Raw genomic sequence first — 52,610 nt, 5'->3', positions numbered from 1 at the left:
CAAAATATCGAGAAGTAAAATTGCGTTAACGACCAATTCATCATTAAAACCAATACCTTCATTTAATACAACTATATACGGGGACGCCAAACGGCTTTATCTTTTTGTAATCAAAATCAATATCGTGAACATGGAAGTTAATCCTGTCACAACATTTGTTTTACAAAATTATCTTTCATTAGACAAAAAATATTTCTGTGAACAAAATTATCTAAAAATTATTTTTGTCAAATACAAATATCAATTCTGTGAATATTTTTTTTTGTGCAAAAAGAATTAACGTCGTTGAAAAAATACTAAAATAAAAAATTGTATTTGTTTGTAGAGCATAGCGATAAAGGACAGGGCAGTATACCTTATTCGACAGCGCCAGGCAAAGGCCGAATAATGCTAGACATTTAAAAAGAATAAAAGAGACAATATCAAGCACATGTGCAATTATAAATCTGAAGACCGAAACACCGTCCATCAATAGAGGCCAAATTACATGCATGTAATTGATACATTTTTAGATAGGTAATCTACATGAAAATGATAAATGAATTTTCATTGATTCAAATTAAGTGTGATAAACCAAAATTCAGATTAACTCTCATTAGAACACGGTATTAAATTGTTGAACATGTGTCCCAGGTTTCAAAGAGATGATGATCCTTTTTCGGTGTATGCGAGTCATCTTTTAGAATTATATTATCCGATAAAATGTGTAGTATGTCTGTTTCCTTGAGTTGGGGATTAAAGTGTCTTTATATTACCTATGATAAAAAATATGTTCCCGTTCTTAAGGAACATCACATTATATAATAAGATGTGATGACTAAGATGAGGTTACAACATCAAACAAATGCAAGATTAAATGTTTTAAAAGTATGTATGTTAACAAGAGATTAATTTCGCTCTTTTGTCGTGTGGTGCAGTGATAGTCAGCTAACACGCGGTAATTAGACGACGTCGGGAAACATAACACCGCCGACAGAGCATAAATGGCATTCATCATTTGAATAATAATTGGCGTGTAATCGTGTATATATCTGTCTAATTAACACGAAAAATATAATGAAATAATTCATTTTGCCTTTGGTGCATGCGCAATCACTATTTCATTACATATAGGATATAGTGACACGGAATTTTTTCGGGATGCAATTAATTATTTTTTATATTTTTAACTTAATGTAAAATTAGGAGCTCAAACTTTTCAATGGTGGTAATGGTCTAAAGTAAGTAACTTTTGTAACTGAAGAAAAATACTAAATCGTCTGCTCCTGGTTTTGATAGTGAAAAAATACTATTTGTCAGCGATGGAGCATTTTTAACATTTAACATATTTAATTTAGTTTAATTGTATAATAAATTAATTTGTTTATAAGATGATGATAAGTGCGGTTTTATCGAAAAGTTAATACCTTTTGCGACCCTACAAAATTATCTTAAATAGCTATACATTCCCATTAAAGAATTACATTGTAATATAATGGCTATTTCGATTTAGGAATGTACGTTTAAGGACAAGATAATTTGGACATATGATATGTTTACAGGATCTTACGTACTATAATGAGACAGAATATTAAAACGTTCATTACTCTGGTACGCAGATTTATCTTTAGAAGTTCATGTTAAATTTAGGAGCTGCCTCAAGAATAAGTCATTGCCCTAACTGACATTTTTTACACACCTGTTTAAGAATCCACAACAAGGTATAAGCTTACAGTTAGTCAAGATAAATACATTCATACTGCGACAAATAAAATAAACAACAACAGTGCTTTAAAGATGCTCCACCGCCGACAAAGCATAAATGATATTCATCATTTGAACAATAATTGGTGTTTAATCGTGTATATGTATGTCTAATTAACACAAAAATTAATACATAATAATTTATTTCGCCATTGGTGCATACGCCATTAGTACTTCATTCCATATAGGATATAGTGACACGGAATTTTTTCGGGATGCAATTAATTATTTCTCATATTTTTAACTTAAAGTAAAATTAGAAGCTCAAACTTATGGTGTAAACAGAGTAACTTTTGCAACTGAAGAAAAATACTAAATCGTCTGCTCCTGTTTTTGATAGTGAAAAAATACCATTTGTCAGCTGTGGAGCATCTTTAAGATTTGATAATTTCATTTTGTTGTACAGTGTATATCAAATATGCAACTATTGGGTTCTTTATGTATATATTTTTTTAAATTTATTGAAAATAATCCTAGCGATGCTTTGTGTTTGTTCATGATATATTCAATGTTATAAAACATATCAGTTAATACAAATATATCTTCGAGTTTATATAAAAATTGAATTGAAGACACAATGCCTGTTGTGTTCTTTGATATTCTAGTCATACTGGAAGAGTCGAGCTGGGTGTTTAATGTTTAAACGGTATATTATCTAATAAGCACAGTAAGAATTGTTTCGTGCTATTGGTGTTATGAATAAAACAAAGACGCACAAGAGAAATATATTCATGGTAAGGATTAGAGCCAACAAGCTTACCCGGCCTACTATACATATTTAATTTCGGCCACACCATTTTCTGTTTAAAAGTATTTTGAGCTAGAATATTGCAGCTAGGTAAGGATAGGTATACCTTTCGATCTAGTCACTTATTCCATTTAAAAGATATTCTGATTCTTGGAATAACAAGAATCTCCTGTCTTTCGTTTTCAAACAAATGCAATACATCATACAAATCATACCAATTGCCAACATTTTTTTAAAATTTAATTATATGAAATTGTAAAAATAATCATTGGATAACATTTTAGTATTTTGTTTTTTATCATAAAAAATGGAAAATCTGATTTTATATATTTTGGAAAGTTATACTGACATTTCATCTAGTAATATTTCCAATTGTCCTCGATATTTCCAATGCTATCATATATGTATATCGTATTTGATGATAAATCTAGTATCAAATCTAAAGTGATGTTCTGTAAACAGACTTCCTTTCGCGGTTACTAAATTTCGAGATTTCCGTTTCAAAACATTTTGCTGAGATCAAGTTTCGCAGATTTAAAAATGAATTGGGATATCTTTGAGTTTAGATGTGCAATAATATTCTAAGATTATTTCGCGGAGATAAATATTCGCGAATTTACCTTGATCGCGAAATTCCCAGAAATTAATCGCACGCGAAAGAAAGTTGGTTTACAGAATCTTATCATTATTGGAATGCATAATGCCACGTAATACCATGATCGGTGTTAAACAATTGCATTTAAGACATGATTCCTTTCTTTCCCGATATGCGTATACATTACATTAGTACATTTAAGAAACCATTTTCCGATTTCACTCGAGTAGTCGCTTAAGACAGATTCGGCTGCATGTGCAACAAAATCGCCAAGAGATTTACAAAAAGCTAACAGAAGTCAGTAAATCAATCCACTACGCGTACACGTGTACTCATTATTGGCCTGGTAAACTGACAAAGTAGTTGACATACATTATTACATTGTTTGATAATATCGATTAGTTTATACTATTGATAGTTCGTTAACTATGAATGAACACATTACGGTAAAATAATCACCATGAACAACATCGCAAAGAGGAATGCATTCATGTTAACTGAAGCAGTACATATGATTGTGTAGATTTCGGAAATCGACCAGTATTTCTCAGAATAACGAAGCTCTTGGGTATATTCTTTGTCAACCAAGCACAATTATGGGTGGTTTAGAAATACGTTCAAGCGACCGGAATGAATTTTCGAATCGTTCAAACCACAAATCATGTGAACAGTTTCACCCAGACGTATGTGCGTTTATCGGCTCTCGAATAGTGTCAGTCACACACAAAAACAGTCACACTGTGGGTGGAGTTCAGCTAACAGCCAGACTCTAACTGAGGACGGAACTTACCTTTTTTGACTGTTACACATTCAATATGGTCACATAACGGCAAAATGATATACAAAATCATAAAACAAAAATGCTACATTTTTTGTACATATACGGTCGTGACCTACTTTTACTCCGATTTCTTTTAAAATATGCTGTGTTTAAAATCTAGATACATTTAGTACATTATTTGTGATTTTTATCTCCTTTAGGTTTTTAAAGGTATAAAGGGCCCGAAATAATGATTTTTCAAGCAAAAATAAATAAATAAATAAATAAAAATCATCCCCAAATTTTGATATGATAAAGCAAGGTTTTAGGTATGCTCGACATATTTTGCATGTTATATATTGTGCCCACAGTTTTAAATTATTAAAAAACATGTCATAGGTGTAATATTTAAGCAAATATGTAAAAAAAAGATATAAAATCCGAAAAAATAGTTTTTTCAAAAGCAGAAATGAGTTGAGGGTTTTTCAAAAGAAACAGCATTTGTCCTAGGTGTCCTTGGGCCACGGTGGCCGAGTGGTTAATATGTCCCGACATATTACCACAAGCCCTCCACCTCTGGGATGTGGGTTCGAATCCCATGTGGGGAAGTTGCCAGATACTGACCGCTGATCGGTGGTTTTTCTCCGGGTATTCCTGCTTTCCTCCACCAACAAACCTGTCACGTCCTTACATGACCCTGGCTGTTAATAGGAAGTTAAACTAAAATAAATTAAACCTAGATGGCTTTGGTTTCATGGATAATAAAACACCAATTAATGTTTGTAAACTAACACATACATAAAGTTAATGCATTAATATTCTTGCAGTCTTCCCTAAGAGTACAACCAGATGTGCTCTTAGTTGAAACAATTTCTTTTTAGAATCAGAAATTAAATTTATTTTCATTTGCAACTCAAACTAAAAAGATAAGAAAATAAGATTGTATTTCTCTCTTATGTAGATACATGTACTATATCAAATTAATTTCAAAAAAGACATGAAAGAACTTAACAGAATTACAGCACCACAAAGGGAACAATATTGACAAATTAGGGGTCTTAATTTCATTTCCAAAGTATTAAACTTTACTATTTTATTCAGCATAACCCATATGTACCAATTTTCAATATATATAAAAAATATCTAAATTTTAACCAATCAGAGTCGCCCATTTTGTTAAAATTTAAATCAAGCATTTTGTCAGTGTTTGCATGTTATGCAGCACCTTATATACCAATATACTTTAAAATGCTCCATCACCGACGAATGGTATTGTTTTCTCTATCAAAAACAAAAAACAGACTTTATAGTATTTTTCTTCAGTTACCAAAGTTACATACTCTGTAGCATTGCATTTCTTATTCTAATTCAGAGATAAAAATATTAAAAATAATTAATTGCCACACGAAAACAAAATGGCATTGTGCTTGATATGAAATTAAGTACGGATTGTGCATGCACCACAACCAAATGAATCATTGAATATGTACCTTAGTGTTAATATGACACACATATACACGATTAAACATTAAATGTTGGGTACCGTATCGTTTATAATCTATCGGCGGTGGAGTATCTTTACAAATGACATTCTCGAAATTACAGTCAATTTGAGGCCTCCATTTTGTTCCCATGGCAATCGATATTTCCAAAAGTGTTACCATTATATTCAGTTTTCTAACTTATTACTATACACGTGCACTGTATCTTGACTAAAATCAGACACTGGAAACCTAAAATAGGAATGTAGAGGAATGTATAGCTAGGCATATAAGCAAAGAAATGTTCCGCTGCTACATGTACCACCTGTGCACTCGCTATGCTCAAATCACCCAAACTATTTTCCGGGTTTTAATTTACATATTATATAGAAAATATCCTGAGAGCATTTTACTGCAGAGGAAAATCTTGGGTACACCTTTAAATACGTTAAATAAGATGATGAAGAACAATGTTTCCTTTTCGTTATTCCCAAAAGTGTTATTTTTGTAAAAATGGTTATTCATATATCACACATTATTCTCCATTAAAACTCTTAAAGAAATGGCCGAAATAAAAGTATACGATCTACTCAAATAAAAAATAAAAGAAAAAGATAGAGTATTCAGCAATGGGGGAACACAAAGATTTCAGGCCCTTTAGGTCCTTTTTAAATTCACAAGAGAGAGAGAGAGAGAAAAAAATTAGTGTTAGTATTCAGAAATTAGAGAAAATTGGACGGTGGACAATTTCTATTGGTTTTTTTTAATATCACACTGAAAACTGCCATGACCTGTTTTTCCATTTCTTCCTCGGTTATTCTTAGTATTATACCTATTAGTACAGTTTTGCTGACCATGCATATTTCGTCAAATAAAGCATGTATCATTAAAGGGCCACTACCTTTCCGAAACGGCTTTTAATTTTTGAAATAGGAATGTAAAACGAGATCAATAATTTTGTAGAGTCGGAGGATTTATAAACTATACGTTTACTAGCACACTTATCATCACCTTCAGAACTGTTTAATTAGAATAATTGAAATGTTAATTTTCATAACGCGGGTCGTTTTATGTTTCCCGCCGTCGTCCTAAATGCCGCGCGGTAGTTGAATATCACTGCGCCAGACGGCAAAACAGCGAAATGAATCTCCACTGTTATCGTACATAAGACAGGAAATCTTGCATATGTTTCGTGTTGTAACCTCATCTTAAGCCATCGATATGATATATATTTCTTTTGTTATTAATGTTTTTTAAGAAACCTTTGAATTTTGCTCCGGAAATGTAGTGGGCCTTTGATCAATATGCAAATATCACAGACAAAAAAACCCAAATGTATAGTACCGTGTAATGTACTGTAATGGGCATGCATTGTTATATTGTAGTAGGGAGAGCCAAGTAGCGGAGCATTATTGCAACACAATTGTACTACACTGGGAAAGAACGTGGAAAAAATAATGCTAACCATAGCTAACAATGAAATATGCATAGTACATGTACGTGTATATATCACTCGACAAAGCTTGTCAATGTCTTCTCCCCAGTTGTTAGAATCTTTACATTGACAAGTAAGGAGTAAAACCCATTTAAGTGCAAAATTGAAAGAGCAATATTTTGGCGAATATATGCATCTGAAGAAAAAAAATGTATATATTTGAGATCTTTCGTTATCGTCACGGATGGAACAGCGATTTGGACATTTTTGACGTCAAAATAAGCGGTTGTAGTTCATAGAGTATATGAATGCAAACTGCGTTTGGTAAGGTTACATAGTGGGATTGCAGTGAAAATGTAGATATAATATTGTGATATCACGTTATTTTAAATAAGTTTGATAAAAAACGCGACTGCAATGCAATTCTTCATACATGAAAATTGCGTGATATTTCGACACAAATCCCGTTGTTTGCATCTGTAGTAAATCCGATGTGGCTAGTCATGTTATACAGCCCCAGACGACATGAGTGTATTGCACTTTGATTTATATCGTGTTTCAATCATAACAAACACTCATCTTCTAGTTCTCGCCATGCTGTATTCGAACAACCGGAAGTACACACAATAGTAAACAAGGTTACGTAATATTACGGAATGGGTGATGTTATATGCGGAACGAAATAATGCTACTATTTCTATATTATCAACATCCCCTTTTCTTTAAAAAAAAAAAAACATATTACCAGCAGATATTGATACTGACTAGATTAATAGATTGACTAGAATAATGTCTCTAACTCCAATTGAATTAATAAAAGTGAAAATACTTTGACTTAAGTGTCCATGAAAATACTTTGATTTAAAGTGTCCATGAAAATACTTTGGTTAAGCTAAAACGTCGAATGAGTTCTATGATACTAGCACGAACGTTCAATAATTCATAACAGTTCAAATAAACATGGATTGAACGTATTTAGAGTTTGTTGTTTTTGAAAAACAAATCAATGCCGAACATAGTCTTTGAAATATGTAGGTGCCTGGCGTAGACGGACTGAACGACGTGGTGCTGGAATTGGTTTTTCTCTTGTTATGATGTTTTCTTCAACCGTAGACTTGTCTTTCGGATTGCCTGTATCGTTTTCCGCTATAGGCTGACTGTTTGGTTGAGGTGAGGTAGTTATGTCAGCACCTTTTGTTGGATTGGATATGGGTGTTGGCGCTGGTGCCAAATTTTCAGAAAATCGTATTGGTGATTGATCGCGACAGTATGCTTCAACTTTTGTTGGACGAATGTGTAATCTGTTTCGTCTGTATGTTCCACCATCTTGAGATTTTACGATGTATGTATGCGATCCAAGTTCATTGATCACCTTTCCCAGAATCCAACGCTCACAAGATTTCCTTTCAAAATAGATGTTCTGGCCGATTCTCAAACGTGTCTGATCGCGAGCCCTTTTGTCATGATAACGCTTGATAGTTTGACGTCTGTGTTCACGTTTCTTTAGTTTTGACTCGCGTTTCCGATCTATATGTGGCACAAGTGTTTGTGTTTGTCTCCCAAACATCATTTGTGCTGGACTTTGTCCTGTTTCTTGTCGAGGAGTGTTCCTTTGCTCCATGAGTGCCTCATACTGGTCAGTCTTGTCCTTGTTACACTTCATCATCATATGTTTCATAATTTTGACTGCTGACTCTGCTTTGCCATTCGCTCTCTGATGATTCGGAGAGGAGTAAGTATGACAGATTTCCCATTTCTTTGTGAAATTGTGAAATTCTGATGAGGTAAACTGAGGTCCTCCATCTGAGATTATTTTGCTCGGGATGCCAAAACGAGCAAACTGCTTCCTAAGCACACTAATCACCTGTGAAGATGTGGTATTCGGTAAATAGTCAACTTCAATAAAGTTAGTGTAGTAGTCGACGCAGACCAGGTAAGTTCTACGGTTAATCTCAAATAGGTCCATTCCAATTTTGTTCCAGGGTTTTCCTCCATCATCATGTTGCTGCAGAAGATGATTTGAGTTTCTGGGTTTTAGTTCTTGACATGCCTCGCAAGAATCTGCCATTTGTTTTAGGTCGGCTCTGATACCTGGCCAGTATACTGTTTCCTTTGCCCGACGGAGCATCGAGTCGTAACCCAGGTGTGACTTGTGTAATTGCCTTTTTATATCGGTCCTCAATGATTGAGGAATGACGATGGCTTCCCCTTTTACTATCAGTTCATCGTATACACTGAGGGTGTCTCTGACATCATAGAAAGGCTTACATGTGTCAGGACAGGCATCCTTAGAATTTGGCCATCCAGATTCAATAGTGTCTCGTAGCTCACTCAGGTGTTTCGTAGTCTCGATGCGTATCTCATCAAGTCTTTCCTTCGGAATGTCTTCGTTGAGCATCATTACTCGTGGACGTTCGTTTACGCCATAAGCTCTACTAAGAGTATCTGCGATCACTAGTTTCTCTCCCTTTAAGAATCGAAAGTCTATATCATATTTGTGAAGCTTCATCATGATGTCCTGAAGACGACGAGGAGCGGACGACAATGGTTTCCGTAGTATGGTTTCCAATGGTTTGTGGTCATTCACCACTACAACCTTTCTCCCATAGGTATATTGGTCAAATCTTTGTAGTCCATGTAGGATAGATAATGCTTCTTTCTCAATTTGGGCCCATTTCCTTTCAGCTGTGGTTAAAGCTCTGGATGCATACTCGATTGGGCGTCCATCTTGCATCAATACAGCTCCGAGTCCATCCTTGCTACTATCTACTTGTAGCACTAGCTCTTTTTCAGGGTTGAAATATGCGAGCACCGGTGTTTGAGTCAGCATTTGTTTCACCTCTCTAAATGCGTCTTCACATTGACACGTCCAGTTCCAATCTGCATCTTTGCGCGTAAGTGCTCGGAGAGGGTCTAGTTTTGATGATAAACTAGGAATGAACTTTGCCATATACTGAACCATTCCACAGAATCTCTTCACAGCTGGGACATCGGTTGGACTAGGCATATGTAGAATCGCTTCCACTTTTGTTTCATCTGCCTTCACACCTTCACTTGTAATTTTGTGACCATGAAAGGTAATTTCACTCAAACCGATTTCCTTTTTACTGTCATTCAGTACAATGTTGACGTCATCACAACGCTTGTAGAGTTTTTCAAGTTTCAGGTCATTGTCTCGCCTCGCATCATCGACAGTGTCACCACATCCTGCTACGATGATGTCATCAGCTAACGCGAAGGTTCCTTCCAGATCGCCTAATGCTTCTGTAAGCTTGCGTTGGAAAATTTCGCTCGAAACCTTAAGACCGAAAGGTAGCCTTTTCCATCGGTATCTCCCAAATGGTGTTATCATTGTTGTCAGTTCGCTTGACTTTTCATCAAGGCGCACGTGCCAAAAAGCTTCTTTGACATCAAGCTTACTAAATATCTTGGCTTTCTGTAACTTGGGTAGAATATCATCCAATACTGGAAGTGCGTACTGTTCCCGAAGTAATGCAGCATTCAGCGCCTGGGGATCAATACAAATACGTAGTTTTCCATTTGGTTTGTGAACTACCGCCATCTGGCTCACCCCATCTCGTTGGTGTGCTTATCGGAGCTAGTACACCTCTCTCCACAAGGTTATCCAGTTCTGCTTTGACACCGTCCTTCAAAGCTATAGGAATTTTGCGACTAGGTAGTGCTTTAGGTGTAATGTCAGGATCAACAGTAAGTGTTGCTTCCCCTAGGTCACCAAGTATTGTTGAGCTGGTTTTGACTTTTGCGATGAATCGTTCATCATTCACCGTGATTAAACCCATTTGCTGTATAGTTTTTAATCCAAGGAGACACTGTAGCTTGTTAGAGACTACCACGAAAGTAACCAATTTGGCTTCTCCATTCTTCAGATTTTTGACTAATAGTTCTGTTTCTCCACATGGTTTTCATTTTCGTGTCATTGAACATCCGCAACATTGTAGTGCTCTTTCGTACTTGATCCTTTTTCACAAATTTTCTGCAGATAGTGTTGACTTCAGCCGCACTGTCTAGTTGAAATCTAATTTTGCACTCATTGACCTCCATCAGTGCAGTGACTATTTTCCTTTCAGGAGTATTCTTGTTGACAGCATTTAACCAAACTTCATCACTATCAGAGTCAGAATATGTGTCAGTTTCAGCCTGGGCTCCAACAGTATTTACCTTTCTACATTTGTTTTGGAAATGGTTCCTTCCATGACATGCATTACATGTTTTACCCCATGCCGGACACAAATGTTTCTTAAATTCATGCTTGGTTCCACAGAATTTACATGGTTTGAGATTATTTCTATAACTAGGCATGCTTTGTTTCTGTTGACGAGTTTCAGATGTTTTGTTGTGTTGTATTTTCTTATGTTTTCCATGTGCTTTGTTTACTTTGTTAACCTTTGCACCTTCTTCCTTCATTTCCTGAGCTTGCTTGTTTGCCTGCTCATAGGATTGACAGATTTTCACAGCCTTTCTCAAGTCAAGATCATCATCTCGAAGTAATAGCTGCTGAACCTTTCCAGAAGTACTGAATACAATTTTATCTCTTAGCATTCTATCCTCCTCCTGGAAATTACATGATGCTGCTTTTATACGCAACTCGGTAAGGAATTGGTCGAATGGTTCAAAGTATTTCAAAGTCCAGAATTTATGAGACTCAGCCACTTCATTCTTACGTGGATTACAATATTGTTCGATCTTTTGGAAAACATGGTCAGGGTTATCCTTATCTTCTCCATCATTCCACTCAAAATGGTCATATACTTTCAACAACCGTTCTCCACCACAGTTTATAATTGTCGCTGTTTGTACAGAGTTTTGAAGTTGTTGTGTACCACTCGCGAGTAAATATATTTGTACTTGCCTTTTCCAGGACTTGAAATGTTCAGAAATATTTCCTGATGTGAGATTTAACTCTGGGGGCAATCTCAGATTTGTGTTTATTGTTACTTGTGGTTGTGCCGCCTCCATTCTGAATCGTACGAGCACGTGGTTTTAAACAGTTCACGATTTATGTGAAATCGAGATTTAAAATTATCGACACAGACTTCTCTAGATGTCGAAAATATTCATGGGCGTGTTGTTTATCAAGTTTACAACCTTACCGCCGCTGCCACCATGTTGACCACTTTGATTTATATCGTGTTTCAATCATAACAAACACTCATCTTCTAGTTCTCGCCATGCTGTATTCGAACAACCGGAAGTACACACAATAGTAAACAAGGTTACGTAATATTACGGAATGGGTGATGTTATATGCGGAACGAAATAATGCTACTATTTCTAGTCATGTTATATTATCAACAGAGTGACATGAGTGTATTGCATTGTATAACCAGTATTGTGTCCGTAGGTATGCGAGAAATGTAGAATACCAATTTTACCAATTTTTTATCTAAAATAATATAATAATGATAATAGAATATAACAAACTATATGTGTAGTAGCATAATGGCCGCCATGACACCGACATCCTCGATATTCCAGGGGTTCCATTCACTTACGATCTCTACTTAGAGATCGTAAGTAATCGGAACCCCTGGAGTATCGAGGATGTGACACCGATAACCGAAGTGATATGTAAAAAAATATTCGGTATAAGCATAATGGAACGTAAAACTCACTGAAACTCGTTTAAAAATATAAGTCAAACGTATATCACTTATCATTTGTCCTATTTAACATGAAATATGTACTTAAAATTTGGTCATACAGAGACAACGACTTTAGTGTTTACTCTTTTTTTTTCTTTTTTTTTTAAACGTTATTAATAGGATATCTGTTTGTTCGATATTTTATCAAATGTCATCGCTGAAAATAAACCTTTTGTACAGATTTCATACCATTTTACTGTGTAGTGTAAGTGGTGATGGGGTCGTGTGCTTCAATTGATATTCCAACTTTGATCGGTTTCACGGAACGTGACCGAACCTAAATTGATTGGCGACAGTGTTAAGATTTAAACTAATAATACTGCGTTAGTTCCCCGTACAGTGATTTAAGATTTTTGATTTACTTTTCTGTGTTATATTTATTCGGATGTTTGCATAGTTTGCCTTATTCATAAAAATGCCATTTTTTTCAATTTTCTAAGAGGTGTGTCGTTTGATAATTTGTTCCTGTACAAAATAAAGTGACATGTCAACCCAGGAATTCAAAGGATATTAACGGTATTTCTTGTGGCTTTAAACTAGACCATTTCACCAATTTAGGCCTTGAAATCACCTTGCAATAAATACATACTAATACACCGGAGACCGATATCCCGACAATGGCTGTATCTTAAAATAGATCTACCGTACCTGACATAAAACAAGTGATATAATTACAGGATAGATGGTAACCCATGGATTTTTAATTATCGTTCTCAGTGTCAAAAGTTCAAGTAAAGTACTGTTAAAAAAACATTTTTTGCGGTGATTTTTTTTCACGTTATCCTGCCTAATGATTTGTTCACGTCGATTTCATTTCGCGATTGAAACCCCGAGTTTTCGAGCTTTCCACTAAAATCTCGAGATTCGAGATTTCTTTTGGGGCATTTTCCGGGTACATAACGGTATATATAAAGTTCCATTGCACCCGAGATATGAATCTCTGATTGCATCAAACAATACTGCTGTCTCTTTTCTAGTACAATTAAATATGAAAACTTATTCGATTGGTCCATCGAATGGAGCTCTAGGATGATTTAAATGTCGTTCGCCACAATTAGCGACCAAGAAGCAAACTTGTTACATTGTCGTCTGAATAACTCTGCATGTGCCCATAAATTAGCGAATACAAACTGTTTCAACGGCTTTAAATAAGTGTCCGGAGAGTGGTGCAGATTTCAGCCGTTTGATTTACTTACATACCTCGTTTTGGATTGCCAAGTGCACATTTATCTCAGTTTATTTCCATAACCCCTCGTGCCACATTCAAACCATATTTGTGAAATTTGGATGTATACATGTGCAGCTATGGTCGTATCGTCTTTTCCAGAATAGTACTTTTGTTGCAAAGTTTACCTCAGTTTATGAGAAAAATAAAATAGATTTAAGGAGGCGTATAAACCCGCAAAAAAACATGTTCTGCATCGTGGATACATTGTTGATTTCCATTTAATCTGGTTGACCAGTGAAATCAATTTTTTTTCAGTACACATTTTAAGTTGTATGTTTTGTAGGCCTATAAATAATGCACTACCATCATATCACCCATGGAACGTTAGCTCAACAGAGTGGTCTGAGAAATAGTGTATATGAATTACAGTGTTTAATTGCAGTGTTATAACTAACTTTTATATGCCATTATACATGTCTGCCTGTCCGTTTGAATTATTTTCACAACTGAATTCATCAAAAAATAACATGTGAAAATGTTCGTCTTCTGAGTTATGAAAAGGGCAACAGTTCAACTATACAAGAATATACCGCAGTCTCCTAAAACATGCACCTCGCACAACATACACGCAACACACCACATACATGGGAGGCCGTCCTTACATGACCATAGCTGTTAAAAGGACGTTAATTAATCAAACAAACAAACAAATTCTGAGTTATGACATACAATATTAGGCCTAGTATGCATGGACTCTTTGCACTGGCTGCATACTCTAAATGCGGTCTTACAAGAGCCTTAGTTAGATAGTTGTTTAAATATCGATTCGTACAAGAAAATATAGCCTTTTTCAATACCACTTCTTCAGTGTGGCTTGCGGGTGGTATTAGTAAGTTTTTATCCGTAGCCCGTTAAACCTGGGCTTTTTCCTATTATAAACAAAAGAAACAAAAATCAACTAATAATATAATATAAGATAACGTAAGTTTATTCAGGTTCAGGATTGTAAAACAACAGTCGTCTTTACCAGACTCAAAATTACGCATATAATCAGAGATTCAAATATAATTCTAAATTTATAAGTATAGCCAGATTTAGCGGACTACATTATTCGGTGATCCCTTTGCCTGCAGAACCATGCATTTATTTGGATGAAACTTCGGAAGTAAATCATCGAACCACTTTTGGAGATTATTCTTTTTTGATCACTCAAAAGGTTTTCATTTACATATTGAACACGTAGAACATTTATTTGATTAAGACAATGTTATTAGACGGTGTCGGGATCTACTATACAGTATAGATATACGTAAAAGCCATGAGAAAGTGACACAGTGGTAATGTAACTGTATCGTACACGTGATGGTCGAATGAACCAGTGCTAATAGAGTAGTCTCCCCTTCTCTCAGAGCATATCCGCTTTTCAGCAGACGTGCAAAGTGGACCTAGAAATATGGGACGGACAGTTTTAGCCGATGACGCTATTCAAGACTACGTAGATAAACTAATTAAGAATAGTCCATGGAATTTAGGTCTGATTATTGGTCAGGTAAACATTACGTATATTCATTAAATTTTTCAAAAGATGATAAAACTTCGTGTGTTCAGTCTGCAATATGTCAGCTGATCATCCTGTCACATATCCTACACGTGTATAAAGTATTATTGCACCTGATGTTTCAAAAGCGTTTCGTCGTGTTAGCCTTGTTGGAGGTACTGTCATCACCGCGATACAGTACACCTTATAGCTAGTTATTTATATGTCACGAGATTGAATATATATGGGTATGTTCTCTTCGTATAAAAAAGGAACCAACAACTGTTAACTAGCTGACAGTTTAATTATACAAAAACAATGACAGATAACCTGAAATAAAAAGAACAATACCTGACAATATATAGGGACACATAAATGTACCAGCTATAATATGCCATATTTATACATGTACTGTAAATATACGGGTATTTATTTATTATATTTTTTTATAGGTAAATTGTATTTTAATTTCAGAGTTATTACATTTAGTTTACAATCACTTGACCCTATACATAACTCTAACCTAACGGACCATGTGTGGTCCTTTTTTTATACATTATCATATACATTTACATATTATAAAGGCTTATGGACAAGTTATTTAAAAGTTATAACCGAAAACTATAAAGTATATTAAGTATATTGCATAATGAATAATAAGTTAATTACTTTATCTCTAGTTATATATTAAATAAACATACCTTTCAACACTATGGCCGTAAAGCACACAGGCTTCCAGCTATAGGTGGTATCTGTCCGGTGCCTATTTTCCATGTAATGTGTGGACACGCTTCCACTAGGGTGGGCATGCACGTGCAAGGACAGGGTCATGCAGGGTCAATGTGACACTCTCAACCAATCCAATTACTCACCTCTCATATGTCATCATAACAACTTACATACACACAGATTTACATGTACAGGACATTACATGACACAGGGACATGTAAATTCAGACAATACACAGCGCATGTAGTTTTAAGACCTAATATAATACATTTTATGTACACAGTGAATTCAAACACCGCGACATATATATATAAATCAATGAATTATAAAGTCTCATTCAGTCATCAGCAATACCAAACTCGCCAGTCCAACATCAATAGAAAGACTAAATGTATTGTCTTGTAAGGCAATTGTTAGTTGTTAAGTGCAGTAATCAAATCGTCAATGTAAATTATCTGATAATGATTTCTAAAAAAACCTTAAGTCTTCTGATTAACTATACTTGTACATAATTATGTACTTGCAAGTTGCATCATACTGTCATATACCAACCTCCGCCTAGTCTAACTAAGCCTAATAACTAGATCATCTTTAATAAAAAATTGATAATCTTCGCAAGATTGCCAGTTGCAACAATTTAGATGAGCCTATTTTTATTATCATGAAATATTTTAAGGTATTTTATAAATGAAAAAGTATTGATGTATCTATTTTCACCAGCTCACTACCCAGAAAGACTATGCTGTGCGTTTAATTCGTACCCCTGAGCCAGTGGAAGATGAAGTCAGTGAGGAGGAATTTGAAGAAGACAGTACACTTGATACAGCTAAAAAAAGACGGAAGTCTGATCATCGTCCAGAAAGTCTGAGCGATGCTGATGAAAAATGGGCAGCTACTCATGCTAAACAGGTGTTTCTTTTTAAAACTAAACTGATAGCTATACATAAAATAAAGCCTTAGCTTATAGAGGGGACAATATATATGAAGGATGGCCCCAACTTTAGCAACCTTTAAATATATGGATGCAAAATTAACTGTTTGAGAGAAAAAAAAGTTATAGTATTAAAATTTAAAATTCAAAACTATGTATTGTTTTAAAATGAATGTTTAGCTGAAACTATAAGATAACTTTTTATCATCCTTTGCATCTACAGGTTATAAGAATGTTACCTGGCGGTATAGATGTTATCGGAGTATTTGCCCTTGCTTCACCGAATATGATGCAGGCAGCACAAGCAAAACTCAGACAGGTATGGTTTACCATTCATCAGCATATTAATAGTATAAGGATGGTGTCATCTGACTAAACCAAATTCAAGCTGTTCATGGTTAAAGCAAACATATCAACTTATTTGACAAGTTAAATAAAGAAATTATATGAAAATAATTTTCATGATGCGCAAAGGTGAAATATTTATAAATATGACTTTATTGGCAGCAGGAAATAGGTTTCTATTCTATAACTAAGATCTCTTTGAGTGATTTTTTTCCACATCGAAAGCTCAAATAATATTAACAAATATTATTTCCATACAATATATCAAATTAAGAAATTTCTGTATAAAATAATTATGTATTATTTTTATTAAAGTGTTTAAAGTCTTGCAAGCAACAGATCCACTTGTGTAATTCTTGGTTTTCTTTAGAAAATGACAGGAATTTGTTTCTATAGAAAATGACAGGAATATGTTTCACATTTAATGTACATATGTATATCAATATGGTGACATACAGTTTGAAATGTGAAATGTAAAAATAATATTGTAATATAACTTAAATCAGGACACCTAATTATTAAACTATGATTACTGAAATATAGATTGTTTGTGTATTTCAGATCCTGTTTGCCATACATAAGACCCTTGTGAAGGGACAGGTGGTACCAGAGGAAGGAGGTATCACTGACCGAATACTGCTTCAGATCTGCTCAAGCACAAGAAAGTATCCTTCAAAGTTGATTTCCTGGTGCATACACAGAAAAAATACAGTTTTTCAGATTCTTGTTTTAATAGTTTAGCAAGAGACTTTTTTTTATATATGTCAGCAAAATAACACCTGATGAAAAATAATCTGACCTGTGAACTCTCATGTTATGGGAGTAATAACTGACCTAGTTGCTATGCAATAGTCTATGGAATGACATACTTCAAAATGAAATGATTAGTTTATTATCAAATATACAAAAACATGACCTTAACTCACTCAGATATACCTGTAGAAGTATCGATGTTGGTGATCCAAAGGTATTCTTTTCTCAATTGACAACAACAGGGCATGTAAAAATACCTTGGATAAGATTAAGTCCACAGTAACTATTGTATTGCTCTCCCCACAGATAAGTTTTATTTCCCTACTGACAAGGGTAACAAAGCTTCACATGTAAAGAACTAAACTTGATTCAAATTATTGGTCAAACTATTAATTATCTCCCCCTGAAACTTAAAATCAGACGTGTAGTAGAGACCAAAATTATCAAGCCAAATTTTAGTGATTTCTTTTCAATATGTTAGAGACTGGTGGCCAGTCTAAAGAAATAGATACAGTAGGATTATACATTGTGGTAATGTGTTGATAAACTTGATATTTTAGAGTTCTTTTAGACCTGCTGACTGGAAAAATCATTCAGGAGGAGACCACTGGCTTTGTCTACGATCTGACATTGCTATTGATCTGAGGATTCCAGTACCTGTACGGTCGCAAAATCAGACATTTCTTAAACAGCTTCAGGTAAAGTCTGAATAGAACAAATCTCACCTTGCATCCTTAGGCAACTTCAAGTATAAAATCTTACTCAAATAAATCTCACCTTTAATAGAACCTTTGCGTTTCTTTAGTAAACTGCTCCAGGTATAGAATTCTTCTCGGTTTAAAACAGACACAGTTCATTTACATGTCACAAACAGCTTCATGATAATAAGGAATCATGCAATAAAATGTCAGATAGTTATAGTAGTAAATTGTACCTTTGTAATGTTTTCTTCAATGATATACATATATGTACTAATATTCCACTTTTAATTAATCTTGAGTGTCACCACCTCAACATTCAAGAACTGCACCTAACTTCACCAACTGCTATATGAAGTTTGAATATTTCATATTTTATATTTTAAAGACAATAATTCTAGATAGAGAAAAAAATGTTTGACGATACATATACGCACACAGTAATACACAAGATCTAAATCTAAATATCTTGTTCATAAGTTCACAAATGGTTTGAGTATTTCATTTGAAGTTTGTGAGAAATGTGCTTAGACATGAAAATACAAAATTTTTGTACAAAAAATCCATATTCAAAGCCAATTTGCATACAAAATAAGTTTAAAATCTTATTATTACATTATTATAAGCTTATGATTACATCAGTAGACTGTACTTATTCATTTTCAGAGTGGCATTACACCTTACTGCAAGAGATTATGTGGAGGTATAGCACTCTTCAATGGAAAGCTACGAGAACCGACAGAATCTCTGGACCAGTCAGAATCAAAAGGTCGTGGTAAAGGTCGTGATAAGGGGCAGCCAACCCAGCAAATACAAGAAATTGAATTTTGTATAAAGCCAGTAAGTTAATGGAAGTAAACTAGAAATGGTAGTTACAGATTTATCTAGCAGTTTATATAGGAACATCATTGAATATTGATCAATTATCTAAAAATTCTAATATCCAACTTGTTTACAAAACATTATGCAATATGAAATAAAATATTATATTGTATTTCACATTTCATAATGTATATAATATTAAGTTTATTATTTTACTTTACATATAATCTGATTCTAACTGTTATAACTAAACCGTTGGGTTATGAGATGTTATTGTCAAATTATTCTATTTTGAATATGAGACAGTGGATTATAATTACATGTATAGGTAATCATATAATGTTGGCCATCTTGTACATCAATTTGTCTCCTGATAGTCTTGTGATATATGTTACCATGGTTATACATCTGTTTTCTTGTGTTATTATTAGGAAGCTGATAATGAGTCTGAAGCAAGAGTTGTTGAAAATGTAGCCAAGATGGCAGTTTGTGGCTGCATTCACAGCAGGGCATATGTATATGGAAAAGCAGAAGTTCGAGATGGAATAAAGGTAAAACTGTGCTGACATACCGGAACATTTATCTAGATTTGATACGTACAATATTATCAACCGGGAAGCCAGCAAAAGTTCTTAGTTTGTTAAAATAATCAATCCCATAATATTTCTGTTAATGATTTTGAATAAAGGTAAGCTCAACACTATATAAAAGCCATTAAAAGATTATCAAAAACCTATGTAACTGAAAATTTCCTCTTTTGTTACAACAGGCTCTACAAGCAGATGTGGTGAGAAGCCTGATGGCGCGATGTGAACTTTTATATGAGGATGTCATTGATGTAGTTGAAGAAGAATCTGGTATGTTTTAATTGTCAATGTTATGATTTCAAACCTACAGTGTTTCAAAAAAGCTTAACAAGCAAACATATTATATTTAAAGGTACTAACTTTCATTAGTGATTGACTTTCACATAGACTTGGGGATAACCAATTCATGGATCATTGCACAAGTATTTTATTCACCCCTGAAAATTCATAATGAACTATTCCAGCCTTGGTATAAGAAGAGTTCAAATGTGTCTTCAGGGAACTTGTGCCCCGAAACGTTATATATAGCGTCACGGTACGTAAAACTCTTCACAACAGTCTTCAGGGAGTGAATGAGTGAATGAGTCATGCACTACCAGTATAATTCAACTTTGCTTTAATTGTTTTCCTTTATTTACCGATATTTGGAATCATGTTGAAATTTCTATTTTACAGTGATGAAGGAGCTATATAACACACCTGTACGAGTATTTGGTAAACTCCCCGGCACACAGCTTGACTTCTGTGACTACATGTTCCCAGATGAAAAGATGGAGGAAGTAACAGATCGAATCGAGGAACTGTTAGACCTCAGTATAACAGAGGAAAAACTAGACTTCACCTGTGAACGGATGGCCAGTAAGATATATTAATGTATCAAGGCATCAGATTGATTGGAATTTAGGTTACTGCCCCTAAAATTCAATAAATAAAAACATCTTTCTTCAGACTATTCCTGATGTCCAATCCTATTTTTGTAAAAAGTATCTTGTATTTCTTGGAAGAGTTTGAAAATGGACATAGTTTGTTAGTAAATATTATAAATTTTGGTGAAACAATCTTGATAAGAATAATTAGTATTATATTCTCCTGATCATGTGACTGTCACAGCCTATGGGCCTCTTGTTAAGACAGGACTTGATAATTGCTTATTATATTTTTTACCTTCATCAGCTGAAGAAGATATGGCAACAACAGAAGATATTGATTCAGAATCTAATAGTGAAGATCTCAAGAAAAGTAATCTTGGTTTTAATATTGGTATGTATATTTATTGAACGAAATGTACATTTATAGGTAATTATATGAAACCTATTGGTAATTTGATGTTACAGCCGTGCTACCCCAACTGAGAAAGAAGCGTGTATATTAACCTCTACTGCTCTACCTGTGGATTTGGTGACAGTACCCGAGTCTATAAATAACACGGCTGCAGTACACTCATTCAATACATCGATACAAGTCAGCGGTAGAGCGATAGGGGTTTATATAAACGCGTCGTTCTCAGTTGGGGTAGCATGGCTGTAAGACATATTTTGTTAACCAGATGTATAGGATAATTCCCTTTCCAATGATGCATTTTATTTTTGTAATCACCAGTGAATAAATGATTTATAATTTAGAGAGTACATTGTTCCAGTATCTGAGTGAAAGAGACTCTGGGATCGTTACAGAATATATCACCTTAATTTTATCATTACATTGAATATGTACCAATACATATTTATTATACTCAACATGGCTCTTTAATTTCTTGAAATCCTAAATCTCATGAACATGTGTGAGTATGAATACATGTATTATATATTTTAGAAAAACGTCACAAGCTGAATTATTTTGATGTTGCCATAGAGGGCATGATAGTGTTGCACATTTTCTGTCTAACAAACGTTTACTAACACATATTTTTGTACTTTACACAGGTACTGTAATTGGAGGTGTTGTGGCTGCTGCACTAGCGGGTCTCTCATACTACATCCTCGGGGAAACATGATGAATATGAAATATTAGCACTTGTGAGAGTGAAGATATTTTATTAATAACTAGAACCTTGTGTTAAACACTGAGCAGCTGAAAATGGGATATAATATCAGATACATGTGTGTATCTAAATCACCACCTTTTATCCAATTTGACGGCAATGTGGCACAGAACTGTGTAACAAAAGATAAAATGCTGATGATTTATACTGAATTAAAAACTAGGTGCAATATATGATATTAAATATGATAAATTATGTATTTATGATGGAATCTGATGACAGTGATAGCAATACTAGTCTTACTATAAAAATATAAGCATTCCTACTGAAAGGTCACACAAGTGCATATCGAGTTTGTGATCATGATCAGTACAGTAGCTATGATTTACCGTATTTTCACAGCAACTGCACAAGTAAATATTAAGTGGTAATTATTTGTCCCTGAGAATATCTCGTTAAAACTTTCTTTTGTCAAAGATTCATTGCGATCATGTTTCATTTTGTTGAATGCATTTTTTTTCATTTTTTTCCGTATATTTGCTTGCAATCAACTCTACATAAAATCAGAGACTTATTTGCCAACTACAGAAGGGTATCCCTTCATTATGGCTGTTTTCAGGACAGTACAACAATTGAGTGCAGTTGACAAAGAAAAACAATATTTTTTTAAGTTGATTGATGGTTTATACTGATTGAGGTTGTACACTGTGGTTATTAAATTGTTTTATTTGAAAATCATGACATTGAAATATTTTATCATAATAGCAGACATCTTTTAGTGATCCGAAGTGCTGGCCTTTAATTTTTAAAGTGAAGAAACTGGAACACCAAGTTTAATTAATACTTTTAAAATTTTAGATGTAAAGAGTGAAGATTTCTGTCTTTGCATATTACTGTATTTACAGAGTTAGCTCCCTTGTGGGTAGGTATCACTATTTCAATTTCGACATACTAAAACAATGTGGGTAAAGTATGATTTACCATTGGTGTGAAATTTATGACTATCACCGAAAAGGTTGGACAAATTTACGGTAAATTGTACTTTACCCACATTGTTTTGGTATCTTGAAACACCTGTATTTTGACATCATTACTTGGCAAAAATATGTAGTGTTCAATCAGTACCTACCCACAAGGGCAGATAACTCTAATATGCAATCTAGAACAGGAATTACAATACAACAAAAAAATGTAAATTGTGAATAAAATGCTAGTGTCCATCAGTTGTCCTCTTTAATATATAGGTACATGTTTGAATCATTTGGCAATTTCGATCTCATAGCACATTGTTTTTTTAAGAATAATTGGAAGGACAAGGTCTAGTTCTTTTCTGAACCAGCTCTCTTGAATTTTAGTATTTGAGTTGTACATGGTGCTAGAATTACAAATCAAAATGAAATTGTATCATCACGATACTGAATTAGACAATGTTTTGTGTTCATACAGATTCATAGATATGCAAGGCATGACTGTCAAATATATACACTACATATTATCAATCATGATAAATACCGTGGGTATTTTTTCGCTAATGAAGTTGTTTCCTCTTTAACTGTTCCTCTATTTGTAAAATTGGTATGTGTAATTAGCAAACGAACTGTTAAAAAAAAGTCCATTGTAAGTAATCGTCTATTTTTCAGTACGAGTCAGATTTAGTCTTTTCACAGTTGTAACATCCTCGATACTCCAGGGGTTCTGATAACTAATAATCTCTACACTCCTATCTCATAGTAAAACTAAAAGCAACAGAATAGAATAGGTAATTTAGTCCTTTGATGTACGTCAAAAGAGTCGTATAACGGTACACTGTGGTTAACTATGTGGCTTTGATGTTAAAGTAGGTGTCGCTCTCTCTGTTGTCTTCAATGACAATTTTTGCAGGCCTGTGATTGGTTCAGATTTGTTCCCTGAGCTGCCTTCAATTTTACTATGAGATAGTCCAGGGGTGTAGAGATTGTATGTGATTGGAATCCCTGGACTATCTAGGATGTAGTTGTAATTGCCCTTTAGTTATTTCTTGAAGATTGGCATGTTAATATATTTTTGACAATTCATCTTGTACTATATTATTGAAATATTTTACTAAATACATCTTCTCATATCAGTCTCCATATTTTAGTGTAATTGGGCAAAATTCATTTGAGCTGATTCACTGTAAAAGTTATAGTACTGCTTCTTGCTTCGACACAAAGTTCTATATTGTCAGAGAGGTTATTGTGTCCAACATGCTACCACTATACCTGATCAAGGCCTTCCTGAAATAGCTGCCATGTACTGGCTATACGTTGGTATTTCTGAATGTAGCATTCACATGTTGGAGATAAAAGAAAAGAAGTGTTATGAGATATTAAATATCCGTCTTCAATGTTAAGGCAAGAAGTACGTACACATTCCACAGCAGATTTTGGGGTATTGATGATAACGATGAAGGCTCATAATGGTTATTGCATGTCACATTAGAAACATATACGTTTGTCCTAGACAAAACTTCTTACATTTTTTTTCACCAAATGTTTTAACAGTCAATGAATAAACTTATATTTATTAAATATATTAGACTCAGTTTTAATTACCAGGTTACATCTGAGCTCTGTAGAGTATACTTCAGATTTGCTGACAAACTATAGAGATTGGTCTTATCTATTTGGCCTTGCTAGTCATATGCTGGTCTGTCAGAAACTGAGTGGCTTTTCCAGATTTTAACTAGACTCACCTCCAAAGTTACTGTATAAATCAAATTGATGCCTTTGTTGAAAGGCAACAACTGTTCAATTCTGTATGTCCTTTCCAGGCTGTAACTCCAAAACCTCTCCTCAACATAGCTTATATCAGATGGTGAGCTACTAAATTGCCTTTTCATGGTCTGTCCGTTGTGTAAATTGTGTACAGTATTAAGTCTGTGCTCTACTTGTGTCCCCCCCCCCCTTTTTTTTAAAACAAGAGGCCCAAAGGGCCTTAACGGTCATCTGACTACCTTGGCAATAGTAAATTTAATTTCATATGGTGTCACTTTGTCAGGACCATGTCGGGATCATTTTAAATTTCTTTCAACAAATTTTCTTTCAAACAAAAGGCCAAAGGGCCTTAACATGTAGGAAGTTAATTAGATATAGTGTCATGGTAGCCATCTTCGATTTGGGATCAACCAGAGATGTAACAACACTTTGTTGGGACCATGTCAGGATCATTTCATGCAAGTTTCAGCCAAATCGCACCGGTAGAACTTGAGAAGAAGTTCAAAATGTGCTTTCAAGATGGCGGCTGTGGCGGCCATCTTGGATTTCGGATCGACCCGAAAAATAACAACACTTTGTCGGGACCATGTCAGGATCATTTCATGCAAGTTTCAGCCCAATTGCACCGGTAGAACTTGAGAAGAAGTTCAAAATGTATTTTCAAGATGGCGGCTGTGGCGGCCATCTTGGATTTCGGATCGACCCGAAAAATAAAAACACTTTGTCGGGACCATGTCAGGATCATTTCATGCAAGTTTCAGCCAAATCGCACCAGTAGAACTTGAGAAGAAGTTCAAAATGTGCTTTCAAGATGGCGGCTTTGGCGGCCATCTTGGATTTCGGATCGACCCGAAAAATAACAACACTTTGTCGGGACCATGTCAGGATCATTTCATGCAAGTTTCAGCCAAATCGCACCGGTAGAACTTTAGAAGAAGTTCAAAATGTGTTTTCAAGATGGCGGCTGTGGCGGCCATCTTGGATTTCGGATCGACCCGAAGAGTAACAACACTTTGTCGGGACCATGTCAGGATCATTTCATGCAAGTTTCAGCCTAATTGCACCGGTAGAACTTGAGAAGAAGTTCAAAATGTATTTTCAAGATGGCGGCTGTGGCGGCCATCTTGGATTTCGGATCGACCGAAAAGATAACAACACTTTGTCGGGACCATGTCAGGATCATTTCATGCAAGTTTCAGCCTAATCGCAATGGTAGAACTTGAAAAGTTCAAAATGTGTTTTCAAGATGGCGGCTGTGGCGGCCATCTTGGATTTCGGATCGACCCGAAAAATAACAACACTTTGTCGGGACCATGGCAGTATCATTTCATGCAAGTTTCAGCCAAATCGCACAGGTAGAACTTGAGAAGAAGTTCAAAATGTGAAAAGTTAACGCACGGCGGACGACGACGGACGAAACATGACGACTATAGGTCATCCTGACCCTTCGGGTCAGATGACCTAAAAACAACAGGCATTTAAGTCTATAGCTATATAGACACATTGTATGTAATACTGGGTCAAGGTTAAGAACTCTTCTGGCTAAATAGCACTAATTTCAGAAAAAGTGTATTTGTGAATACAAACGAGTTGTCTGTACAACTATAGAATCCAAAGCCTGTGATGGACAAAAGGAAATTCTTTCACTAGATCAAGAATTCATTTTAGTGTTCCGTCATCATACCTCTAGTGTTCCGCCTATTAAGGTTTCCAGGAAAAATTCCCAGATAAGGCAAGTTTCCAGGTACTAAATTACTAATCATACTAGCATGTTGGTATTTTTCCTCTAGCTTTCCCTAAACTTGTACACATCACATGGTCATTACAAACAGGACCAAAACATTGCTATAGTCACAGGTTTCTTTTGTCAATACACCATTTTGTTGATCTTTCATTGTGCATGAGGGAAGTGTAATGGAATAGGTCACCAGTTTTTGGTTTGTGGGAATATTTCTCACTTGGTAGTGTCTGCCTTGCTACAGCCTACACTCTAGAAACAAGTTGAAGTCCTGTCTGAGTGATGTCCTTTGCTCTCCTGTTTGGAAGGTGGATGTAGTACTGTGAATGTCAATTTACTATTTGGAGAACAGGGTTGGGGTAATTAAAAATGTAATTGTAATTAATTGCAATTAATTACATTTTTTAAAGTAATTGAAAGTAATTTGTAATTAAGAAATATTTCAATTACATGTAATTGTAATTGTAATTAATTACATTCTAAAAATGTGTAATTAACAATTACATTTCAATTACTTTTCAATTACATATATATATTTACTAATGTCTAATACTAAAATTAATGAATGTAAGACATTTATTTGGCTATATAAAAATTTAAACAGGTTACCCTACACGTGCACCTCTTTTTACCTGTAGTTTTCTCCTGAGGCAATATATACAGGTGTGAGTTGTGAACACATAGCCTGTGATTACAAATCACAAAGGTCTTGCTTATATAACACCTATATATACATGTTGATCACCTAATTAGCATATCTAATGAAGGCAAAAATATAGATGATAGCTCAGATTAGTCTTCAACCGCCCCTGCCAAGAAAATTAAAACAGAAGACTTTTTCAGTTCATTCCACTACACCCTCACGAAAGAGACACAACTCTTAAATCCAATGAAGTAGACACCTACGGGTACATTGGTGAATATTGCACAGAGAGATGTTGGGACCCATTTAAGTTCCGGAAAGATAATTCTTGCAGATTTCCACATTTGTGTATTTTACCAGCTCCAGTAGAGAGATTATTTAGTGTTGCTGGCAAAGTATTCCGACCAGACAGAAACAGAATGCATATATGTCTGATGATAATTTTCAGACTCTGATGATGATAAAATGCAATTTATAAATATGAATACCTGGTACCATCATATTTTTAAATTGCATTTTATCATCATCAGAGTCTGAAAAGTTTTAAATGTACATTTTTATTTGACCTAGGTCTAATAAAAATGCACATGTAAAACTAATACACGTACACCCTACCAATACTCAATTGTAACTTGTGAAGCATATGTTCTATCAGAACTTACTGATAGTGACTTATATACTATACAATTGTGTATATATTTGTAAAAATAAACATCTTAAGAAAATGTAATGTGTAATTGTAATTAATTACTTTTTGAATGTAATTGTAATTGTAATTAATTACATTTACAAAACTGAGTAATTGTAATTGTAATTGAGTTTTGACCAAGTAATTGTAATTGTAATTAATTACATTGCAATGTAATTGACCCCAACCCTGTTGGAGAAAGAATTCTTGCTTGCTTTTATTTTGGAAGTTATCAAAATGGTCACCAACAGTCTTATTATAGATTTACAGCCAAACTGGATTATGCCACGAAAGATATAATTTTTACAACAGATTGCTTTAAATCTACACAACAGGTAGTACTATATTAATTTTTTGAAGTCAAGCAATGCTAAATCCAAATCTACAGTAAAAGTTGAGACTCTTCGAACCAGAGTATCAAGCAACTGAAAGTATATCCTCCGACTATCTTACTATACACATTTTCAAAACCTGTTAATTCCAAGCAATCTGTCTACCAAACCAATATGCTTTACATGGCACTTCTGTCATACTCAATATAGCTGTAAATCGATTAATTTCAAGAATATTTAAAGCACCTTTTCGACCAACTGAAAATATTCTCTTAGAATTGATAAGAAAATTCCAACTCCCTTTGAAGACATTTATTAACAGTTGTAGTCTATGAAATAGAACTGGCGTTTGATGCGATACGGGGCCATAAATCTGCACATTCTTTCGCTACAGGACCAGTGATAGCAGACCCTGAAAAACATAATAAATACAATCGTTTAAACCATGCTCCACACAATTATGAATTAAAACAATAATTTTTGAATATACACATACTATAATTATCATCTGCTAGAATTATCACACCAAAAAGAACAATAATTTATTAATTTTCTTGTGCAGTTATCTATAAGATGCGACTTTTCAAGAGTAGCTGATCTAACTGCCCTTTCTAAAAATCACTTTTTTCTATGCACAACGAAAACATCTTGCATTTCAGAACTTTCTAGGATGTTCCATGGTAAGAAGATATTCAACAAGCAAATTTGTGGAATTTCAATCCCCCGCTTTCAGGACATATTGTAGCTAAACATTATTGAGGTTTAACCTTGGTTGAAACATGAAAAAATAAACTGAAGTCTTCTTTGAATGTAAGATGTTTTAGAACTTGGTTAAGCCCTTAAGGCATTTAACTTTGTTACCAAATTTTAACAATATTAGTTTTAACATTTGTTAGTTATTACACAGAAACTGCAGAAAATGACATTTGTAGTAAATTAAAGGGCCATAACTCTGATAAATAACATCCGCTGAAAGAGTTGATCAAACCTGGCCAGGCACTTAAGGCATTCAACCTTGTTACCAAGTTTGAAGAAAATCGGTTAATATTTATTAGAGTTATTGTACGGAAGGGGCAGAAACTGACTTTTTTTATTCAAGCAAAGGGCCATTACTCTGCTAAACAAGGTCCGTTGAAAGTTGCGATTCTAAGTTGTCCTAGTCGTTAAGAGATATAACCTTGTTACTAAGTTTGAAGAAAATTGGTTTACATTTCTTACTTTTAAAGCACGGAAATGGCAGAAAATGACGTTTTTAGTAATTCAAAGGGCTATAACTCTGCTAAATAAGGTCCATCGACAGTTGCGATCAAATTTGGCTAAGCCCTTAAGGCATTTAACCTTGTCACCAAGTTTGAAGAAAATCGCTTTACATTTGTTACATTTATTGCACGGAAACGAAGTGTTACAGACAGACGGACAAACCCAAATTAATATCCCCCATTTCAGAGAAAGCGGGAGATAATTAATTAAAGACGTACAAAAAGTTATTAATATTTTTTACCTTTCATTTCTCCCTTGTTATTCACTATCACCCCTGCATTGTCTTCAAAGTATATAAACACCCCGTTCTTCCTCCGTACTGATTTACGTTGCCGCACCACCACAGCAGGCATTACTGAAAAACAAAGTCATCACATATAGATCATATTCATTGCTTGTTAGTTTGAACTTCTCCATGTGTGTATTTACAATATATGGATATTTCATGAGCAATGAACTTTCCCCCAACATGATTTATCAGGTAGATGATTAATTAGGAACAACACAGTTCAATTAATTCAAATTCTCCATAATACACAGATTTCGAGATCTTGAAACGACGTCGGTAAAGTATGATTTACCATCAATTAGCCCCACATTCTTGTGATTGACGCAGGGTTCTCGTTAAAAGCCGGTTGCCGGCAAAAACAGCTGTGTATTTCATTGTTTACAACTGGCTATTTTTGTCAGAAATACGTATTGGCCCCCATGGGGGCTTGTGGCCATCAATCACCTATTATTAATTTTCAACCATCTATTCAAAAACTTAGTGAGAACCCTGATGACGTCACAAAAATCACATCAAATGATGACGTCCTAACACCTTAACATGGCCCCTAAGGTTAATAGCCAATCAGCCTGTCGCCTACAAAATCTTCAGTAAACGGCTAACAGTACCTCGCAAGATGTTCTGATTTTAGGCCGGGGGTCATGCTAAGGTGTGCTGTGGGGTGTTGTTTCGATCTTGTATTGGGCGTAACACAGCACATTTTTATTGGAGCGGTCTAATTTTAATTAGATTGGGTTCATTTGTGGAGGAAAGTTGGAGTACCCGAAGAAAAACCACCGACCAGCAGTCAGTAACTGGCATCTTCCCCACAAGGGATTCAAACTCACCACCCAGAGATGGAGAGCTTTATGGTAATATGTCAAGACATCTTTACCACTCAGCCAACGCGGCCCTTTGAGTAGCGATTCTAAAAAGAGACATCTGACAAATGTTCGAATATAAATAAGTCTCAGACCAACATTTTTGCATAAAATAGATAGAGATTAAATAGGCTACCAATGGGATGAATTATCTATATATAGTGTTTTACCTGCATATGGGTTATAAGGAAATATATTGGGTCCATGAAAAAAAAGTAACAGTATTGGGTCTTAGTCGTCTTAGTCTTGGCTTTCCCTTGCCCAATACGACATTTTCAAGGACCCTATATATTTCCAGAAACATATATACATAGAGATTGGCAACTTCGCCATTTTTACGATGGGCAGATGTACCTCTGTATGTCCCTAGGGACTTTTAGATAAACTCTTAAATAGTTAAATACAGCAGAACAACTTTGATATGTTATAAAAGTTAAGTAATTTTCAGATGGTTTGAGTACAATTTTGGAAAGAAAAAATAATATGTTATATATTAATAAAAACAAAATGCACTTCTGGTTTTGAATGCCTGATTTTCGAAAAACCAGGTAAAATTGCTCATTTTCATACTTTTAAAAATCACATTAAATAACATCAATTGGGAAAACTGTTCACATCATGATCAAACCATGATATAATTTTTAAACTTTATGTTTATGCAAAAATATCATGTTTAAAAGAATACACTTAAAAGAAGTTAGCCAAGGGAAAATGCCTACAAACTGGAGGTCCTACTGCCTGTCAACATAGACAAAGAAAAGAGTTTCCAATCTCTATGTATATATGTTTCTGATATTTCACTATCACCCCTAAACACACTTCTAAAATGATATCCCAAAGCTATTTTTATAGCAGCTCAATTAAATTTGATTTTATAATCATCTTTTTTTCAATATAATTACCTTTTTTTCGAAGTTCTGGCTTGCCCTTTTTGACGGTGGCTACTATCATGTCACCTGCTCCAGCTGCTGGCATTCTGTTCAGACGACCTTTGATGCCTTTTACAGCAATAACATACAGGTTCTTTGCACCTAAAAGAAAGTTTAGACAATACAATATTATATTTATCAGAGTCTATACAGAAGTGACAAAATTTCTATTTGATCTCAAAACTAAAATAAAATGTGTTCTATTAAGTTGTTTTTATTTTTGTGAAGATAATTAATCATCAAATGAAAAGATGTAAATCACCAGTTCCATCACAGATCTCAATATATCTAGCCACAGAATCACAGTGATAGTATTATGGAAGTATTTAAATTATCCAGGTTTTTTTGTACAACTGCTTATAACATACCTGTGTTGTCGGCACAGTTGATAACTGCTCCGACTGGCAGAGCCAGCGAGATACGGAATTTTCCTCCCGCGGAACCTCCACGTCCTGAAATAAGGAAAGTGTTCTCCCGTTACTTTTCATTCGAACAAAACTTTATGCATACATGTAATTGCTATCATCACATACATTGAGCACATTCATAAACATCTTGCACTGGTAATAAAATGGTTTGTTGTCATAGCATATAATTATTTTCAAAAACTCGAATATCAATCATGACCAGTGTCAGTGACACTAGTCCAACCTTCGCCGGTTGTTTACCAATGGGAGGTCGATTTGAATTGTTTAGATTATATAAAAACCAAAACACAACATCCTTATTTTCATAGCAACGTTCTAGATAATACTAAAGGCTGATATCCTATCTCTCATTCTGGCAAACGGAAATATACACACATTGCAACGATCGCCAGACACATGCAAACCAATGTTTACGATTTAAAGAGATCGTTTTCAAACATTTATTCGACAAGCAGCATAGAAATTACGAACTCCATGTTGAAACTAAGATTAAATTATTGCAGAAATTGAGTTTATTTGAAATTAAGATATAAAATGGTGTCGATGTTGTGGGATTTAAAAAGGTACATATATTTTTCATACCTCTCTTCGACATAGTGGATTGAAAAAAGGAAGTAGCTTCTGCGCAAGTGTACCGGAAGTAAGTGTGTAATAATGAAAACAGCATGGAATTAAGGTTCCGGGTGTGCAATTGCGTATCTTTTTCATGCTAATATACGAACAATTTCTTTTTCTTCAAACTCTATGATTTCATTATTCTAAACAATGAAAGGAGGGAAATGATTAAAGTGCCCATGAGGGTGTATATCAAACTTTGTCCGCTAAACCTGCCTATATTATATACATGTCATCCTCGATACTCCAGGGGTTCCGATCACTTACGATCTCTACACCCCTGGACTATCTCATAGTAAAACTGGAGGCAACAGAATAGAACAGGTAATTTAGTCATTTGATGTACATCAAAAGAACCGTATAACGGTACACTGTGGTTGACTGTGTGGCTTTGATGTTAGGCGTCGCTCTCTCTGTAGTCTTCAAAGGAAATCTTTGCTGGCCTGTGATTGGTCAAATGTTTTCAGCTGAGCTGCCTTCAATTTCACTATGAGATAGTCCAGGGGTGTAGAGATCGTAAGTAATCGGAACCCCTGGAATATCGAGGATGTATACATGTAGGCTTTTTAATTTTTTAATTTTTGTTTGCCTATTATTAAAAAAAATAATAATATAGGCGGGTTTAGAGGACTATATCAAACTATGAAAACAGATTTGTATCTTTCTCAGGTTTGTAATACATTATTCATTTTCACGGCAATGTGATTTGTTTATTGACAATTGATGTAAAAAATAATGTTCAAGTTCATTTTTATTCAGTAACTAAATATCATTAAAGGCCGACTACCTTTCCGAAACGGCTTTTAATTTTTGAAATGGGAATGTAAAACGAGATCGATAATTTTGTATAGTCGCAAGAGTTATTAACTTACCGTTAATACTACATGTATCATCACCTTCTGAACAATTTGATTTAAATAAATAAAACGTTAATTTTCATAACGCGGGTCGTCTTATGTTTCCCGCCGTCGTCCTAAATACCGCCTGGTAGTTGACTATCACTGCGCCAGACGGCAAAACAGCGAAATGACTCTCAGCTGTTGTCATATATTACGCAGGAAATCTTGCATATGTTTGGTGTTGTAACCTCATCTTAGGCCATCGATATGTATTTTCTGATGTTATTAATGTTTTTAATAAACCTTTATATTTTGCTCCGGAAAGGTAGTGGGCCTTTAAACAGAAACAACACCAGGCCTACATTGCTTGCATGTACATATAATCGGGGGAGTTGGAGAGGGTGGGGCGGGGACGGGAAAATCGTCACTCAATGACTAAAATCAGCTGTCGCTACAACACGAAGTAATCAGATTGATATGCAGGCCTGTGATTGATTGGTCTTTTCCTTGATGACTGATAGTTACCCCTTGTGTAACGAGGATGGAAAATGAAGAGCGTTTAACAAATTAACCAACAATTAAACACAGACTATGAGAACTAGAGTTTTGAAAACTCGTTTACGGTTATAGTAATGAATATCTGGAATGGTTTGCCAGAATCAGTTGTGAGCGCAGAAACCATGACTAATTATGAAGCTTATACCTATTTCACTGCTTTATAAACTATTAAATGTATTAATGTGTTCTCCTAAGACATTACTCTATTCTGTGATTTATTTTTAACAGTATGCAGCTAGTCTTCATAGTACTTACCTTTTCAAAATCACAAAGATGAGCACGCTTGCCAAATAGGATGGGAATTGTAAAATCTGGACAAAAACAGTTTAAATATATTCTCGTGCATTCAAAAGCGATGTAAGTCATTAATTAACAAAACGCCTTCGCACATTATCTTTTTTTTAATTATTAAAGGGACCATTCACTCAGGCTAATTCTTTTACATGACCAAAAAGCAAACTATGGCATAGATGTACTGTTCTACATTTCTTATGAAATATGTAACATAAAATATTGACAAATTCCACGTCATTGTTTAGTATTTTAATTGATACCGTTGTAATAAGCAGGTACAATATTGACGCTGTATCCATACCCGAGCCAAAGTCACTCACGTTAAACAAATGAACTACATAACCACTGAGGAGGTGATAAACTGATTTTTTAGGCAAGACAATTGACATAATTTAAGGTAAACACACTACTGTCAGAGTGATATGAGCAGTTCTAGACAAAAGTAGCATTACTCTGCTTTTCTAGCATATCACAGTAAAACCGACTGATCTAATTTTCATTTGAACTTGGCTTTTTCCGATATATGTACAAATCTCTTAGACTGAATCGCGTTATTATGGCATTATATTGTTGTCTAATGGTACATTTAACTTGGATCATCTTGGGTGTAAATAAAAATTATCAAGACATATGAATTTCCCCCACTTGTAAGGATTCAACTTTATGCAAATTGCATTTTCAATACGGAAATAAAGTTAACTTCGCTCTCAGAATACCAGAACATCCATAACTTTTGCTGGGGAGAAGGTAGGCTAGGTTCGACAGGGAATAAGATTTGCATTCACATTGTTTCAACCCAGGCATAAGTATATCAATGGACTATTTTTTCTGAATCCTTACATTTGTAATTTGATGACTTTGCATTGAAAATAAGATATAGTTTAATCTAAAATCGTATTTTTTATATCACAGAAAACCACTGCGTTGCAACTCAATTACCGACTCTCAAGACAGAGTTGTCTTTCTTTGCACATCTAAGGTTTACCGGGCACTTTCTGTCGGTACTTGACGCCTTTAGTGGACAATAATAGCTCCGATTATACTATTTATTTTCAATGATATACAATAAAATATTTTATATAGTTTTATTTTTAACACAAAACATAAGTTATTGCTGAATATTATGATAATTAATTAACGGGTAATATCATTTTTTGGAGAAAATATGCCATTCTGCCCGGTCCTGTAATGTTTGCTTGGAGCTCAAAAAAAAAATGGTGACATTTAGAAGCACATTGCTGCGGTTTTCAACCTAAATTATGACATAAAAACTATCTATACAGAGACAAACTCATAGACTAATGGAGTTTCCATTTAATATCAACAATTTACTCGGCAGTGACATTTCTAAATTAGATAGAAATGTTGTTCCATTCAGGAAAAATGCCGACGGGTAAGACTGTTTTATTTTGAATTATTTTATTTGGTTGTCATGTTTGCTAAGTATATCATGTAAAATTGAGATGAATATTTTCAATAACATATTTTATGCATATGACATATCAGACAAACGGTAAAACGGGTGTAAATCGTCAATATAGACGAAGCAGATAAACTACAAGGGGAAAAAACAATAGTACAGTACCTATAAAGATTACAGCTAGTATTGTACATGTATCAATGACACTTGCATAGGCAAGTTATGTTAAGATGACTTAGTAAACTTCCTTTTCTTTCAAGGTTCACCTATACTGAGCTACGGTCTCAACTCTTTACTGTCATTGACAAGATGGGGGAGGCTTCCTCTCGGGTAAACATTATTTTAAACATGTATTTGGATCTCAAAGTAAACATCAGTAGTTGAGATTAATTTATGCATTGGCAGATTATATTTTAATGCTCCTTTGATCTATTCCAAAAGTATAATTATAAAAATTATTTATATTTCATAATGCATATACAGTTTGAGTAAAACCTATAGCTACCTTTTCGAACCCCTCAGCTCTGTATTACAACCACCTGTTTAATGATACAATTTTCTTCACATCTTGGGGTAGTAAATGGTCAGTTTTAACACAACTTGATCGATGCATAACAACCATATGACTATAATACAGTTTTCTTTGTCTCTTATATGACTGTGTACTATAATAATAGGAAATATTTCCACTAGATAACATATAACTGTCAAATATCATAGACTCAAGTAAATCATGTTTAAAGAAAGAATGGAAAATTATTAAAAAAAAATAATAATGATTCTGTATATACCAGTAACTATGATATCTAAACCTTGAAATATTTATTGAATTTTTAGGCCCAAGGACTCCATGGAACCATTACAGGGGGACGGAAACTTCAGCTGTCTGATCACACCCTGTATTGTATGAAGGATTCTAACAGTAATAATAAGTGAGTACATCAGTTTATCATCAATTTATTATATTTAACAAAACTAATAATGAAGTTAATTAATTAGGCCTGTGTTTAAATGTAAGTCTGAAGTGAAATTTCTTTCCACTACAACATTATGGTTCAAATAATGAGTATCGTTTATGCTATATTGGCAGCAGAGCATTTTGAACATTTAAGATGATAAACATGTATTTATACAGGTATTTAACTAACAACTTGCATGCCATGTTAAATGTGTTCTACAATGTATATATCTCTTAATGTTGTAGTGGTCCTGGAGCTGTTGTGGGCATTCTAAAGATTGGACGCAAAAAATTATTTGTGTATGACAGAAATGGAGGTGTACATGAACTGGAACCAATATGTGTGCTGGATTTTTATGTCCACGAGTCTAGACAGAGGATGGGCTGTGGGCGTAAATTGTTTGACTATATGCTCAGAGTAAGTCCCAACAAATGAGCTTGTAAGCTTTCTGGAACTTGACAATTTGAATACAGTGTATGTCTTAAAACATTATTATGAGATTATTGTATATACAAACTGGTATGTAGGTGTTAAAGAAAAAGCTAATGCTGACATACTGTTATATGCAATTTAGTTTGGTTTGTTCTGAACACTGTCTGTAAAGTCTGCTTCCACTGTACATACAATTTACTGTACTTTATCAAATAAGTGCCCGGGGAGCCTTTCAAAACTTGACAGTAATTTTCTTACTTGATAATTTCAGGGGCCAGTACCTCATGAAATGGGAAAAACAACATTTCATCTTTCTTGAAACATATATATTTTGGAGAATTTTTGTTTATTGGGAAAATGTTTATATAAAATTGGAAAATACAGCAAAATATGTCTAGGGGAAGGGGCCTTTATTTGGCCCCAAATTTACTTAGAAAATCACTGCATGAGAAAATGGATGGGGAGCATATTATGACAAAATTGATACCTTTCAGCAAATCATTTTACAAAGAAAGTTACAAATTAGTTTGCAAAAGAAATAAAAGAAATAGCTTATATAGAAACTGTATTCATATTTCTACTTTTAAAGAATTTAATTCAATGTGCTCATTAATGAACTTGAGGTATTGAAAAAGGGGAATGGCATTTATAGAGATAGTGACACTTGTTTGGTTGAATATTGTATTTTTAATTATCATGTTTCATGTTAGATATCAATAGACTTTAGGTGATTTTTAATCAAAGAAATATATATGAAATAACATTTGGATCTACATAATGTTTCTTGTGTGTTTCATTTAAATGTTACATTTTTTGTATATCTACATTTTCTAATTATCATGTTATTTATACAGGACACGAATGTCAAACCACATCATATGGCTATTGACAAGCCATCATTCAAGTTCAGTGAGTTTTTAAAGAAGCACTACAACCTGAAAGCAGAGATTCCCCAGGTGAATAACTTTGTGGTGTTTGAGGGTTTTTTCAACAACCGTCCAGGCACGGGTACGGGTAACGCCAGGCGGAGATTTGGAGGCAGGCCTCCAGTACATCCTGATTCAAACTGTAAGTATCTGAAAATCACTCACTCCACTGTATGTAAGACTCTTTCATATTAGAGTAGGAATATCATGTCACTAAGTTAAGTAAAATCAGAGGCTTTGCCCACAGGTACCTGGTACAAATTTAATACTGTTGGTTAGAAATTTGTGCCAGGTCCCTGTGGCTTTGCCAAGGGTTTTACCAAATTAGTGACTCTTTATCAGGTTTGTTACCTTAGACAGGTCTATATGAGATAGAATAACAAGTGAAAATCATATACATATAACTTATATATTGACATTATGTACATGTGTTTAATAAGAAAAATGCATATGTTCCAGATTTCTTGCTTTCTTGATTTTCTTTATACATACTGCTATAATCAAGAATAACTTTATTAAAATTTCCTTATATAAATGTTTTACCACTTTTTGATCACCATATTAAACTGTAAATCTATGCAGTCATTTTGTTGAAGATGAAAGGAAGAGTTGAAAGGTTTGTCTCGTTTTTTAGTTGGTGATGGAGATATAATTGTACAACATGGTCGAAGTTCTAGTCATTATGGGCGCTTTAAGCGACATTACAGTCGACCAAATTCTGGTCAGCTGTCCAGCAGGAGTGCACCACCTAACAGACAAGAGGAGGTCAGTAGGAGGAGATGTGGATTGTTGTTGGGAATAAAAATGTAGAGTATAACCACAGGCATTTGGCTTTATAGATTTATTTATACTCTATATATGCATAATGCTTTGTATATGGAGCCAAAAGCCTGTGATATAACTTTCTAAAACTGACCAGTATAATATTTGGCCAGTGTAGACAGATTTGTGGCATATAAAGGTTTTTGGAAAATTCCTAAACAATGGCAATGACCAGTTATGTACACTAGCCGTGTCCTTATACTGTTATTTCATTGCATTGGTAAAAGAGTGATGTACATAGTGAATTCATATTTAAATAAAGCTTAATTCGTGCAATTTAGAAATAGGATTTTAAACAATATCTCTAGTACTATAGATTTCTATATGACAATGGCAAATTAATAGGCTTATATGATTAAAAAAAATAATTTGAAAACTATCAAAACTAGGAATATCCATATGGCTACAATGACCATTTGGACAACTGCGAATTAGGACAGTCAACAGCAAGTCTTAGCCATCAGGGCACTGGTCATTTTTACACCATGGATCACGTAAGTGACCATATATATATGTGGTCAAGGCATGTTGTGGTCAAGGCATATTATGATGGACTTTGGTTGCTGAATTGACTAGTGCAAGCCTAACTTTATATGTTTGTACATGTGAACATGTGACTGTTATAAAGGGGATAACAAATGTAGTAGTGTGTTGAGTTATCCTAATCCTAAAGACGAAGCTGTTAACTCAGATAACTTAAATTTTACACTGCGTGGTATGTCACAGTTAGAGAATATAACAAATAATGATGTTGTATGTCTTATTCTAATCATAAAAACATTATCCATGTGATAGCATGCAATGCTAAATATGACTGATGATTATGGTATATTTGGTAGATATATAGATATAAGTAACACAATAGTATGTATGTAATATTACATGTATTCGACCTAACATTATAAGCACCCCTTCTTCCCAATGCCTGAAGTTCACTTAGCTATCAAAATCTCTATTTTTAAGCATTGATGTCACTATTTTTTAACTTTATTGGGGTATGTAAGAAATTTTGTTTGCAAGCTGTGTGAATCTGTGTAGCAGATTCTCACAAAAGTTTGTAAACAAAATTTATTTCATACCCCGATGAAGTTAAAAAATAGTGACATCAATGCTTTTAATAATTTTTCAGACAACTTGATAACATAAAACACGTTTAAACGTATGATTCCATTGACTTTCCAATGGATTATTTTTTCCAAATCAATACACAACATTGACTTCTCTATTCTGATGTCAAGATAACGTCGGGCTTTCGTGCCGTTCTCAGATTTTTTTCTCATAGTATATGAAGAAAAAGTATCTGCCAATCAGACAGTTGGATTTAGTATGAAAACAAATAAAAATTAATTATATGAATATTATAAAAAGTTATACAAAGTTTCTTTTGTAAATGAATTTGTAGTTTACCTTGTACAATAACTTTGTGAAAGGTTATGAATGCCCTGCCCTCAATTGTCATGATTTTTAAGTACTAGGGTTTCATACATGTATATGATATTTGGTCAAATACAGCACATTGTATGTAATAAAACAAATTGAATTCAAAATATCTGTTTAGCTGTTGAACCTCAAATACCACAATGCCTAATTAAACTCCACTATGTTCTGTTCAGACCATAGGCTGAGTAACATGGGTAATAAACAAAGGTTGAACCTCCTTGATCTAGGCAATCTATGGATGATTTATGCTGAAACAAATAGTTGATTGGGTTTTGAAAATCACTTAAGTTACCAAAGGTTTGATGCTCCTTTAAAATACAGCCAGAAATAGATTAAACTTCTAATGTACTTAACCGGTAGATATAATGTGAGCTAATTATATGGTAATCTGGCATTTCTCTGGTTATTTCCTACCAATTTTGATTTGTTAAATAATGTTGCTATTCATATTAATACTAAACATGTGCATGAATATGAACAATGAGTGCAAGTCCTAATCGAATTCCGAATGGATAATGAAAAAAAGATACATTGGAATGCTATAATTCTCACTGCTGCTGCAATCATTTGCAGTTAAAATACCAAGTATTGTATCTGTATCCATGGCAAAATTAAGACAATTATGTCCATCAGACATAAATTTCTTACAACGTAAGATTCGACTATATACATGTAGCTCTGAAAGTCTTAATAGCAATAATTTAAGAAACATAAGAACTGGACCAGCTTTTGTAGCCTTAGTAGAAACCTTACAAGTAAAGTGTACAATGGTTTGATAAAATCTTGCATTTATCTTTACAGCCAAATTTAAGAGAACTGGAGATGCAAGTACCAGTTGGAATAAAAGATCTCGAAATTGATCCACTGCGGAAAACACCGGACCAAAGGTATGCCTATGAGAAAATATGTTCATCATCGAAAGTAAGACATTATTATTTCAAAGTACAGTTAAATTTTGTAAACTCAAACTCCCATAACTCAAAGAGCCTACTAAGTTTGATAATTTTTGGAATGGCTAAACTTTCTATTTAGTTTTTTCAATTTTGTTTATTGGCCCATTGATATTTGACATATTTGTTCTTTCCAAAACTTTTCTAAGATAATTTCACTTTAAAAAGTAAATTTGTCTTGATATCAATAAATCTAAGCTTTCTGTATTCAAAACCAGGAACTTTAAGGATGTACAGTAATTTCCTACAATAGAAAAAAAAGGATTTTGGTTGACTATAAATCGGAATGGGGAAATATTGCCATGAATTAAATTTGGTTTGTTCAAAACATTTTTCCCATACTTTTTAACAGCAATACTAAATACATTTATTCGTATAAATATTGTTTTAAATCTATTGTTTTATTTTCACTCTGTATCACATTGTATTTGTTTCACTATATTTAGGATAATTGAAAGATATTCTTTAGTATGCAGAATGTAATTAATTGCTTGTAGAAAATTGACAATAACACAAAAATATTATCATTGGTTTGCTTTTGTACACAATGTATACTCTTATTTACTTTCACCTAACTTTTCACTCAATCTTTAACTACATGTATGAGCATGATTATCCTTCTAATTCAGTCAGATGATCACCGTTCCCTTTAAACCAAAAAGAAGAGGCCAGTTTTCCTTTAGTTCAATCCTCTAAACAGATGAGTTATTCCATCATTAACTGGAACAAATGAGACATCTTCCTTGTAGGGGGGTGTAAGACAGCTCACACGCGCTAGACAATAATGTGACGTCATCAATACATGCGGCGTAACTGCTACGCGCATTGTATATGACGTCATCAATTTTTACGCATAACGACGTTCCTGCGATCATAGCGCGATGAAAAAGCTGGAAACTAAGTGGAATTTCATCATTTTTTCTACTAAGTATGGGAGAAAAAGAATCAAACATGGGTCTGTGAAGTGGACATGGATATCTCAACCCTCTTGAAAGATTTTGGCCATCAACCCTCGGCTAAATCTTTCACTCCGGTTGAGATATCCCTATCCACTTCACAGACCCATATAAGATTCTATTAATTCCACCTAAGTCCAGAAAGAATTTTTAAAAAGGATACTTTTGTTTGATTCCAATATCCCAACTATTGGTATTTCTATCTGATGCCATAACATTTCATATTACAGAACATCAATTCAGAATTTAATATTTACCTAAAGAACTCCTTGTAGTAAACGCTGTAGCTAATGACTACCTTACATACATGCATGTTAATTTCCATCACATTCCTGCAAATAAATGAACTATGTTTATCTGTTTTGTCCAAAGACATATTTGTCAGTTTCAGGGAAACACTAACTGTGTCAGATGCTTATTACAAGTAAAACCCACATGATTAAATATGCCCAAAAAATAAACCCATAGTCTTCTGCTTCTGACTTTGAGATGATCACTTGAATTACCAACATAATTAAACCCTCACAACATGTATTCTTCTTTAAATAAGGCATATAATCATTATGTTTAATATCAACATCTATGACTTATTGTACACTGAAATACCAAAGGTATACCATTCTGTGTTATTCATTCTGAACTTAATTAACCTTGTCTTCTTTCACTAATTTTTTTTTTGAAGTGTGCACTTGAACCTACAACCTCTAACAACCACATATAACTCACGAGCTTATGGCGCCGGGGCTAACTTATACAGCCGTCACGCCAATACACCTCCTGAGGGGAGCTTTCGCTCTCGCCCTAATAGCGGTTCCTACAACCACAGGGAAGGAAGCAGAGCCAACAGTCGTACGAGTAGCGGGAGTCGTGCCAACAGTCGGAATCGGGAAGTGCGCCGAGAACCATCTCCACCCATTCTGAAGAGAATGGACCCGCCACAAAGTTACAAAGAACAGCTCAACCTTCACCAGGACTATCAAGGTCGTGGAGGTCATCTTAAAGTGCACATCACACCAGACACTCTCCCAAGGTGAGAATGGCTCATTACCTTACACATGGCTATAGCTCTTCTGTTGCATTTGTGTAGAATTATTATTAAGGAATTTAATTTTGTATTTTATCAAAGCTTTATGATAATAAAATAACCTTGAAGACATGTTACCTGTAAAGCACTTCATCAGCCATAAACTAAGCTAAAAAGAGAATATATTGATTTTCATGTTGATTTATACATTATATATTTGACAGTTTTGAATGCAGTTGAACCTTGCTAATTATCATGAAACCAACAAAACAGGATAAAACTTCAAAAGTTATTCAATTAATTGAATTTCATTAAGTAGATTAGATTACCTGATGCAAATGTACAAGCGAGGCTGCGTGGAAATGTAACCACGGACATAGTCAGCCGGGAGGACGTTTTAGGATTCCTATACTTTAAATTAATTTCTACGTACACAGACAGATTTTGACGAGAAAGTTTATTTTTCTATTCCATAAGAAATTATACTGGATACATTCACACCATTTTTACCGACTTTAGCCATCCAATTAATTGAATTTCATTAAGTAGATTAGATTACCTGATGCAAATGTACAAGATATGTGAGGTTTTGCAGGAACCAATGGAAAGGGGTTTATAGGATTTTCAGATTACAAGGTTCAACTTCTTCATTTGTCCTGTCCTTGCATATTACAGAGTTATCTACCCTTGGCCTTGCAGGTCTTTCTCTGAAAAAAGTTTTGCTCACAAAAAATTGATGTAACAATCAATACCTACCAACAAGGGTATCTGTTTATTGTATACAAATACATAATAAGGAATGTATTAATGTTTTAAGTTTGATTTTCTGTTTCCAGTAATTTACCAACCTTTCAAACATACACGAAACCATCAATTCTTCCTGACATCACCAGTAAAGCATACAACCCGGGTAGCACTGTCGATCGGTGCAAGCCCATGCACAATATGTCAAACTGGGTACCAGGTGCACCGAGTCCATCCCATCAAACAATTGGAGCACGGCATTACTCTCATACAAGACTATGGTAGTATCATCTTCACTCAGGAATAATGTGATCTTCTAAAGATAAAATCACCAGCTGGAACTATATGTGTGGGCATTACTCTGGACAAAATTAGAAAACTAAAGAATTTAAAGAAGTTTGCTTACATTTCAACGATTGAAATTCTGTTGATCATAGCTGTTAACTTATAAACATTTGCCACTTTATGTACAGGTAAAGTCCATTCGTGATGTTCATTTAGGATTGATAACTTATCATCATAATACACCTCTGGACTATGTCATAGCAAAACTAAAGCCTGACTATATGAGATAATAGTGGAAGATGAGATAGTATTGTTTGGTCCTGAACACCAAAAGAAAATGTTTGATTGAATAATACTAGATATACTGTATTGGCTTAGACAGTGGGCATCACTCCTGAGTTATCTTTGAAAGAAATCTCTGTTGGCCAGTGATTGGTCAAGTTATTTTTCCTTTCCTGAAAAGCCTTCAGTTTCAAAACAACATGGTCCAGGGGTGGATATGATGACACTGGCAATAAATTCTGAAGTATCAAGAATATGACAAGATGGTAAAAAATGTCTTTACGAAGACTCTACCTCTTAACAAGGAGTGTGAGCTTTACATTTTACTAGGTTTAATGCAAGGAAGCCTGGTTTTCTAACCAACTTATTGGATATACTCCAGTAACACATTTGGTTATAAAAATAAACAAAAACAAAAGCAAACAAAAACATGCAGGTCGTGCGTGGTGGCCATGGTTATCAGCAATTTTGTATTGAGGTGTACACACATATAGTCCAAGTTTTCTTTTATTATACCATTCCTAGATAACCTGGCAGACAGACATCTGCTGTAGATTGGTTAGATGTCATATTCTAATGCCAGGATCAGAGGAAACTCAGGCCATGATAGAGGAAATAATGTAGGGGTTTATTTTCTGTATTTCTTTCTTCAAGTATAAATTTTCAATACTTTCAATGTCCATTTTCTAATGCTTACAATTCAATTTTCTGTTTTGATCACTCTTAAATATCACTTTATTGTTATTGATTATACATTACTTGTTAATGTCTTTAAAAGATTTTGAGTGTGAATAGCATTGTGAAACATGATATAAATTGTGTGAAATTTCTACTGCTAGAACAAGTCTTGGTATTGAATCGTTTCAAGATAACATATCTACTGTACTGCTGGCTGGGTATGTGTAGACAAATCTGAATACAGATTAATTAATGTAATTACATGTTATTAGTTACAAGTACATAATATATTTTGATGGATGATAGATTGATAGATAACTTGCTGAGATCAAAAGAAACAATTCATGTTAAATGATGCTGTATAATGTACATATGATTTAATTGTTATCTGTTATAGAATTGTACCTACCGGTAAATTAACTGTGATATATATATATATACATTGTATATAATGTATACATTTTATACTTACATTGGTTATATGTTTAATACATAGTAAAATGACAAAGCTACCGGGTAGATATAATTGAAGTTTACATGGTGAACCCTTCCATGTAACTGTTACAGTTAACATGTGTACCTGGTGTACAGATTTAGTTTTACTATGAAATACAAAGCTGTGATATTGATGCGGTTGAATCCTTGTTCCAAATCCACTGAAGTTGGTTTGATGAGAAACCTGTGATGCGATAGTGCTAACATCATCTTCCAAGTCAACACCACAGGGAATTGTAAAAGGGAGTTAGGGTCTGCTGAGTACATATACTATATTACATGCCAAGAAAAAAGTACGTGTCCATGTAGAGTTGAATATATAAAAAATAAAAGTCAACGAGTTACATATACATGTACACATCAGACCTACCCCCTTCTACGTTACAATTCCCTGTGGTCTACATACGCTTCAGAGTTTGCCAAGCATTCCTAATTACACTTGACATGTATATCATTTTCATTTCACTTTAAAACATTTCTCTTGCATATAAGCAATTCTGAGGAAATTGTCACCACTTAATGTAAAATTTGACATGAAGTTATAAAATATGGTTTTAATTTTAATAAAACACTGCTTGTTTAATTAATCAACCTCATGATACCCAGTAATTCTAATGTGGTTACCAGGTTTTTGAGGCAATGATTGAATACTGAAGGTCATGATCAATTATCATTTTGATTAATTTCACATCGTTTACATTTTGAACTGAAAGCAGCGACATCTAGAGTTTTCTAATTCCTTCAATATTGTGATGAACCAAAATATCAATTTCTAAGCAGCACTTTATAGGTTAAACTTGTCAAAAAAAGAATAGTGTCAAGTTCTATTTTAATATATTACTTTTTTGTCCTAGATGGACTTTTGTATAGTTTTGATATCTGAATCACAGTTGTACTTTCTTACAAGCCCAATAAACTTATAATAAATAATTTATTTTAATTAATTTCTCATTCATTTTAACTACATAAGATATATCATAATGAGATACCTCTAACATGTTCTTTATGTAATTCAGTATCATTAATACATTATTTATTATCCCCTGTACACATTATATCATTATTATATGTAATATATTAATCATATCATTAGGTAGTACTCTGCTATTGGTGTTGGTTTTAAACCATACTGAATGTACCATTACCATATTCGCTGTAATTAGCACCCAGGGGGCTTGACAAATTGTAATAAAGAGGGGGGCTTATTAGGTAACAAAAATGTAAGTTATGGAAGAAAAACATCTAAAAATTACAGTCATATTTTAGCTGTTTTCACACCCATGGCACATTAATCTGTCGCAGTAAACATGCATATATTTTTTTGCCCTTGATACACATTATTACATCGTGATTAACATGTATAGAATGCAATGCTGATGTTCATATTATAAGCATCACACGGAAACATTGTTAAATCCGTGAGATTGGGCTTTCAGAAAACTTCAAATCCTCCAGAAGATGGGAGAGCTTCTTATTAGGGAAGGGGCGCTAATTATGGCCAATATGGTTTATCATCAAATTCTAAAATCTACTTCTGCATACTTGCACTATTTATTGACATACAGTTAAGTACACATGTATAGAAAACATATGTACATGTTGGCTAGTACAAATGTTAATCATAACACAAACAGATTCACTTGTTATTTTTCAAAACTTGCAAGTAAACAACAAGCAGTAGTGTGTTTTAGGTAGGACTCTGTACAATTCACTTCTGATTTGCTGTTTTGATATTATATTGTGAGTTTGAAAAGGAGAATGTGGAGTGTCACTTGCATTAATATTTCCAACCTTGTGTCACATTTCCTTTAGCAGTTGGCATCTCATGCGAGTTTTGTGGTACTTATTATTATGTCATTTTTTCTTGAAAATAACAAGATTATATTTATGAAAATTATATATTTTTCTCGCATAACAATCAATACCTACTCAAAGGGTAGGTAACTGTATAACAAAAGACCTCAAGCAAGTACATCAGGAATTTTTATTTTATCAAAATGTGTGTATACTTGGAGTGACCTCTTCAAGAACAGTTTGCCAGAAGATCATTTATCAGCATAATTGGAGTGTTATTTTGTATTGAATGAGTTGATTTAATAGAGAACATTGTATATATAAATACATTTATATATATCTGAGAAATATCTCTGCTTAGAACTCACAATCTACAGCACCAAATCGCTGTAGCGAAACATACCTGCAGCAGTCACAGCAGTGTGCCACATCCACATCCTCAAAAAAGATCCCTCCAGGCAAATCGACGAACAAAAACATAGACTTTCTACAAGGTCTTTTACTTTCTTTCTGGGTGTTTATATACCAGTATTAATCACCCTTGTAACCCAGGCAATATACATACTCTAACATTAATTTACATCTAAAGTAAATTATATATTTCTGTACCTTTGAGGACATGGATGTTAACTTTCTGTGAAGTCAGGCCGTCTTTTCTGGAATCTCCCATTAATAAGAAATTAAGCGAAGTAGATGATCATCATGCATACCCGGTAATCCAATTTGGATTTCAAATCCTAGTTTATTGATATCTTATTTTAGTTAGTAACAAATATTGATATAGAAGATTTTTAGCTTTTGACTAGTCAGTAATGAATTACCTCCCCTTGTGCCTTAAGCAAACACAGATAATGATAAAAATGTTGATTTTGCCTAGTCAGAATAATCACCAGTAATGAATTTTCTGTTACATATTCTCAGAATCGCCAGTAGTTGTCTCCCTTTGTGTCCAAGTACCTGAACAGCACTTATACTTGTTATTATTTGCATACATGTAAAACAATTGTAAAAGAAGCAGTTTAAAATAAATGTACATGTAGATATATGACTTGAGACTTCTTGTTAGTACCATTTTAAAATTATTTAATAGTATGTTGCTTCTAATTGTTTTTACATAAAAAAGAGACTAAGAAGGCAAGTTGGGAAATAACAGTTTAGCCTTTTTCTTACAATATGTTGGAATTATGTAAAGTACAGAAATTTTGAAATTATTCACAATGCTTTTAATCTTAAAAGTTACAAATTTGATAGAGGATGTAAGTTTGCATGTAAAACATGTAGCAGTTGATGTTTTTATGGTGGCAGTGTAACTCCAGGTCTATGAATAAATTTAATAAATACATGTAATTTAAGCTAATATTTTCACTGATCACTGAATGTCAAAGTCTTCATGCATGATAAAAACAAATAAAGAATGATATTTTGTTCACAACATGAGTTTGTTTTATGGTCAATGTTTCTTTTTTCTTCATCTCTTCCGAAAAATATCTTGGATGTAAACAGGATGGTGAGTGACCGTCTTGTATCATCCTCAGTTGTGATCGTAACCCTGGAGTTTCAAGGATGGTCTTATATTTGAGTCACATATAACACAGTAAAAGGTAACATATTGGACAGTTACAAGTAATGGTCCCATACTCCAGGAGTTAAAGTAAATCACAACTATGTTTTAATGCACTAACTATCAGTGCAACTTCACATGTGGGACTAAGTGTGCGTTATCAAGATGATGAAAAAAAGCATTTTAGATTCAAGATTAACCAATAACCATGAGGTCCTTACTCTACAGACCTAGGTGATTCATAACATACCAGGATGATCATATAGTATAACTATACTACAGATGGGTTCAATTAAACCCAACTTGAACGCCACATGTAGGCCAAGTAAGCTGAAATATTATATGATAATCATAACCTGTTGAAAAAACATATAGTTCCAATATCAATGAGCTACACATTTTATTCTATCAAAAGAGTCAAAGGTTCCATTAAGCTGATTTGAAGGACTTCATCAAAACCAAGAACTTGGGAAGCTAGTGATAGATTTTTGTGCTTTTCCTTTTTTGGCAGAGACATTCATTGAATAAAACATCTTTACATGTAGGCTAGCTCTACCATCTGTACATGCAGAATAGCTCTTCTATGTACACAAGCCGTCTTCATGCTCCAAACTAAAAATACTGCGGTCTCCAAAAACATGCACCTTACACTTCACATATATGAAAAAAGACACTCCATACATGGGAGACCGCCCATACATGACCCTGGCTGCTAATAGGAGGTTAATGATTTTCTCAAAAAAAGTTCAATATAACAAAAATTCCATGGAAGTGGATGTGTCGCCTGCACAGCATCACAAAAGTTATTTACAGTTGAAAATATTGTTAATAATTTGGTGAAGTCATCAAGTCTCGTAAATCTTGCAAATATTGATGGATTTTGACCAGTATCAAACCCATTTATGATCTCATGTTATAAAGCAATATACCAAATTTGTTTTAAATCAAACAATAAATACTAAAGTTATCGAACGGAAACCATGTTTGACGAATTTGAAGTCCCCTAACTCTTGCAAATATTGACGGATTACAACCAGTATCAAACCCATCTAAGATCTTATTGATATAAAGCAATATACCAAATTTTGTTGATATCGGACAATAAATACTGAAGTTATCGAGCAGGAACCATGGATTTATCTGGTTTGACGATTTTAAAGTCCCGTAACTCTTGCAAATATATACGGATTTTGACCATTATTGAACTCATCTGTTATCTCATTGATATAACAATTTCTAAAATTTGGTTGAAATTGGACGATTAATTTTTAAGTTATCAAGCGGAAACCATGAATTTTTCTGTTTTGATGATTTTAAAGTCCCGTAACTCTTGCAAATATTGAATTGAACTCATCTGAGATCTCATTGATATAAAGCCTTATACCAAATTTGGTTGAAATCAGACAATAATTACTGTAAGTTATAGCACAGAAACCATTTCCCGGACACTGTTTCCCGGAAGCTGACGCTGACTCCAACATAGTGATACCCAAGTGTTGTCCCTGCCTTGCAGCTAGGCGACACAAAAACCGACAATATAGCTGTTACATATGATAGAGGAAGTCTGAGACAAAAGGTCATCACATGTACATTGTCTTGTTAATTAATGCATCATGGAAATGACTTAAAACATCATGATCACTATCAAAGAAAATTTTATTATGTACAGTTACTAAAAGTATAATATACAATTAAACAAATGTACTCATTTGTATAAAATACATTCATGATCACATCATACATAATTATTAATAATGCACTTGTACTTCCACACTTTCATCAATTTTTCATAGTAATAACATTTTCTTTTAAATAAATAAAATGCAATAAATGTGTCCATAAGTCACAACTATCATAGTCCTAAATATATATGATCAAGTCAAATATCTCTAGTTTAAATTTGAAGTTACAAACACTACATACATTTTTAGTTTTGTAATTTCTTTGTTGGATTTAATCATCCCATTGTCATTTTGAAGGTATGTTCTTTTTTTCCACTGTTCACTTATATAATTATTATAAGTGGAGACAAACTGCTAGTTCACCACTGGCCTGTAGTAAATATTAGGGAATGTCTTTAGCCCAAACCTGTTGGAAACATTTATATATCAAATTGCAGCCATGAGAGAAAGTTGTTGCCCAAAGCACAAAGCTAGAATTTTTAGGCAATATCAGAAGTGAACCGTTGATCCTTAGTGGAAACTTTGAAATGTTTTTTTATAGCTGGACTTCTTCCCTCAGAAGTCAATTACATCTTTTCCATCTTCACATTCTGAACCAAGCTTCATCCACATCATGTGTAACCTGCCAAGATAAACAGGTAACAAAACTATGAGTATAATTTAACTACATAATTTAAACTGATTGATTCTTTCCAGTGCATTTCACGACAATTTTTTACACCATTGCACTAAAAAGGATAGAAACCCTCAAGATTTAGAAGAATACATGACAATAAACATACCCTCTATAGATTTAGGCTTATTTGAAAAAAAAAAAAAGAAAAAAACCTTTTTGTTGAAAGTATCATATTACCCAGAAAGTGTGTTTCAGTATTTATACATGTAGGAAAGTATTCACACATGAAAAAACAATATAATATTCTAAATTTCAGTCTCATGGTATATAAATCATTCTAAGAGACATAATATGTAAAACCGAACCTAACTTTAGTAATTTTTATAACATGTTAAGCTCATATAACTGTAGCATTTGGTTTGTTTTTAGTTTTACGTCCTATTAACAGCCAGGGTCATGTAAGGACGTGCCAGGTTTGTTGGTGGAGGAAAGCCGGAGTTACCGGAGAAAAACCACCGGCCAGCGGTCAGTACCTGGCAACTGCCCCACATAGGATTCGAACCCGCATCCCAGAGGTGGAGGGCTTGTGGTAATATGTCGGGACATCTTAACCACTCGGCCACCGCGGCCCTAAAAAACTGTAGCAGGTTTAAATTGTAGGCAGTAATACGGTCGCCTTCTAGATTCACACTAGGGGTAAATTTCCCTTTAGACCAGTCAGTAGAGCTGGGGACCAGTAAGTCAAGGGTCACGGGGTCGAGCCCCGCTGGCGACACACTACTCACACCCTGTTACATTTGGTACCGTAGACCACTCCAAGCGAAAGGTATACAAGATTTAGAGGCTTCGTTAGAGACAGAAGCTGGGCTGGTCTGTGTACAGGGGCGAACACATTTGAAAGTGGGGATTAATGCAGCAGGTATAAATTGTAAATAGTAATTAGCGCTGTGGGGGAGGGGGGTGTATTCCCTATACCTCAGACGGTAGAGTGGTGGACCAGTAAGTTCGGGGTTGCGTTTTCGAGCACCAAGGCCGTTTTCGTTTATTCGGAACAACCAGTTCGACTGTTGGTTAAAGTCATTATTTCAAGTATAAATCCTGACAGACCTTCAGTTTTTGATACAGGCCTGTGAGGGATTGCCAAGGCTCGTCTGAAAACAGTATAAAATCACCAGGGCCGTTTTCGATAATACGGTTTGACTGGTTGGACCTAGTAGTTCGTTTATTAATTAAAGACGGACCTAGTGATTTTATATTGTTTTCAGACGAGCCTTGACAAATCCCTCGCAGGGAGCCTGTATCAAAAACTGCAGGTCCGTCAGGATTTATACTTAAAATAATCACTTTAACCAACGGTCGA

At 34.2% G+C, this 52,610-nt stretch overlaps 3 protein-coding genes across 8 annotated transcripts; 2 read left to right on the top strand and 1 right to left on the bottom strand.

The window, feature by feature from the left end:
* Nucleotides 1–15,003: 15,003 nt before the first annotated feature.
* LOC138321620 (protein odr-4 homolog) lies at nucleotides 15,004–24,525 on the top strand. Its single transcript, XM_069265404.1, has 12 exons — nucleotides 15,004–15,142; nucleotides 16,580–16,768; nucleotides 17,014–17,109; nucleotides 17,697–17,800; nucleotides 18,066–18,102; nucleotides 18,449–18,586; nucleotides 19,253–19,426; nucleotides 19,840–19,959; nucleotides 20,178–20,265; nucleotides 20,671–20,853; nucleotides 21,169–21,255; nucleotides 21,918–24,525. The coding sequence occupies exons 1-12, from the start codon at nucleotides 15,047–15,049 to the stop codon at nucleotides 21,986–21,988; spliced, it is 1,383 nt and encodes a 460-aa protein (XP_069121505.1). The 5' UTR covers nucleotides 15,004–15,046; the 3' UTR covers nucleotides 21,989–24,525.
* A 3,884-nt stretch (nucleotides 24,526–28,409) lies between these two features.
* Nucleotides 28,410–32,530, bottom strand: LOC138321619 (large ribosomal subunit protein uL14). Its single transcript, XM_069265403.1, has 5 exons — nucleotides 32,461–32,530; nucleotides 31,819–31,902; nucleotides 31,424–31,552; nucleotides 29,614–29,727; nucleotides 28,410–28,524 (listed from the first exon to the last, which is right to left on the bottom strand). Exons 1-5 carry the CDS (start codon nucleotides 32,471–32,473, stop codon nucleotides 28,442–28,444), a joined length of 423 nt encoding a protein of 140 aa, XP_069121504.1. The 5' UTR covers nucleotides 32,474–32,530; the 3' UTR covers nucleotides 28,410–28,441.
* Nucleotides 32,531–35,373: 2,843 nt separating this feature from the next.
* LOC138321615 (alpha-tubulin N-acetyltransferase-like) lies at nucleotides 35,374–48,823 on the top strand. Of its 6 annotated transcripts, none has more exons than XM_069265395.1 (10): nucleotides 35,374–35,577; nucleotides 35,865–35,934; nucleotides 36,442–36,536; nucleotides 36,809–36,980; nucleotides 37,850–38,063; nucleotides 38,556–38,686; nucleotides 39,133–39,237; nucleotides 40,985–41,070; nucleotides 42,916–43,119; nucleotides 43,950–48,823. In XM_069265395.1, the coding sequence occupies exons 1-10, from the start codon at nucleotides 35,486–35,488 to the stop codon at nucleotides 44,140–44,142; spliced, it is 1,362 nt and encodes a 453-aa protein (XP_069121496.1). In that variant the 5' UTR covers nucleotides 35,374–35,485; the 3' UTR covers nucleotides 44,143–48,823. The 6 variants fall into 6 exon arrangements, with proteins under 6 accessions (XP_069121496.1, XP_069121495.1, XP_069121493.1 ...); XM_069265394.1 differs by having other exon boundaries at nucleotides 42,898–43,119; XM_069265392.1 differs by having other exon boundaries at nucleotides 42,772–43,119.
* Nucleotides 48,824–52,610: the final 3,787 nt, after the last annotated feature.

The sequence above is a fragment of the Argopecten irradians genome, chromosome 4 (assembly GCF_041381155.1).
Source record: "Argopecten irradians isolate NY chromosome 4, Ai_NY, whole genome shotgun sequence".
Taxonomy (NCBI): Eukaryota; Metazoa; Mollusca; class Bivalvia; order Pectinida; family Pectinidae; genus Argopecten; species Argopecten irradians.
The sequence above is the reverse complement of the archived record's forward strand: the minus strand, read 5'-3'. Positions and strand labels throughout refer to the sequence as shown.

What these genes read in the sequence shown, in the direction of transcription:
- LOC138321620 (XM_069265404.1), top strand. Translation starts at nt 15,047, where the DNA reads ATGGGACGGACAGTTTTAGCCGATGACGCTATTCAAGACTACGTAGAT. An exon ending in CAGCTACTCATGCTAAACAG is followed by an intron (nt 16,769 to 17,013) that starts GTGTTTCTTTTT and finishes TTGCATCTACAG; the next exon opens with GTTATAAGAATGTTACCTGG. An exon ending in AAGTTCGAGATGGAATAAAG is followed by an intron (nt 19,960 to 20,177) that starts GTAAAACTGTGC and finishes TTGTTACAACAG; the next exon opens with GCTCTACAAGCAGATGTGGT.
- LOC138321619 (XM_069265403.1), bottom strand. An exon ending in CAACTGTGCCGACAACACAG is followed by an intron (nt 31,553 to 31,818) that starts GTATGTTATAAG and finishes ACTTTCTTTTAG; the next exon opens with GTGCAAAGAACCTGTATGTT. An exon ending in TAACAAGGGAGAAATGAAAG is followed by an intron (nt 28,525 to 29,613) that starts GTAAAAAATATT and finishes TATGTTTTTCAG; the next exon opens with GGTCTGCTATCACTGGTCCT.
- LOC138321615 (XM_069265392.1), top strand. Translation starts at nt 35,486, where the DNA reads ATGGAGTTTCCATTTAATATCAACAATTTACTCGGCAGTGACATTTCT. An exon ending in AGTACATCCTGATTCAAACT is followed by an intron (nt 38,064 to 38,555) that starts GTAAGTATCTGA and finishes CTCGTTTTTTAG; the next exon opens with TTGGTGATGGAGATATAATT. An exon ending in ATTTTTACACCATGGATCAC is followed by an intron (nt 39,238 to 40,984) that starts GTAAGTGACCAT and finishes TTATCTTTACAG; the next exon opens with CCAAATTTAAGAGAACTGGA.